Source organism: Helianthus annuus, chromosome 7 (assembly GCF_002127325.2).
Source record: "Helianthus annuus cultivar XRQ/B chromosome 7, HanXRQr2.0-SUNRISE, whole genome shotgun sequence".
In the NCBI taxonomy this organism is placed as follows: domain Eukaryota; kingdom Viridiplantae; phylum Streptophyta; class Magnoliopsida; order Asterales; family Asteraceae; genus Helianthus; species Helianthus annuus.
Genome location: NC_035439.2, coordinates 84,394,339 through 84,466,427, shown reverse-complemented (window position 1 = coordinate 84,466,427; position 72,089 = coordinate 84,394,339). Strand labels below are relative to the sequence as shown.

Below are 72,089 nucleotides of genomic sequence, written 5' to 3'. Positions count from 1 at the left end.
CAAGCCAAAGATCCAGCTCCGACATGTCTGGTAAGCACATTAATACATATGAAACAAATATAATAACTTATGAATATTCAAGAGTTAAATGTTTTTCCCTTTTATGCAACACCAGTCAAAGCTCCAGAGGTCTTCGATCTTGATGAATTGGACAGCTATTCTGCTCCCATCCCGGTGAAGAAAGAACCAAGCCCCAAAGCTCCCACGTCTTCCAGGCCCTGCAGTTCGAGAGCCGTTACCACTCCCAAGCCTCCTCCAGCCACCAGGACTCGTGCTCTCAGTGCTCGGAAGAAGAAAGAAACAGATTCTCCGGCTATCTCCGAGGCTTTCCCATACGAAAACTATGGATTCAATGAAGCCAGTGGGTTCATGACTTCATTTCTTAATCAGGTAAAAATCCTCATCTGATATCCTGCACATGTATGTTAACTGTTATCCTGGACAGTATTTTATACATATGTCGATACCTGTGCTTTTAGTTGTAGGGCTTGGAACGTCTCATGTTCCTTTATGAGGATGCATGTGGGCTTAACAAGATACTGGAGGCCAAGCTCAAGAAAGCTGAAGTCACCATTGCTGACCAAGAGATGATTGCCGCTGCAAAGTCTCAGCATTATGAAGATAAATTCAAGGCAATGACCCAGGAGCACCAAGCCGCTATTCACAAGGCCAACGAGGACGCCCAAGCTAAGCTGGATGCTACCCATCTCCAATACCAGCAGGATATGAGTTCCTACCGGGATGGCCTTAAAGGATCCGTTGTTGTTTCCCTTCTTCAAGCCAGGCTAAGGATGGCCTATGAAGCCAAGGCCTTGGGCTTTGAATGCCCTTCCTGGAATGTCAAGGCCTGGGAAACGAAACTAACGGATCTTGAAGGCACTCCTGTGGAACATCCTGCGAAGCATGCTGGTGAGGATCCTCCCAAGACGACAAAGGCGGCGACCGATGCTGGTGGCGATGCTGAGAAGAATCCCGAAGAGGATGCTGGTGCAGGTGCTGATGAAGCGATGGTTGAAGAGGGTGCTGCCCCTTGAAAGCAGCGAAGTGGGCAATGATGGATATATGTGCCGAGGTCGGAGCCCACTTTTTTAAATTTGATGGTTGTGATCGTCTGAACAATGTACTTTTTTCTGCTTTTGAACAATTTACATTTCCTGCACTTTTAACAATATGATGACCAAAGGTGGATGGGTCCTGGGTTTTAGGATGAAGCCCTTGGTCATCAATTAGTATCGTTTATTTTGAACAATATAACAGTTGAAGGCGGATGGGTCTCGGTTTGAGACGAAACCTTCAATCTGTTAAGTAAATCTAATTAGGAACCTATTGTGCTTTTGGTGGATGGGCCTTAGTTTAAGGTGAAACCAAAAGCACAACTTTTGACATGTTAATAATATGACCTGCCTTTGACTTATTTGCCTTTGTCAATGCTTTAGTCTTTCATTATATACTGTTTAGTTTTGATATCAATAATCATTTAAATACCCCGATCCATATTTTTGCAATATCCTGTAAAGAAATTTGGCAAATAGATCTTCTCAAAGTCCCTATGATCCGGACAGAGTTTCAAAAATAGTTTATTCTTTCTTAAGACCTCAAATATTTTAAAGTGTTCAAAGGAATAAGATGGTTTATTTAACACTTACAAACAAATTCCATTCTGATTTTTAAACTTGAGTACCGTACCCTAAATATTCCGAATAAATATCCTGCGCTATATCCTGAGAATATATTCTGAGAATATATCCTGAAGATATATCCTAGTCAGGATAATTAAACTTCAGACATGGTTTCAAAAGTTCAATCAAGTTGCGTAGGATTCTCAAAGGAAAGATCATACCAGAGATAGAGTGTAAGCCTAGTTTCAAACTTCAATCCTTTTTGCAATTCCTTGTACCAAGATGTCCCCAGTCCTTGCATGCTTGGTCCAAACTTAACTCTTAGTGCCTTACATAATTGCCTTAGGAGAAATGTCCCCTGTGTACAAAATCTTTCAATACTTAGAAAAACTTACTTAGAATGCATAGACAGTTTTTGTGTTATCGGGGTAAAATCCGAAAACATCCTGGAAATAAATCCTTAGTATCCTGGGGATAATCCCAAATTTTCATGCGCTACAGGCGGGAGTGTATAAACTCCAAGACTTAGAAAGGTGAAAACCTTTAAACCTTAGAGAGTATGAAAATACCCTTTCGTGAGAGAGGGTGATCAATCCTCATATACCTTTAGGATTCAGGATATAGCCAACAGTAACGAAATTGTCAGCCACTTTTACATGGACTGGTCCCGCCACCTTGAACTATTCCCGAATATGCGCTCCAGGCGGGGTGTCTAAACCCAATTCGGATGAAAGGTGAATACCTTTAAACCTATGAAGGGATCAGGATCCCTTATACGTGAGAGAGGGGGCCAATCCTCTAGTCTTCCGAAGCATCCTGAGTGTGCATCCTGGAGTTATATCCCGAAGCATATACTGCAAAACATTTCAAAACTAAGGTGGGTGTTAGCTTGGCTAACACCCCTCCGATGCTTAAGTTAGTATTGGGTTCAAATAAAATAAAGTATATTTAAAAGAGACAGAATTCATACCATGTTGAGTTAGAAATTAAATTCTAAACTCACTTGAAGTAGGCTTTGAGATGTATAGCATTCCAGGATCTTGGTAGTATATCCCCCTCCATATTCTTAAGCTGGTATGCTCCTTTTCCGGATTCCGATTAAATCTCATAGGGTCCTTCCCACTTTGGGGCCAACTTTCCATCAGCAGGATTCGTAGTATTCTGAAAAGCTTTCCTTAACACCCAATCTCCGACTTGGAACCTTCTAGTCCTTATATTCTTGTTATATGCTCTGGATATCCTCTGTTGATATGCCGCCATCCTTAGCTTTGCTGCATCTCTTGTCTCATCAATAGTATCCAGTTCTTGACATAAGATTTCAGGATTTGATTCAGGATCCCGTAGGCTTGATCTAGCTGTCGGTATCACCATTTCTGTCGGGATCACTGCTTCTGCCCCAAATACCAAAGAAAATGGGGTTTGCCCAGTAGCATTCTTCACAGTTGTCCTGTCAGCCCATAAGACAAACGGTAATTCTTCTGCCCATCTTCCCTTCTTGGCCCCAAGTCTTTTCTTCAAATTGTTAACAATTATCTTGTTTGAGGATTCTGCCTGTCCATTCGCTTGAGGATGTACTGGAGTAGATGTTATCATTTTGATCCCCCAACTCTTGCAGAAGTCAGTGGTTCTCTTGCTTATAAATTGGGACCCATTATCACAGATGATTTCAGCTGGTACCCCAAACCTGGTCAGGATATTCCTCTTGATGAAGGATACTACTTCTTGGTCTCTAACTTGGACAAATGCTTCAGCTTCAACCCACTTAGAGAAATAATCCGTCATTGCTAGCATAAAGACTTTTCCTCCCGGGGCCTTTGGTAACTTTCCTACTATATCCATACCCCACTTCATAAATGGCCAAGGGGAAACAATAGGATATAATGGCTCAGCAGGCTGATGCAAAATGTTACTGTGTCTCTGACACGCATCACATCTTCGAGCATAATCTGCGGCATCTTTTCTCATTGTTGGCCAATAATATCCTGTCCTCAACACTTTTGAGAATAATGACCTGCCCCCAGTATGGTTACCACAATCCCCTTCATGTATATCCTGAAGTACTTCTTTGGCTTTGGGATCCTCCAAGCATCTCAAGTATGGTCCTGCAAGAGATTTCTTGTATAAAATATTATTTATAATAGTGAATCGTGATACCTTCATCCTAAACGCCTTAGGATTTTCATCTCCGGGGATATGTCCTTCCTTGAGATATCTCATGATTGGGGCCGTCCAGGATTTAGGATCCTCTTCAGGATACACCGCTCCAGGATCCTGAATACCTGCTACTTCTTTATCCTAAGGATTGGTTGCAGGATACAAGATATGTAATATCGGTATTGGGGTCCCTTCTGGTATCCTGATTGATGATCCCAAGTTTGCCAATGCGTCTGCTTCGGCGTTATCCTCTCTTGGTACCTGTTCAAGTGTAAAAATATCGAAATATCCTGCTAATTTTTTAAGAATACCGAGGTATTCGATTAGTTTCTCACCCTTACATTAGATGCACCATCAGTATATAATGTCCAGGATTCTAAGTTTTCTCCTAGTTGTTGCACTTCTAGGTCTGGATATCACTACTGAAATCAGGCACAAAGTCTGCTAGAGCCTGAGACTTTATTGCATTTCTAGGTTCATATATTAAATAATAGGCACTTAATTTTACCGACCACTTAGCCATTCTACCCGACATCTCCGGTTTCCTAAGCACATTCTTAACAGGATAATTAGTTTTAACATGAATCCTATGTGTTTCAAAATAATCTCTAAGCTTTGTTGATGCCATAACTAGAGCCAGTATTAATTTTTCTAGGTGAGAATATCTAGTTTCAGCATTTAACAAACTTTTGCTAACATAATAAACAGGATACTGCTGACCTTCGTGATCCTTTACGAGTACCGCACTTACTGCATTCCCTAATACTGCAAGATACAGGGATAATGGTTCACCATCCTCGGGCTTCATCAACAGAGGCGCGGTTGAGAGATACTGCTTCAAATCTTGTAGGGCTGCTTCATGCTTCTCACCCCATTCAAATTTCTTATTCTTTTTCAGGATATCATAGAATTCTTTACATTTTTCCGAGGATCTTGAAATAAATCTATTCAAGGCTGCCACTCGTCCTGTTAACCGTTGAACATCCTTCATATTCGAGGGTGACTTTATATCCAAGATAGCTTTGATCTGCTCCGGGCTTGCCTCTATCCTTCTTTTTGTCACCATGTATCCTAAAAACTTTCCTGCCCCCACTCCAAAATGGCACTTTGCAGGATTTAGTTTCATATTATACTGGTCCAGGATATCAAACGCTCCTTTAATGTCCTGGAGATGATCCTCTGCTTTCTTGCATTTGACCACCATATCGTCAATGTACACCTCCATGGTGTCCCCCAGTTTGTCTTTAAACATCATGTTCACCAATCTCTGGTACGTTGCACCGGCATTTTTCAAACCGAAAGGCATAGCAGTATAACAGTAAATACCTGTTGGTGTCATGAAAGCAGTATCCTCCTGGTCTGAAGGTTCCATTTGGATCTGCTGGAATCCTGAAGATGCATCCATGAAGGTCAACATTTCGTGACCGGCAGTGGCATCCACCATCGAGTCTATATGAGGCAGAGGGAATGGGTCTTTTGGACAAGCTTCGCTCAGGGGAGAATTTCCTTCTCTTTTGTTGTATAGGCTTGAATGACCTGTCAATTCCAAGCTTGTGAGTAATAATGTCTTTGGATATACCTGTCATATCCTCATGCTTCCATGCGAATGTTGACATCCTGCATTTCAGAAAGTTAGTTAATTGTTCTTCAATATCCTGAGGGATATTGGTTCCTACGAGCACCGAAATATCAGGATTATCCTGATCCAGGATAACTTTCTTCACATCCTGCTCCGAATTCTCCACGATATCCTGGGCCCGCATCTTTAATTGCTATGCTGCACTTGGTTTGGTCGAGGATTTCATTGAGGATGAGTAACATTCTTTCGCCTCTTGCTGATCACTATCGACTTTGACAACTCCCCAAGGGGTAGGGATCTTGATGCATTGGTGATATGTTGATGGTACGGCCTTCATATCGTGAATCCACGGTCTTCCCAGTATGATGTTATAGCAGGATAGAGAATCCATCACACAGAAACGTTGTATGGAGTTGACTCCTTCAACATATACCGGCAACTTTATTTCTCCTACCGTGTTCCTAGCTTCTCCACTGAAACCAACGAGCACAGTAGACTTCGAAGTGATATCCATCGGAGACACATTCATTCTGTTCAGAGTCTCCAGTTGGATTATATTGACGGAACTGCCATTGTCAACCAGTATCCTGCGTACAAAATGGTTAGCCACATATAATGTTATTACCAGAGCATCATGATGAGGATCCTGGACAGTATCCCTGTCATCAGCATCAAATGTGATCATTTTATCAGGTGTGAGGGTAGTCATCCTGACAGGTTTGTCTCTCCTCTCAGCCTTAGCTTCTTTTGCATGTCTCTTCACCGCCGAATACGAAGTCCCACAGATGTCGGATCCTCCCGAAATAAAGTTGATTATCTTGGCATCCGCGGGAGGTGATGCTGCTCGTTCAGGATCCTTCTCAGTATCCTGACCTTTATTCTTCTTTCTTCCTAAGAGATCTTTTAAATATCCCTTGCTCAGAAGATAGCTTATTTCCTTCCTCAAGGCAATGCAATCCTCCGTAACGTGTCCAAAATCCTCATGGAAGGCACTCCATTTGGATTTATCCTTCCAATCAGCTTTTTGTTGATTCTTCAGAGGCCACCTGGCTTTATCTCCCAAACCCTGCATAGCATACATTAGTTCAGGTATATTAACAGAAAAACAATATTCGGATAATTCAGGATATTCTTCAGGATCCTCGTCTTCGACAACATTCACTCTCTTGTTATCATTTCTGCCATATGGCTTGGAGCGGTATGGCTTGTACGAGGATTCTGACTTCCTGTTAGTCGACTTGTATGTTGAGGATGCATTCATCCTTTCTTGCATTTTCTTGTCATCTTCCAATCGAATATATCTTAGAGCCCTGTTACGAGCCTCATCGAGATTCCTGCAGGGATTCATTACAAGATCCTGATAAAACTGAGAATCCTTTTGCAACCCCATCTTAAAAGCTTGCACGGCTGTTGCAACATCAAGATGTGGGATATCCAAGGATTCTCGACTGAATTTGTTCACATATTCCCTCAAGGATTCCTGAGGCCCTTGAGTTATCCTGTAAAGATCACTGGTTAGTTTTTCAAAACTCCGACTGCAAGAAAATTGACTATTAAATAAATTCACTAAGTGGGCAAATGATGTAATCGAATGCGGAGGAACATTTAACAGCCATTTTAAGGCTGATCCTGTCAGAGTAGAACCGAAACCCTTGCACAGGCAAGCTTCCTTGAGATCCGGAGGGATAGGGTTGATCTCCATCCTTTCCCTATATTGGGCAATATGCTCTTCAGGATCCGTGGTTCCATCGTAAAGCTTCATGTTTGGAGTCTGAAATCTTTTTGGGATTTCAGCATCACATATAGGACGTACGAACCGAGATATCCTGTGGCTATCCTGGGATACTTCAGGAATTGGCTGAACCACCCCAGGTACACTGGATATCATATCCTTTCGCTTCTGAAGCTCCCTGGATAATTCTGACGTTACGGCTGTATCCTGCAAAGATCCAACACTGTTAGTGGTAATGGTATTATTATTATTAGATATGTTACCAGTCGGAGGATTCTGCCCATATCCTGAGCTCCTCACAGTTGACATCCTAACCGAGGAGGGTACTTAAGGAGTATGATTCTGAGGAAGGCTGGGCACAATATTCCCCCTATTATCCTCAGTATACACAGCTGAACTAAAGTTAAAGTTCTGGGCTGTAGTGGAGTGACGATATCCTCAGCAGATCTGCTCGAGCCGAACTTCAGGAGTTGTATCTCCCTCAACAGCATCTGGTTTGTTTCCTGTTGCTGCCTCATTTGTTCCTGCACACTCCCAAATAAGGTTAGAATTTCATCATTAGAAGCCAAAGTTGGAGCAGATCCCTGAACATTCCGAGTAGGGATAATGTCCTGAGGTTACGAAGAAGATTGCATCCTTGGAGGAGGTGGTGGAAGCACCGGACCAGTAGTAGCAGAAGTTGTAGCAGACACAGTGGAGGAGCTCATGTTTGATCTCGAGGCCATTGTAAACAACGTGGCAAAAAGTTTTGAAAACAGAAAGCCGATTAGCGATTTCACAAAAATTTTTAGTAAAGAGAGCACCACTTGCCCCACGGTGGGCGCCAAATTGTTTTGGTCAAAAATTACCTAAGTAATTAAGTGATCAAATTAGTTAAGTGAGGTAGTGTGCTAAAAAGTGTGTCGAAAATATGTTGGTTAAGTTGTTTAGAAAAACAATATTCAGGATACGGCTCAGGATATTGAGCTCTATCTACGATCAAACAATGAGCAAAAAATAAAGGGGTTGACACGAGATGTACGAGGAAAGCCCTTGATCAATCTAGATCTCCGGCATAAAACCTCGGGAGCTGACAATCGCAGCTGCCTTGTTCTTCTTATTACTTCAAACTTCACGATACAGTGCAGGATGTGGTGCGGATCGACTAAGTGTTACAATATGATTTGGATACAAGTGTGGTGATCGCAGTAAGCTAGAGAGTGAAAGTGTACGAGAGTGTTAGTGAAAAATTGTGTGCCTTAAACTGATCCGCCCCCATCTATTTATAGTAAAGATAAAATAACAAACTATCCTAAACTCCCGGGATCCAGCGAATATTCCCACTCGAACGTTGAGGACCAAGTCTTTCGGGTTCAACGGCTTCCTCACAACGAATTCACCCGAGTCTTAAGGAGAAGAAGTCCTGATGACCGTTAGTAACTTGCAGCCATTAACCTGCACGTGTTTAATTCACTCAACCTCAGGATATCGCCCAGGATGTTAGCAATATCCTCGTCCAGCATCCTGGTCACAAATAAACAATTAAAAGCGGGATATTAGTCAGGATATGTATACTCAGAAAATGACCCATAACAGTAACCTTATTCAATTCTCTATAATCAGTACACATTCTCATTGACCTATCTTTCTTTTTCACAAACAACACTGGTGCTCCCCACGGGGATGAACTAGGTTGTATAAAACCTTTACTTAGTAATTCATCTAATTGCTTTTTCAGTTCTAGCATTTCAGTGGGTGCGAGACGATAAGGTGCTTTAGCTATCGGTGTAGTTCCAGGAATTAGATGAATCCTAAACTCTACTTCCCTATCCGGTGGTAATCCAAGTAATTCTTCTGGGAATATATCAGGGTATTCTGAGACTACTGGGATTTCCTTAAGTTCCTCACTTTTCGTGTTAATGATTACTGAAATCATATACACTACTTCTTGTTTTCTTGAATAACTAGCCAACTTCATTACTGAAATGAATTTCAGTGGCTTTCGAGGTTTATCTCATGTGATTGAAATTACTTCTCCTGTAGGTGTATGGATTTCTACGGAATTTTTATCACAGAGAATTCTAGCATGGTTGGCTACTAACCAATCTATTCCTAACACCACATCGAATTCGGCTAACTTCATAGGTAACAGGTTTGCAGAAAATTTATAGCCTAATAGTTCTATTTTTCCTTCTTGCAAGACCTTATCTATGTTAACAGAATTTCCATTTGCAGTTTCGACTGTAAAAATCTGCCTAAGATTGGTCAAAGGTAAATTAAGAGCTTGGCAGAATGAAGTATTGATGAAACTTTGGTTTGCACCAGAGTCAAATAATACTTTTGCATACACGTTGTGAACTAGGAACGTACCAGCTATCACATCTGGAATGAGTTCTGCTTCTTGAGTGGTCAACTGGAATGCTCTGGCATTCTTCTTAGTAGTTCCGTCGGTCGTCTTGGCTTTGTTGTCTGTTGGTTTGACCAATGTAGGGCAGTCTGGCCTAATATGTCCAGCTTCTCCACAGTTGTAGCATACTGTGAATTTCTTCTTCCTGCAGTCTCCCTCTTGATGCCCCGGAATTTGGCAAAAATTGCAATATCCCTTGCATCTTCCAAAATGCTTCTTTTTACAAGAATTGCAAAATGGACCAGTGGAAGATTGCCTAGTCCCTTTTCTTTTGAAATTGTTACGGTTACCCACACGGAATCCTTGGGTAATCTCTGTGACAACTCGTATTTCCAGACCGATCTTTGAACTTTGATGTAACGTATGCGTACGATATGTGACTTTTATGAAAGTGAATATTTATGTGAATGTTATGTTAATACGTGCTTGTGAATGTATGCATGATAAGCGCACAACACACACCCTCGACCGCACAAGCCACTCGGGCTTTACACTTGAACGCGGACCCATAGGGCATCCCAAGTTGGGTTCGGCCCATCTCCCTAGTCGATTAACACATGATGTGTTATAACCATCCTACACTTTTACCATAACATTCTCACACACACAAGAACCCTAGTTCTCTCATTCTCCCTCTCAAACCCGACGGCAAGCACAACCGTTCCTTCTAGGACCTTTGTTCGGATCATCCTCTCAACCGGTTAGTGTTGATGTTATTTACTTTGATAGATGATGTTATGATTGTATATGATTGAGTAAATTCGTTTAGGGTTCATGCTAGTGAAATCGATGATAATAAGATACATGATTGTTAATGATGTTTAATGATAATATTCTTGTTAATCGGCTACATGATTATGAAATCGGAAATGTATGATGATGTTAACCGGTTATCATATCTTGCTCTCGGATTTGTCTACATGACGATTTAGAATGGAATGATTGTAATCGGTTTTTTATTCAAGTAATCGGACCGAACCATGTGTGTTGATAAGTTATTTTTTATGATGATGAACATGCTAGGGTTCATAAGAATTTGCTTAGAAAATGCTTGTTTGATCGACTAAGGGTTGGATAGAATCTTTGATTATGTTGATTGGTTGCTATAAATTTGGAAACTGATAAATGTTGTAACCGAAAAAGCATAAAAGTCGGATATTAAGCACTGATCGCACAAGCCTCTTGATTGTACAAGAGGCTCTGGTCGCACAAGATCACACGCACCAAGAGATCGCACAAGCTAGGTACAACAGGTTTTAGCACAATGTACTACATGTACCTTGCATGATCGCACAAGGTATCGTGGATCGCACAAGACGGTGCCAATCGCACAATACCTTGGGCCACACACAGATGAATAACCAGTTGATGTTACTGGGCCGGACAGCCCAAGACCTCACTCGCACAAGGCTTATCAGTCGCACAAGGTTAACCGGATCGCACAAGATATTTGTATGTTGTTAATTGGGCCGGGTATGCTATTGGACCACTTACGTTGTTGGGCCGGGATTATGTTGGATCGCACAACATGTTATGGATCGCACAACATGTTGGGCCGAGTACATTTGGGCTTATTTCAAATCGCACAAGTCGGATATGATTATGCACTTGACTGTTATGTGTTTGCTATTATTAATACGTGTTAGTAACCTGTTAACTGGTGTGAAACATACGTGCTTTACCCGAAACCAAAAACCTGACTTGTATGGTAACCCTGTTAGGACGTGGTTGACCACTCTTATTTCAAGAACCTTTTGTGTATCTGCCGAGCAAACCAAGGTGAGTTCACACAGCCAAGGCATGGGATTCCCGGGTTGGGAATTGGGTTGGATTATTTGAAATGGATAATTACTCGTACGTACGCTATCGCTAGACTATAGACCATCGTCCTCAGGTTAGTCAGGACACTTACGTAAAACCTACGTAAACTAGTATCTACCAATGTCTCCCGGGTCGGGAGGACACTTACGTAAAACCTACGTAAACTTGTACCTACTACTGTCTTCCGGGTCGGAAGGACACTTACGTAAATCCTACGTAAACCCCACACGTACCACTGTCCTCGGGGAAGGGCACTCACGTAAATCCTACGTGACCTTGTACGTATTCCTGTTCTCGGATTAAGAAGAACACATGGTTGCAAATAGTCTAGTAAGTACAAACATGGGAAGCCCCCACTAAATGCATATATGATTTGTTATAACGAACTTACTTTCTGTGAACTCGCTCAACTAGTTGTTGACTCTCTGCTGCATGCCTTGCATGACCTTAGGTATTTATGGAGCTTGCACAAGGAGGAGCAGGTCGTTGTGGGCATGGATCATGAATGCTTAATTAAACACATATGACATTTCATACATTATTATTTATGTTGGGTTTACTTACATGCTTCCGCTACTTAAACAAAGTTTGGTTTTGAACATCAATCATGTCGTGATGAATTACATTATCTACTTTTATTATTAAATGCTATGTTCGATATGATTGGTGGCTTGATCCTGGTCAGTCACGCTCCCAAGCGGTGATACTCCGCAGATGGTTTTTGGGGGTGTGACAGATTGGTATCAGAGCCATTGGTTATAGAGAACTAGGTTTTAATACAGGAAAACGTTTTATTAAAACCAGACTATAACCAGAACAGTGCTCTCAATGATCCACAACGACGCTTCGCTCCACGTGCAAGACTCGACATTCTAGGTAATATGGTTTATGTTTATTACCTGCTTGCTAGAAATGCATAGAACTTGCTCGTATTACATTTAGATACACATGACACTATTGCCTGAGAATACCTACGTGCTTACACTTTTCTGTCATCGCACTACTCGCGAACCATTCTCACTTACGCTACTTTTACTATGAAGATCATGTCTGGACGAATTAACATGACTCAAGCCCAGTTGACGGCTCTCATTAACGAACAAGTTGCTGCGGCACTTGCAGCCGCACAAGCAGGAGGTATATCCTGTAGTCCTAACACACACTAGGGTATTTAGATCCTACACTCCTAAACTAATTCTCGTGTTTAAACTTGTCCTATTCGTACACAATAGGTCAACCCGCACAGCAACCTGTCTGCACATTCAAGAACTTCATGGACTGTCGTCCAAGCACATTCAGTGGCACGGAAGGAGCAGTGTGACTACTCCATTGGTTTGAGAAGCTCGAGTCAGTGTTCGAGATGTGTGAATGCCCTGAGGCTCGCAGGGTCAAGTACGCCACTGGCACGTTGGAAGGAATCGCGCTAACCTGGTGGAACGCGCAAGTACAGATCCTAGGGTTGGCAGCTGCTAACGCCACACCTTGGAACGATTTCAAGGAACTCATCAAGCGAGAATACTGCACGCGTGATGACATTCACAAGCTGGAAGATGAGCTTTATCATTTGAAAATGACGGGGTCAGAGATTGAAGCATATACAAAACGGTCAAACAAACTGGCCATTCTGTGTCCAACCATGGTAGACCCTCCGATTAAGCGTATCGAACTGTACCTCAAGGGTCTAGCCTCAGAAATTCAGAGCCATGTTACATCGGCTAACCTCGATAACATCCAAGACATTCAGCGTCTTGCTCATCGCCTCACGGATCAGGCGGTGGAACAGAACAAGTTGCCCAAACGCATCAGTGCTACCACATCAGCCGCTACTCCTACTACACCCAGTGACAACAAAAGAAAGTGGGATGGGGATTCTAGCAGAGGTTCAGCAACAGTTCAGTCTCAAGCTCAGCAGCAGAAGACTGACCCTACCAGAGTCCTAGTCAGCAATCCTCTGGTGGTCATAGACAGAGAAGATATCAAGGGTTTCACCCCAAGTGTCATAACTGCAACAGACATCACAACGGCCAGTGCAACAAGGGTCGTTGTCAAAGGTGTCTCAAGATGGGTCACGAGGCCAAAGACTGTAGGAGCCCACGGCCTGCAAATCAGAACCAGCAACCGCAACTACCAGCTCCACAAAACCCACAGCAGCAGCAACCACAGCGTGGAAACCGGGGATGTTTCCAGTGTGGGGCTGAAGGTCATTTCAAACGCGATTGCCCTCAATTGAACCAGAACCAGAATCGCAACAACAACAATCACCAGGGCAATGGTAACAACGGTGGGAACAACAACAACAATGGCAACGAAGCAAGGGGACGTGCTTTCGTACTGGGTCGAGGCGACGCAATGAACGATCCCAATGTGGTTATGGGTAAGTTTCTCCTCGACGATATTTATGTTACTGTTTTGTTTGATTCGGGTGCTGATACAAGTTATATATCGCTAAAAGTCAGTAAATTGTTAAAACGTGCACAACACTCTTACCCACCAAACATGTAGTAGAATTAGCTAATGGTAAGAGTCTAGAAGCCACGCAAGTAGTCAGGGGTTGTAGTATTGTCTTAGCCGGCCAAGCTTTCTCCATTGATCTTATTCCCATAGTCTTGGGTAGCTTCGATATCGTTATCGGGATGGATTGGTTATCCCAACATCAGGCAGAAATCTTATGCAGCGAGAAGATCATCCGTATTCCCCGTTCTGGTCAAGAACCTCTCGAGGTTCAAGGCGATAAGAGTGGTGCTGTGGTAGGCATCATCTCTTTCTTGAAAGCTCAGAAATGTTTGCGGAAGGGTCACACCGCCATTCTAGCACTTGTCACTGACGCATCAACAAAAGAAAAGAAATTGGAAGATATTCCAGTAGTACGCGACTTTCCTCAGGTGTTCCCTGACGATTTACCCGGTTTACCACCTCATCGCCAAGTCGAATTTCAGATCGAGCTCACTCCGGGAGCAGCACCCATAGCTCGAGCACCGTATCGTTTAGCACCAACTGAACTGGAAGAACTGTCAAAGCAACTGCAAGAGCTCTTGGAAAAGGGCTTTATTCGTCCAAGCTCTTCGCCTTGGGGAGCTCCAGTGTTATTCGTGAAAAAGAAGGACGGTACCTTCAGGATGTGCATAGACTACCGGGAACTCAACAAGGTAACGGTAAAGAACCGTTATCCTCTTCCGCGTATTGACGACTTATTCGACCAGTTGCAAGGGTCGAGTTACTACTCCAAGATAGACTTGAGGTCGGGTTATCACCAGCTGAGAGTCCGGGATGAGGACGCCTCCAAGACAGCATTTAGAACTCGATACGGCCACTACGAGTTTCTTGTCATGCCGTTCGGGTTAACGAACGCGCCTGCCGTATTTATGGATCTTATGAACAGGGTGTGCAAACCCTACTTAGACAAATTTGTGATAGTGTTTATTGACGACATCCTGATCTACTCCAAGAGTCATGAGGAGCACGAGCAGCATCTACGACTTATTTTGGAACTCCTACGAAAGGAACAGCTGTATGCTAAGTTTTCGAAATGTGACTTCTGGCTTCGTGAAGTCCACTTTCTAGGCCACGTGGTAAACAAGGATGGGATCCATGTCGATCCATCCAAGGTAGATTCGATCAGGAACTGGCCTGCACCATGTACACCAACGGAAATACGCCAATTCTTGGGTCTGGCGGGATATTACAGACGGTTCATCAAAGACTTCTCAAAGATTGCTCAGCCGCTTACACTACTGACACAGAAGGGTGTCACCTACCGCTGGGGCAACACTCAGGAAAGTGCTTTTCAGCACTTAAAGGATAGACTTTGCAGTGCACCTATCCTCTCATTGCAAGAGGGAACGGACGATTTCGTGGTTTATTGTGATGCATCCATCCAGGGTCTTGGATGTGTGTTAATGCAGCGCGACAAGGTCATTGCTTACGCTTCGCGCCAACTTAAGGTTCACCAACGGAATTACACGACGCATGATTTAGAGTTGGGAGCTGTTGTTTTCACGCTTAAGATATGGCGACACTACCTGTACGGTACCAAGTGCACAATTTACACCGATCACAGGAGTCTCGAGCATATCCTTAAGCAGAAGGATTTGAACATGCGACAACGACGATGGGTTGAATTACTTAACGATTACGAATGCGCCATCAAGTACCATCCAGGCAAAGCCAATGTTGTGGCTGATGCCCTCAGTCGAAAAGACACTCTACCTAGACGCGTACGAGCACTACAGCTTACTATTCAGTCCAGTCTTCCTGCACAGATACGAACTGCTCAGATAGAAGCATTGAAACTCGAAAACGTCAAGGCTGAAGCCTTACGCGGCTCAAGGCAACGAATGGAACTAAAGGAAGACGGCACCTACTATGTAACGGGGCGTATTTGGGTCCCACTTTATGGCGGTTTACGAGAGCTTGTGATGGATGAAGCACACAAGTCTCGCTACTCGGTACATCCAGGATCGGATAAAATGTACCACGATCTCAAAACAACATACTGGTGGCCTAGCATGAAAGCCCACATCGCGACTTATGTCGGCAAGTGTTTGACATGGGCAAAAGTCAAAGTGGAGTATCAGAAACCAGCGGGCCTACTTCAGCAACCCAAGATACCGCAATGGAAATGGGAAGAAATTTCCATGGACTTTGTTACAGGCCTACCCAGATCCCAGCGTGGGAATGATACTATATGGGTGATCGTGGATCGACTCACCAAGTCTGCACACTTCATGGCTATAAAGGAAACGGATAAGTTCTCCACTCTCGTAGACGTTTATCTTAAGGAAGTTGTTTCGAGGCACGGGGTGCCCACCTCTATCATTTCGGATCGGGATGCACGATTCACGTCAGAGCTATGGCAGGCAATGCACAAATCTTTTGGCTCACGGTTAGACATGAGCACAGCATATCATCCTCAGACGGATGGGCAGTCTGAGCGAACGATTCAGACTCTTGAAGACATGCTTCGGGCATGTGTTATTGATTTCGGCAACGGCTGGGAAAAGCAACTCCCGTTAGTGGAGTTTTCATACAACAACAGTTACCACACCAGCATACAAGCCGCTCCATTCGAGGCATTGTACGGGCGTAAATGCCGGTCACCTCTCTGTTGGGCAGAGGTGGGGGATAGTCAGATCACGGGTCCAGAGATTGTAGTGGACGCCACGGAAAAGATTGCGCAGATACGGCAACGTATGGCGGCAGCTCGCGACCGTCAGAAAAGCTACGCGGATAAGCGTAGGAAGCCATTGGAATTTCAGGTCGGGGACCGGGTTTTACTTAAAGTCTCACCCTGGAAGGGTGTGGTACGTTTTGGCAAACGGGGCAAACTAAATCCGCGGTACGTCGGACCGTTCGAAATCATTGAGAAAATCGGCAAAGTGGCCTACAAGCTAAACCTACCAGCAGAACTCGGGGCAGTTCACAATGTTTTTCACGTGTCGAATCTGAAGAAATGTCTGTCAGATGAAACCCTTATAATTCCCTTTAAAGAGCTCACTATCGACGAACAACTGCACTTCGTCGAGGAACCAGTTGAAATCACGGACCGGGATGTGAAGATCCTCAAACACAAGAGATTCCCTCTAGTTCGAGTTCGTTGGAACTCTCAACGTGGCCCAGAGTACACCTGGGAGCGCGAAGACCGAATGAAAGAAAAGTACCCCCAGTTATTCGGAACCAATGCAATCACTACTGAGGCTGAAGCTACTACTGCGGAATTTCGGGACGAAATTCCAGATCAACGGGGGGAGGATGTGACACCCCAGGAAAACCAGTGAACGATGTAACCTACCAAGCTTCCTCAGTGAGTGCGTACCAAATTTCGGGACGAAATTTCTTTTTAGTTGGGGATAATGTGACAACTCGTATTTCCAGACCGATCTTTGAACTTTGATGTAACGTATGCGTACGATATGTGACTTTTATGAAAGTGAATATTTATGTGAATATTATGTTAATACGTGCTTGTGAATGTATGCATGATAAGCGCACAACACACACCCTCGACCGCACAAGCCACTTGGGCTTTACACTTGAACCCGGACCCATAGGGCAGCCCAAGTTGGGTTCGGCCCATCTCCCTAGTCGATTAACACATGATGTGTTGTAACCATCCTACACTTTTACCATAACATTCTCACACACACAAGAACCCTAGTTCTCTCATTCTCCCTCTCAAACCCGACGGCAAGCACAACCGTTCCTTCTAGGACCTTTGTTCGGATCACCCTCTCAACCGGTTAGTGTTGATGTTATTTACTTTGATAGATGATGTTATGATTGTATATGATTGAGTAAATTCGTTTAGGGTTCATGCTAGTGAAATCGATGATAATAAGATACATGATTGTTAATGATGTTTAATGATAATATTCTTGTTAATCGGCTACATGATTATGAAATCGGAATTGTATGATGATGTTAACCGGTTATCATATCTTGCTCTCGGATTTGTCTCCATGACGATTTAGAATGGAATGATTGTAATCGGTTGTTTATTCAAGTAATCGGACCGAACCATGTGTGTTGATAAGTTATTGTTTATGATGATGAACATGCTAGGGTTCATAAGAATTTGCTTAGAAAATGCTTGTTTGATCGACTAAGGGTTGGATAGAATCTTTGATTGTGTTGATTGGTTGCTATAAATTTGGAGACTGATAAATGTTGTAACCGAAAAAGCATAAAAGTCGGATATTAAGCACTGATCGCACAAGCCTCTTGATTGTACAAGAGGCTCTGGTCGCACAAGATCACACGCACCAAGAGATCGCACAAGCTAGGTACAACAGGTTTTAGCACAATGTACTACATGTACCTTGCATGATCGCACAAGGTATCGTGGATCGCACAAGACGGTGCCAATCGCACAATACCTTGGGCCACACATTGATGAATAACCAGTTGATGTTACTGGGCCGGACAGCCCAAGACCTTACTCGCACAAGGCTTATCAGTCGCACAAGGTTAACCGGATCGCACAAGATATTTGTATGTTGTTAATTAGGCCGGGTATGCTATTGGACCACTTATGTTGTTGGGCCGGGACTATGTTGGATCGCACAACATGTTGTGGATCGCACAACATGTTGGGCCGAGTACTTTTGGGCTTATTTCAAATCGCACAAGTCGGATATGATTATGCACTTGACTGTTATGTGTTTGCTATGATTAATACGTGTTAGTAACCTGTTAACTGGTGTGAAACATACGTGCTTTACCCGAAACCAAAAACCTGACTTGTATGGTAACCCTGTTAGGACGTGGTTGACCACTCTTATTTCAAGAACCTTTTGTGTATCTGCCGAGCAAACCAAGGTGAGTTTACATAGCCAAGGCATGGGATTCCCGGGTTGGGAATTGGGTTGGATTATTTGAAATGGATAATTACTCGTACGTACGCTATCGCTAGATTATAGACCATCGTCCTCAGGTTAGTCAGGACACTTACGTAAAACCTACGTAAACTAGTATCTACCAATGTCTCCCGGGTCGGGAGGACACTTACGTAAAACCTACGTAAACTTGTACCTACTACTCTCTTCCGGGTCGGAAGGACACTTACGTAAATCCTACGTAAACCCCACACGTACCACTGTCCTCGGGGAAGGGCACTCACGTAAATCCTACGTGACCTTGTACGTATTCCTGTTCTCGGATTAAGAAGAACACATGGTTGCAAATAGTCAAGTAAGTACAAAGATGGGAAGCCCCCACTAAATGCATATATGATTTGTTATAACGAACTTACTTTCTGTGAACTCGCTCAACTAGTTGTTGACTCTCTGCTGCATGCCTTGCAGGACCTTAGGTATTTATGGAGCTTGCACAAGGAGGAGCAGGTCGTTGTGGGCATGGATCATGAATGCTTAATTAAACACTTATGACATTTCATACATTATTATTTATGTTGGGTTTACTTACATGCTTCCGCTACTTAAACAAAGTTTGGTTTTGAACATCAATCATGTCGTGATGAATTACATTATCTACTTTTATTATTAAATGCTATGTTCGATATGATTGGTGGCTTGATCCTGGTCAGTCACACTCCCAAGCGATGATACTCCGCAGGTGGATTTTGGGGGTGTGACAATCTCACTACAAGAAAACTGGGTTTTTAGTACGCACAAAAGCGTCCTAAAATGCTATTTTATAGGACCTTTCATTTAATAGGACCAACGGTAAAAGTGTTTCATGTAAAGGGGTCGTAATAAGTCTTGGAACTAAAAAAGCGTCCTAACATCTCAAATAAGATTATGAAACCAATTTTATGGTCGCGTAATATGTCTTTGAACAACCAAAATAGTGTCCTGATAAAAACATATTAGGACACTTTTACGATGTTCTAACATGTGTTTACATACTTTTAATCTTTTGATACACTTACAAGCGTCCTTTGAAATTAATTGATCGGACCCTTATCATGTAACATTATAGCTAATTTAGTACCAATAAAAGGGTCCTAATATATCAAATAAGATTATGAAACCAATTTTATGCTCGCATAATATGTCTAGACTACTTAAATAGCGTCCTAAAACAGAAGATATTAGGACACTTTTACAATGTTCTAATATGTGATCACCTACTTTTAATCTTTTGATACACATACAAGCGTCCTTAAAAATTAATTTATATGACCCTTATGATGTAACGTTATAGCTACTTTAATATCAAGAAAATGGTCATAATACCCAAATAAGATTATGAAACCAATTTTATAAACAGACCTATAACATCCTAATAGTTATTGTATATCATCAACTAATGAAAGAAATAAAACTCCATTATATTTCAAAGAAGCATGTTCATAACAAAAACACTAACCATAAATAAATAAATAAGTTATAACATTATCTAACATTAAGTCTTAACATTTAACAAAGAAATTAAAAGCAATTAAAGAAATAAGAAGCATAAAATCTTGAGTCATCATGCGTCCTCAATCCTCATGTACTACCTACAAATAAACCATCCATGTATAAACATTAAGTTCCATGATATTATAATTATTTGTATCACAAGTTTAACATATACATACCGAGATGAATGGATAGGGCCATGCGATGGATGCACCAATACAGTCTTGAATTGTAGAAAATAAACCATATGGTCTTACCAAGTTTTCATCTTCTTTTATTAGTACTTGAACGTTTACCTCACACCATTCTGGTCCAATCACTGTAACACCAATTAGATCATTTGGATCCAAGCTCTGGACCCTTCCTCTTGCTACAGTCTCGGTAGAGTTTAGAATGTTTTTGAGGAAAACTTCATCTCCGACCTAGATTTTAGTTTTCAACAAATATTTATTAAACTCTAGTCATAATAGTGTGCGACACATCCGAGTGTGTGCAGCCACCTGCTGATGTGCGGTCCAGCTTTGAGGTGTGCGGCCCAACACCGTTTCTGGCCCAATGCGTTTGTGCGGCCCATAAGCAAGTGTGCGGCACATCCGAGTGTGTGCGGCACATCCAAATACCTACTCCCAATTTCATATAACCAAAATCCATGTCTTAAATATTATCAAGATCATCAGCCAAATTTCAGGAGTTTGTTATCAAACTTTTATTATCATCTAACTTCAAACAGTGTCACCTTAATCACTCTTTACAAACCATAAACATCTAGCTCATATTCACAACCTCTTCAATTGCCAAAATAAACCCAAAAGCGACAACCATACTACCAACTTTTATTAACAACACATTCGTATTTGAATCATACACAAAACAGATTATGCTAAATATTCTAAAACTAATTCTTAAAGCACATTTATACCAGGTCAGTCAGCAAGTGAGCGCAAGGTCGAACCACAAAAGATGCATCCACTAACATATACTAACCAGTGAACATATGTTTAATCTTCTCATAAAGAAACCTCTATTATCAGCATAATCACCATACACACACCTTATTTCACAGACATGATATATTGAATAAATATATGTAATTTCCCAAGACTTAATCACGTTTCATATCAAGATTCGATAAGAATCAGATTATATCATCAAGATTCCTCCTGCCATTTAATTTGATAACTGAACAAAATGAACTAAAACTTCACTGACATGATATATAGAATAGATACATGTAGTTTGCAAAGAAAATACAAATCATTCTCATTCTCATTCTCAATTCTCAACATATACAGAATGAAGTTAGGGGAATAGTGCCACACAGCTGTGTGTCACTCCCCTATTTGACCACCAGTTTTATTATTTTATATTCGTTTTAAAATTACGGTTTCGTCCTTAATTTAAAATAAAATTATGTTTTCGCCCCCATTTAAAATAAAATTACGTTTTTGTCCCTCGCTCAAAATTACGATTTTGCCCTCAGTTCAAAATTATGATTTTATCCCCAGATTACAACTACAATTTTGGCCCCAGTTTAAAATAAATTTTTGCTTTTACCCCAAACTAAAAATGACGATTTCGCATTTTCGCCCCTTTCAAAAATTATGATTTCGCCTTAAGTTTAAAATTATCTTTTTGACCGGTTCAAAATAAAAGTATGCTTTTGCCCCCCAATTCAAATTACGATTTTTCCCTCATTTCAAAATTTTGATTTTGCCCGAGTTCAAATTAAAAATATAGTTTTGTCCCCAGCTTAAAATTACGATTTTATCCTTAGTGCATAGTTATATTACGATTTTGTCTCCGGTTTAAATTTATAGTATTGCCATCACTTTAACTTTTGGCAAATTACGATTTTACCCAAGTCAACAAATACAACTTTGCCCTCAGTTCAAATTACAGTATTGCTATCGTTTTAATTTTTTTAGCAAAACTATAAAAGTGTTTTTTTTATTTGGTTGACTGGATTTAATTTTTTCCATGTCAAGGAGCTGCCTAACACTCGCTCATTAATCCTGACAAACTACAGTTTTGCCATGAGCTCAGAACTACGGTCTTGTCATCGTTTTAGTTTTTTTTTCCTAAGAAAACTATAATAGTGTTTTTTTAATTGATTGAGAATTATTCGGCCATCGCCCCGCAACGCGGGAGGGGCATCAACTAGTCTAATACAAATACAAAAACAGCTCTGTACCTTATTCCTTGCCAGTTCGTCAACTCGTTGGTAAAATCCGACGTCCGAAACGTATCACCGCCACAACCACTGCCGTCATTCCTCGAGTCACACCTTCACCACGTTCGCATCTGCTGTTGCCACCATAACTGTTGATAACCGTCGGCAATTGCCGTTGATAACCATCGTGAAGGGGTATGGCCCCCAAAAAGCCGCGCAAACCTTCATCAAGGCTGCGCGCAGGGCCATACTCCTTATTCAACAATTCTCTTAGTAGCAACCTCGCGCGAGCTACGCCACATTCCACTAAGAAGGCGCTAGGTCCAGCCAGAAGGGAACTACAATTACGACACTTAGCATTCTGATAAGAGTCTTCAGTACTTGTAAAACTGCGCAACCTAGTTCCATGCTCAGCAAGGATCGCATAAAGGTTACAGCGCAAGACCAGAGTCAGAAGGTACAAAAGGTACAAGTGGCAGGTAAAAGGAGCCAATCCGCATCCTACACGCTCTGTTCAATCGTGCGCCACGATCGTCTGACGGGCAGAAGACGAAAAGTACCTAAGGACACCTACGTGGCACCAATCAAAGGGCAGAGACACCTGCCCCACGATCTCCACTTGTCTGCTGATGGCAGAAGGGCAACAAGGCCGACAACAGCGACACGTGGCTCCAATCAAGGTGCGCCAGCGCCGGAGAACTTCTAGAAGCCACTAACGGTCGACACCAGTGAGACGAAGAGCATATCCGCTATGTTGTCGCCTTCTGGCCCAAGGCCCATCAGCCCACATCCTCTTACACCTCTCCGGCTATAAATAGAGATCTCACTTCACAGGTTAAACATTCCATTCCCTCTACTCACTCTTAATACTTAATTATCTTCCCCAAAGCAGTCGCTTATTCTCACGCCGGAGCCCGGTTAAGAGGGAAACCCCCATATTCCCCTCTTAACGAGTAACGGTGTTCTGTTTTGCAGGATTAGTCGCTCAAGACGAAGCTCGGAGAGTCATTAGACGATTAACCTCTATGGCAGAAACATGAACCCAACTGATTAGTCCTATAATTAGTTCCGTGTTTCTTCATTGGCGCCCACCGGTTTTCTACAACCACTTTCATCTTCTTTTTTCTGAGCTTTTCGTCGTTTTTTCTTCCTTCGATCATGGCTGGTCAAGGAATTATTTCCGAGTTTGGTTTCAGAGCAAACTCTAATGCGGTGTTGGGCGAGGGTAATCAAAACGTCCAACCCCAGCACATCGAAGAAATTGGTGAAATCAAAGTAACCAACACTGGGGGGCCGTGCGGGAGCATCACCCGCATCACTCAGACGGTCACCCCAGGAAACAACGGCGAGGGACTTTCAAACCCAACCCCACCTCAGAACGTTTCGGCGCTATTAGGGCTACCAGAGGGCGAAAGTCCAGCCTCGTGGTACGCCAAGAATATTGCCACCATTAACGCGGCGTATCAATCTCTGATCGCACAGCAAGCAGTCTTAACGGCAGAACTGTCCTTGGTTACTTCCCAGGCACAAAGTCAGGGGGCGCGCCAGATACCCCCACAGCAAAACATCCAAGGCAGAACTAATAGACCTCCCCCTACCAGACGACTAAGCGTGCATGACACGCGCGATACACGGGGAGAGACAGAGAGCTACTATGACTACCCATCACACCTTCAAAGAGGTCCAGTTCATAGCCGGCTCACGTCGCGCAACATGAACAATGAATGGGAGGATACTAACCCGAACCATCCAACTTAGCAAGATGACGAGGGTTCATCAGTCTTCAATCGCTTGCAGAAAAACCATGAATACTATAAACCAAGACAGCACGTCGGGTACACTGAAGAAGCAGAAAGAGATTTTCGCGTCGCCTATCGACCAGCTGAAGCTGCAGAACATTCAAAGTTCATTCCAAAAATTGCGCTGGCGCCACTTTCAAGAGAGAAGTTACCCCCGACAGTTGGAAAGTTTAACGGATTGGCTGATCCCGATGATCACGTCAGAACTTTCACAAGCGTAGGTTGCATGGGAGGATGGAATATGCCTATGTGGTGACATCTGTTTATTCAAACTCTTACAGGGGCTGCCTGCGCCTAGTTCGACAGCCTTCCTCTGGGAAAGATCAAGTCATGGGTAGATTTCAAGACGCAGTTCTTGAGCTACTTCAGTCAACAGAGACGTTACCAGCGTGACACAGCAGAGGTAGAAGACATCTGGCGCAGAGATAATGAGGGTTTGGAAGATTTCATCACTCGCTTTAACAAGGAGTGTTTGGAAATCGGTGGCGTAAGTGAACAACTCATGCGCTGCCAGAAAGCCATTCGCTGTGATAGTCTCATCAGAACTATCACTGGGAAAGACGGAATGCCCAAAGAGTGGGATAAACTCATGGAAGCCGCAAAGATAGTCGCGCAAACTGAAGAGTCACTCGCCGGAAACAAGAATTATTATTCTGAAGACCGATTTTCCAAAGGGAACTCGCGCGATCACAACAAGCGCAACAAGTACAAACGTAATGATTGGAAATCCGGAAGATCAAGGGGCCATGAAGAGAGGCCGCGCTATAGAGAAGATGTGTGCGACACAATTGATAGAATTAGCTATCGAAAAGCAGTCAGGGATGATAACTGAGAAAAGCATTGGACTCCGCTCATAAAAACACCAAAAGAGGTGTTGATGACAGAGAATCATGATTTCAAGGCTCCAAGGCCTATGACAAACAAGAAGGGGCAAGACCCCAACCTGTACTGTGACTTCCACAAAGATACAGGGCACCTGACAGATGATTGCTATAGTCTACGTCAAGAGATTGAGAAAGCGCTAAAAAGCGGGAAGCTAAGCCACCTGGTGAAAAACGTGCGAAAGGAAACTCGACAGATTCAACGCCATGATGAGGGAAATCACAAGAAAGTCCAACGCCTAGAAACCCATATGGTCAACGGACCAAGATACAACGCAAAAGAGAAAGGCAAGCGCCCTTACGAACCCTCATGGCAAGAGCAACAGGTCATTTTCCCGGTAGTGCGCGGCGGCCCTCGTGCCACTCGACCGGTCGTCATTACCGGTATTATCGGCCATTATGAAACGGAGTGTGTCTTCATTGACCCAGGAAGTACAACTGATATCATCTATGAGCAGTGTTTTAATCAGTTTGATGAAGATGACAAAGCGAGACTTGAGCCAGTTGATTATCCATTGTCTGGATTTTGCAACGAAATGGTTTTCCCGCTAGGCCAAATCAGCTTCCCCGTCATGCTCTCTGACGAGAAGCATTCAAGAACAACAAACGTAAACTTCATGGTGATGCCTGTCAAATCGAGGCATGACGTGTTGATTGGGAGAGAAACCTAGGGCGAGCTAAACATGGTAACTTCCACTCCCCACTCAGCGATAGGGTTTCCAACTAAGACGGGGGTGGCGATCATCTATGCCAAAAAAGAAGTATTGTCAACGGAAGAGATGCGCCCAGCAAAAGCGGCGAAGGTTTCAACAACCGAGCCAGAGAAATGGGTGTTAAACCGTAAGTATCCAGAGCAAACGGTAACGATAGGCCACGCCATTTCACCAGATATTAGAACACATCTGAAGCAACTACTATTCAAGAATATGGATATCTTTGCCTGGACCCCGGCAGACATGACCGGTGTCCCGCGCGACATTACCGAGCATTGCTTAAACACCTACCCCTCTGTTGAGCCGAAGGTCCAAAGAAGGCGCAGCTTAGGGGCAGACAAAACCAAAGCAATGAATGAGCAAGTATGTGAACTACTCAAAGCTGGAATCTTGCGAGAAGTACGTTATCAAAGTTGGGTCGCGAACCTAGTAATGGTGGAAAAGTCTAGCGGAGGATGGCGAATGTGTGTTGATCATACTGATCTCAACAAGGCATGCCCTAAAGATTGCTATTCTTTTCCTGAGATTGACAAAAAGATAGACTCCCTCGCGCCATACATCTAATGCTTCCTGGATTGCCAGAAGGGGTACCATCAGGTTCAAATGAAGCTTGAAGACGAAGACAAGACAACTTTCAGGACCGATCTCGGGATCTTCTGTTATACAAAGATGCCATTTGGTCTCAAAAACGCTGGCGCCACGTACCAGCGCCTGATGGACAAGACCTTCGCTGGGGATATCAGGAAGCATATTGAAGTTTACATCGATGACCTGGTGGTAAAAAGTCCTGAAGACGACCAAATGTTGAAGGACATCGAGAAAACTTTCAACTCATTGAGAAGCGTGAACATGAAATTGAATCCAGCCAAATGTTCCTTTGGTATGGAGGAAGGGAAATTCTTGGGCTTCATAGTCACAAATGGCGGATTTAAAGTTAATCCAGAAAAGGTCCAAGCAATAGAGCGGATGCCATCACCAAGAACAATAAAAAAGATGCAAAGGTTAGCCGGCCGCTTAGCCGCGCTTAACGCTTCCTGTCAAATCATGCCGCGAAGTCATACCCTTTCATCAGCACTCTGCGCAACTGTGTGAAGAAACAAGAGTTCAGGTGGACGCCTGAAGCAGAGAGTGCTTTTCAGCAAATGAAGGAGTGTTTGATTGAACTCCCAACCCTGACTGCACCATTCGAAAAGGAACCGCTCATCTTGTACTTGTCATCTTCAGACAAGGCAGTGGGTTCGGTACTGCTTGTAAAAAGGAATGGAGTCCAGACTCCAATCTACTATGTCAGTAGAGTGCTCACAGATCCAGAAACGAGATATTCAACGATGGAGAAGCTGGTACTGGCACTGCTACATGCCTCCAGAAGGCTGCGCCGATACTTCACAGGCCACGTCATCACCGTACTCACCAATTTCCACATTGGGACGATATTACAAAAACCGGAGACATCCGGGCGATTAGCAAAATGGGCGATCGAACTGGGGGGCCACAACATCCTGTATAGGTCGCGCCCAGCCATTAAGGGTCAAGTCCTTGCAGACTTTATCAAAGAAGTCCCAGCGGAAAAGATTAAAGATTGCGAGATCATCGAAACTCCCGTGAAAGATACATCTGATGGGTTATGGTTACTATACACTGATGGGGCCTCAAACGAGGATAGCGCAGGAGCAGGATTGTGCCTTGTGAGCCCCGAAAAACACGGATTTACGTACGCCATCAGGTTGGATTTTAAGAATACAAACAACGAAGCAGAGTATGAGGCATTTCTGGCAGGCTTTCGTCTCGCCATAAAAATGGGAGCTAAAAATCTGCAAGCGCACGTTGATTCACTTTTGATCGCCAGTCAAGTCAACGGAATCTATGATGCAAAAGGCGACGTTATGGCCTTATTTTTGGATCAGGCAGAAGAGCTGCTTCAGAAATTTAAGTCATACAAGGTAGTACACATCAATCGTTCCGAAAACAAACAGGCAGACGCCTTAAGCAAGCTTACCTCAACTTCCTTTCAATATCTCGCAAAAGAAGTAAGGATCGAAGTACTCAAAAACCCATCAGTCCTGCTGCACCAGGTAAAAGTCATCGAAATAGGGCAGCCATCCTGGATGACCCCTATTATCCAGTATTTGCAGGAAGGGACACTCCCGGAGAACAAAGCAGAGGCAAGAAAGATTCAAAACAAGGCCCTGCATTATGAGATGAATGATGGTATTCTATACCGAAAGTCCTTCTTGGGACCCTTACCGCGCTGCGTGGACCCCCAAGACGCGACCTATTTAATCAGAGAAATCAATGAAGGGATCTGTGGCATTCATGCAGGACCACGCATGGTTGTCGCGAAGATTATGAACGCCGGATATTATTGGCCAGGGATGCATGTCGACGCCCTGAAGGAGTTACGCAAATGAGACTCTTGTCAGCGGCATTCTCCAAAGACCCTGCGCCCAAAAAATGATCTTATCCCAGTGTCCACTGCTTGGCCTTTTCAACAGTGGGGGATTGACATGGTGGGACCTTTCCCAGACGCTCCGGGAGCCGTGAAATTTATAATCGTGGCTGTTGACTATTTCACCAAGTGGGTGGAGGCTAAGGCCCTCGCTTCAACCACCGCAATGATGGTGCGCAAGTTTATCCGGGAGCACATCATCTGTAGATTTGCTCTTCCACTCAAAATCGTCACTGACAACGGTACCAATTTTGTTTCTGAGGATCTCCAAAGTTGGATGAAGGAAATGAAGATCGAGCATACCTTTTCGTCCGTTGCGCATCCTCAAGGCAACGGTCAAGTGGAAAGCGTCAACAAAAGTATCGTCGAGGGGATAAAAGCCGGACTGGGCACAAAGAGAAGGGGCTGGGTAGATGAGCTCCCAAGCATCCTGTGGGCTCATCGAACCATGCCGAAGACAAGCACCGGCGAGACTCCTTTCAGCCTATTATACGGCTCGGAAGCAGTTATCCCGGCAGAAGTTGGACTCCCCTCACCGCGCTTGACAGCAGTCAACACGGTTGATAATGAGGCAGAGTGTCGTCTTGATTTGGATCTCCTGGAAGAAAGACGCGAGATTGCGCGTATCAAAGAGGCGAAATACAAGACACAACTGGAAAGGTACTACTATGCGAGAGTCCGCATTTGTACCTTCACTCCAGGAGAGTACGTTTTCCGAGATAACGAAGCTTTAAACGTCGAACGCCCAGGAAAACTAGCACCCAAATGGGAAGGCCCATACTTGGTTCACGAAGTGCTAGGAAAGGGGGCATACAAATTGCGAACATTGGACGGACACATCGTCTCACGCACATGGCATGCGCAACAATTGCGCAAGTGCTATATGTAACTACTCTAGGCCATGCGCCATTTCTCTCATGTTGGCCACGCGCCTACTTAATTTCCTATGTTGGCTAAACGCCCCTTATGTTATGCATTTGCAATGTATGATTGGCCTAAGCGCCTGTTTCCCAATTAATGAAAGCATACGACATGTTTTCTTTTTATCATATTGCTTCTCGAGTTACAAATGCATGTTAAACTTTTGATTAGCACGAAAACACTTCAGTCAATTACCAGCTTTTGAATTTATGCCTATAAGGTCCTCCACGAACATAGCGGGAGACCGAGCAGTTACTCTCGCACAAGAGTTACACTTACATCTATTCGCGCTAACTTAACCAAAGTTTCTAACAACAGTGCAATAATTGAAACAGGACAGAATAAACATGAACATAAACATCATATTCAAATAAGCGCAAACGCGCAACGGTTACATAAAGCCTAGCATCCATTCGATCAAAGTGAAGCGCGACCGCGCGACACAATACATTCAAAAAGCTAAACAAATAACAAGGCACAAAGCCTTCAACTCCATCTATTCAGGTTGATCACCATCCCCGCCGTCATCATCACCTTCTCCATCGTCGCCTACCAACTCTTCCTCATCGGATACTTCAACCATGTGTGGTGGATCAAGGATGGTCTTTAATCGTTGACACCAGTCGTCATGCTTCAACGCTTCAGTAACCAAATCCATCACAGGTATGGACAAGTGGTCATAACCATGTTCAGCACGAGTTAGCTCATCCTCAGCTTGATCAGTCACCGAGCAGTGGCTAGTGTCAAATTCTTGTCCAAGCATCTCTGTAGCATGTTGCGCACACTCCAAATAACCACCCCGGTGACCAACCGCGCGCGAAGCATCTATTAAAGTAGCAACAGCTTTATCTAACTCACCAGCATTCAAGATGGAGTTGGCCATCTACAACAACAAAGGCGGAAGAGAATCAGCAATTGTTTTCTAGTAAATATAACACAAGACGAACCAGCCCTAAGCCCCTGCCGCGCAGCCATTCCGCCTCTGAAGCCAGGGTATCAACAATGCCCTGGACCTCAGAATAAATATTTTGAGCCACGTTAAGGGCAGGAGAGCTAATGGCGCGGGCCTCCTCGGCCTTCTGCTTGGCTTCCTCGGCAGTAGCGGCTTTGGACTTCTCAGCCTCAAGATCCATCTCCAAGGACTCGCTTTTCTCAATCTGCGCTTGCAGGTGACGCTTCAGTTCAGCGATTTCAACGTCCTTGGCAGCTAGATCCCTATCCTTGCCAGAAATTTGCGCCTTAAGATCAGCCTATAAAAAACAAAAGAGTTAGCCAAATTTTAACAAACTGAAGCATGAGCAAGAAGGGACAGTAACATACCTCAGCCTGCTCCTTCACAGCTTGCGCATCTTCCACCTTCTTCTTCAAATCCACAACTTGACCCTCAAGTTCGGTGATCTTGGCGCGAGCCGCATACATACGCTCGTTATCCTTTGCGCAAATGGCCTTCCAATCGGCACGCTCCTTTGAGAGGAGTTCTTCAGCGGCACGGAGTTTGCCTTTAAGGCCTTCACGGCCCCACTCCTCAGCCTTCTTATCTGTTTCAAACTTCGCCTTCTCCTCGTCATAGGCGGCCTTCGATTTCTCAAAACTTTTCACTTGCCTCAGCAACCGCTCACGGTACTTCTCCCACTCTTCCCTTTCCCTAACAATGGTCCGCCAACCGCGAACGATCTGATGGTTAGCAGCGCGAGTGTTGGCTTCACCAACAACGTAAGCATGATAGAGCGCGCTGTGGGTTCGCTCCCTTTGACGGTTAACCTCACCAGGAGGAATGGAATTAAGAAGCGAATCACGGCAGGGAGCGAACTCCAGGAAAGTATCCTTCTGTTTCAAGCCCCATGGCGGTTGATGCAGCGCTTCTCCCCGACTTTCCTCAGTATAGGACTTGTAATAAACATCTCCTAAAGTGTCCATTGGACCTATAGGAGAGTGAGACATCGCACCGGGCCTTCCCGCGCCAGCAGCAAAACCAGCACTTGCACCACCGGCAGCAAAAGTCTGTTCCTTAATCGCTGGACCGGTTTGAACAGGGGCGTCGGTCGGTGAGGGCTTAACGGGTTTTCCACCTCCAAGATTTTCCCCTTCTCAGCGATGGGCTGGTCAAGCCCAGTAATAGGAGTTGGCCCCGAACCCTGCGCCTTCTCAGTAGGGATGGTGGCGGCAATCTCAGGCTCCTTAGGCCCAGTCGGAGGCTTCTCAGCAGCCTTCTTTCTCTCAACCTCTTTTTCCCGCACAGGCTTCTCAGCACCCTTCTGTTTCTCCTTCTCAGATTGAGGAGCAGTGAAGGTTTAATGGTGACCTTGGTAACCCTGGGCCTTTTCAGCGTCGGCTCCGAGGGCTCTGTGATAGTGACACCCTTCTTCTCAGGGGTCTTCTTTTCAGCCTCTGCAGAGGTAGAGTGTTGGGAAAATACAAAAAAAAAAGAGAAGTGCAAGAAAACAACATACTAACCAGGAGAGAATCTGTAAAAAGAGCGCAGGTTGCTCTTCTTCCCAATCAAAGGAGCACCACAAGGTTTCGACAACACGGAGGCCCCAAGCACAGCCTCCCTGCTCCTCTTCCTTATCAGCTTCACTGCCGGCTCTTCCTCCATTTCTTCTTCATCCCCTCCTTCATGCGCAGCTGAAGACGGGGTAGTCTCAGCATCCGGGTTGCGAGAACCCGCGCTCCCAGAGCTCTTCGACCCAGCAGCTCCAGCTTTCTTCTCGCCTGTGCGCGACAAACCCTCAAGTGAGTCACTTATAATAACATAATCCTCTAAGCTACTTTATCGGAGGCGGAAGGTACCTTATCAGCAACTCCAGTGGTTGCGCGGCTACTACCGCCCTTCTTGCTAGTAACCTCAGCTTCCAAGTTGATAACCTTCTTCTTCTTCGGTTTTTTTCTTCTTTTCCTCCGGGTCAATACCTAAGTCCCGCAACACACCTGCAAAGATGGTAGACCAAGGACTTAACTCACCGTTGGAGGACCTGACAGACTCCTCGCTGGAGAGATAAACAATCTCTTTCCCAGCTGAGGTCAAAGCGCGCAGAGGACGAGGTTTAGGAATATGCGCACCTTCAGTAGAGGCAGGAGGATCACCGAAAGCGTCAGCAACTAGGTACATGAAGTAACCCTTGATCTGGTCATACCAATATTGCTCCCCTGCTCTAAGTGGGCGCGAGCCTATAACACCTCCAAAACTTGCGAAGGCAGCCTGGTACAATTGCACTTCTGCACGCGCAGGTAAAGGATTAAAAAACAGGCCACGAATAAGCTAAAATCAAAGTGATAAACTGACTAACCTTGGTCACCAAGCTTTAAAATGGGGACATCCTTGCTATCTGGCACCCATTGGTCACTCATGCCCGCTGTAACCAGAACATTTTCTCCAAACACTCGGTTCGGAGTGGGATTAAGCTGTTGATACCAATTCGCTTGCTTCGGGATCGGCAGATCTTCTTTCGGTATCGGCTCAGACCATGCGTCGAAGGTCATGGCGATCGGAATGACCTCCTCGCGAATATAGAAGAATTTTGGTTTCCAATCATGGAAACTCTTAGGAGGATTCAGCAATATCTTCTTCGCAGCTCCCCGACTAGCAAAGGAGAAGAAACCCATATTCCTGATGAGTTGGTAAAAAGCACGGAACTTCTCAACAGTAGGTTCAACACCATGGGCTCGACACAAGAACTCGAAGTGTCGAACCCTAACCATCCCAGGAGGGCTCATCTGGGAAATATGGAATCCGTAAAACTGCAAGACATGAGCCATAAAGTTTGTAGCTGACAACCGAAAGTTTCCTTGTTGAAAGAAATCCTCATACAAAGTGATATACCCCGCTGGTGCGTCGGCGGCCGTCTGGTTTTGACCGGGGTATTTGGCATCCCATCCCGGTGGAAACCGGAAACCCCGTACTATCTGCTCAAAAAGGCCCAAGTCCCACCTGAGAACCGGAACAGGGCCTTCCTCTCCGGGATTTTCTTCTGGACGTTCTTCAGCCATCGGTATTCTTGGATAAAACTTGAATAGTCAAGAAAAAACTTGAAGATATGAAGAGGTAACTTGAAGATCTGCTACAAGTGCTTGAAGATTTGAAGACCGGATGAGGACGATTGGAGTGAAAAAAGGATGAAAACAGTATAGGACGAATGAGTTCTCCTTCTCATCGGATATATATACCCATCGCATTTAATGCGATGGGTAAACGTGCCGCATTTGCCGCACACGTGGCCAACGAGAAGATGCCACATAAGGCGTGAAACCCGGAGTGACGGTTACCACGTGCGCGTTGGCCTCACTCTCCTGACGGAAAGTGGAACCGTCAGAACCAACATGATGACAGCCGTGCCAGGGGTCAACTCAAACGTCACCATCAGAGACAATATAACCAAACCGTCAGAATTCAAATTTCGAGGAATTTCCCGCCCAAATTCCCTAACACTTAACGAAGAAGTTACTGAGGGGTGCGCAATATACCTGGTACCCAAGATATCCGCGCGCTATCAGCTTAAAAACAAAACAACATCAGCTAACAGATATGTAGTCGCGCCGTAACAATCGACAACGCTTATACGCGCGCGCCTACCAATCAAAAAGTGAGTAATTTCTGAAACTTTCTTTTTCTAAGTCCAGAGCTCCAACCACTTGCCTTGCGCATGGTGCAGCACTGGACTGGGGGACATGAAGGGGTATGGCCCCAAAAAAGCCGCGTAAACCTTCATCAAGGCTGCGCACAGGGCCATACTCCTTATTCAACAATTCTCTTAGTAGCAACCTCGCGCGAGCTACGCCACATTCCACTAAGAAGGCGCGAGGTCCAGCCAGAAGGGAACTACAATTACGACACTTAGCATTCTGATAAAAGTTTTCAGTACCTGTAAAACTGCGCAACCTAGTTCCATGCTCAGCAAGGATCACATAAAGGTTACAGCGCAAGAACAGAGTCAGAAGGTACAAAAGGTACAAGTGGCAGGTAAAAGGAGCCAATCCGCATCCTACAGGCTCTGTTCAATCGTGCGCCATGATCGTCTGACGGGCAGAAGACGAAAAGTACCTAAGGACGCCTACGTGGCACCAATCAAAGGGCAGAGACACCGGCCCCACGATCTCCACTTGTCTGCTGATGGCAAAAGGGCAACAAGGCCGACAACAGTGACACGTGGCTCCAATCAAGGTGCGCCAGCGCCGGAGAACTTCTAGAAGCCACTAACAGTCGACACCAGTGAGACAAAGAGCATATCAGCTATGTTGTCGCCTTCCGGCCCAAGGCCCATCAGCCCACATCCTCTTACACCTCTCCGGCTATAAATAGAGACCTCACTTCACAGGTTAAACATTTCATTCCCTCTAGTCACTCTTAATACTTAATTATCTTCCCCAAAGCAGTCGCTTATTCTCACGCCGGAGCCCGGTTAAGAGGGAAACCCCCATATTCCCCTCTTAACGAGTAACGGTGTTCTATTTTGCAGGATTAGTCGCTCAAGACGAAGCTCAGAGAGTCATTTGAAGATTAACCTCTATGGAAGAAACATAAACCCAACTGATTAGTCCTATAATTAGTTCCGTGTTTCTTCACACCGTCACCATCATCGAGCAACAACAGTTCCGATATCATCTTAATTATCATCGTCAACAGCAGCAGTCGTCGGTCAGACGCGGAAGAGAGGGGTTACAGGTGTAACCGGAGATTGAGGGGTTCAAGTTTGCTTGCCGGACAATTGAGGGGGCCGGGCTTTGGCCGGAACTCCGGTCGCCGGAAACAGTGACCGAGAGGGAGAGGGGAAAAGGGGGCAGGGGGTGCGGCTTAGTTATTAGGGTTTTTATTTATTTTGAATTCTAAGGGGGGGGGGGTGTTGAGGTTATAATAAGTTTTTATAGGGTAGGGTTTTAGATTTGGGGTGTTGGGTTGGGTTTGGGCCCGAGTGCGTAGATCCGCATACCTTACGTGCCTAGCCAAGCCCAATGCTCAGTTTTTATTTACGAATACATTAATATAATGGTTGATATAATACATTCGTTTAATTATATAAACTTGGTTCGGTCATCTGTTGAACGGTTCGTCTTTCCTGTCGCGGGTTATTATTATTTGATAAATAATAATAATAATAATAATAATAATAATAATAATAATAATAATAATAATAATAATAATAATAATAATAATAATACCATTCTCTCGATATTTGGGATCGAGAGCACGGGTTGTCACAAGAACTCTAGCGAATAAACGTACTATAAAACTGATGTGTTATGACTCAAGTATCAGGTGTCCTATTACAGTGTATTATAATAACACAACAATGATTAAGCATCCTATAAAGGTTAAATTTATAAGACCCAAGTGTCAAGTGTCTTTTTAAGTTATATTATAATAAAACTCTATCGAATAAGCGTCCAATAAAACTACTGTTTTATGACATTATCAAGTGTCCTATTACGGTGTATTATAATAACACCACAATGATTAAACGTCATATAAAGTTTAAAGTTATAAGACCCAAGTATCAAGTGTCCTATTAAGTTAAGTTCTGATATGACTTCGACTAGAAAAGAGTCCTATAACACTGAACATTTATGACTTAACTACAACGTGTCCAATTAAGTTATGCTATAATAGGACCCTAGATGATCAAGTGTCCTAATACAGTACCACATAATTGGACACTAAAAATTAAATGTCCTATAAAGTACTTTATTAGGATCTACATTTTAAGTGTCCTATTAAATTATATGATAATAGGACCCCAAAAAATCATCTGTCCAATTAAATAGTTTTTTAGGACACCGGTTTAGTAGAGTATATTATAAAAGGACCCCAAAGGTTCATTAGTCTTATTAAATAGTTTTTAGGACCCTCTTTTACAAGTGTCCCACAGAAAAGGTCCTAAAAAGCCATTTTTGTTGTAGTGTCTTTTGGGCTACTTCTTTCTTCCGATTTTCTTCACTTGTGCGTACCAGTTCATCAGTTAGGGTGTTAGCTAATTCTACCGCATCGTCAATATTGCGAGGTCTTGCAGCTTTAACAATATTACGGATTTCGTCAATCAATCCCCAAATATAACGGGAAATAAGCACCGGTTCTGGCGAATCCAGGGTTGGTACCACTCTCGCATAATCGAAGAATGTCGAAGTATATCCTCGACAGTCTATACCTATCATCCGATGGTTCAGGAATTTATTTGACATTTGTTCCTTTTCATATTCGGGACAGAATTTTCTTTCCATTAACTGCTTAAATTCTTCCCAGTTCATGGCATAGGCCATATTTCTTCCTTTGGCTTGAAGTACCGTATTCCACCATTCTAGCGCTCATTCTTTAAAAAGATGTGACGTATACATAACCTTGTCTTCTTCAGCACATTTACTTATCATAAGTACTGCTTCGGTTTTTTCCAACCAATGTAGTGCCGCAGTTGCTCGTTCATTGCCTGCAAATTCTACTGGTTTACAAGCAAGAAATTCTTTGTAAGTGCAACCAGGCGTTGCAGCTTTTATTTTCTTAAGGAGTGGGGCATGTCGTGGATCATTATCGTGATTAGTATGGTTGCCGCCTCCGTTTATGCTATTACTGCAGTTATCTTCTTGAGTTCGTTTACTAGGAATAATTTGTTGAGGTTCAACAGGTTTCTGAGCAGCAGCTAGGATTGTTGGGATAGCATTAGCTATTCCTTGAGCAACGATATTCTCGATATCTTGCCTAGTCATAAATTGATTTTCCTGATTTTGCTCTGATTGGTTAACTTCGTTAACTGGTTCATTACTAGCGTTTGCCATCTGATAATTTATATAAGTAATTAGCATAAAATAATTGATAACCAAATATAACAAACAATTGCACATAATCATACCAACTTTACAAATACATGTATAGCCAAAATTGTCGATTTCTCGAATTCCATTTTATAGATTATATTAGGCATCAGTACACACTATTATTTTACAAAGTTTTATTTTTAAGTTATTTTACAGAGTTATATTTACTATTGTTATTATACAAACACAACCTCCCAACACACTATCCTTTGTCAGCTGGCATTTTAGAAGCGACGTTCCCTCTCGTCGTACTTCCAGGAGATTTGTTCTCCCACCTCCCAGATCCTATTCCCTGCACCTATCAGCTCTTCGCCAAAATGGCGGAGTTCAGCTAAGTTTTCATTACTCATCGGTGGGTTTGGTATAGGTTCTGGGTTGAACTGAGGGAAAAAGATATAAGGGTTATTAAGAAGGTTTTGAAACTGGCAGTCGTTAGTCCACCACTGGTCCATTTCCCCTAAAGGCTGGGTGTGGATTAGAGGGTCTGGAATAGCTAGTTCCAGATTTATTGGAAGTTGGGTTTCAGCAAGATAAGGGTAGAGATTGTTGGTGATAGGTCTAATGATATCACAGCTTGCCAGTAGATGATCTAATTCTTCCTGAAATGGAATTTCTTCAGTTTGCTTAGAACTTTCCCCAATTTCTATTCTTGTTTGCCTAACATTTTCCCCGATTTCTATCCCTGCTGGCCTAGAACTTTCTCCGATCTTGATCCTTTTTCCTTTATCCATAGGATTTTCTATTTTGGGAACTTTCCTAGTTGCTGGTTTCCTCCTGCGTACTTTCCTCCATCCTACATATCTTCTTCTTTTCTTAGGCTTTGATTTCTCCGGAGGTGGAGCTTGAAATTCCATAGGTTCCTCCACATCAGCAATGTCCAGTAAAGTCGTTAGAAACTTCTATTGGTACAGGATAGAGATTGAGATTCTGAAGGGCTTCAGATAACTCATTCATGCTGTTTAGCATATATGCAAAATGCTAAGTTAAAACTTTGTAACAAAATTTCATAAATAAACATTTAAGTATTATTGCGTACCGTGTGATTATTTTAATACAAAGGACAACTGAAAATTAAAACATACTAGGTTTTATTGTAACTTATTTATTTACTGGGTAAACTTTTCTTTAGAGCTTCTGGCTTGCAGGTAATATAGGTGCTAATACTGGGACAGGGTACTGATAGTTTTAAAGGTTGGTATCTACTGCTACCGTGGCTAACATATAAAGATCTGCCCACTTTTCATCTAATTTATCTTCCCATGGTAGATTATTGCTTATTATCTGGGTTTCCTGATTAGCCCTCACTTCTTTTGGTTGTGATTTCTTTCCTTTCTCCTAACTTTTCCTAATAATCAAACTTCTTTTATTGGGAGAAAGTGGCTTCTCAAACTGTGCTTTACGGACAAATATTCATTCCCCAGTATCTATGGAGTGTTTTGAGGATGATGATCCCTTATCTTTTGGTGTATTATCTAATTGACGATAGATATCTGAAAGTCTTTGCTTACCCATACTGTAAACAAATATTCAAATAATAAAACATAAAATCACAAAAATGGCAATCAGTAAAATTAAGTATTTTGCGGAATACTTAATTGGCTTAAATTAGTGGCTCTGATACCACCTTTTCCTGTCACGGCCCCAGCCCCGGTTTGACCCGGTCAGGAGCTGCGGGACAGGAACCCGTGGTATTTAATTTATGCGTCAGCAGAAGATTTAAATACAGGATCTTTTAAAACTTGAAATGCCCGATTATTTTATTTCATAATTCGGGATAAACCCCGTAATTTACAATAGAGGAATTTTACTAGGAAATTCCCGGATTTATTTAAAACATGTTTATTTATTTTAACTGAGCCACCTCTTCAAGCTTGTTAGTGCTCCGTAGCAAGTTTTCCTTGATTTACAGCAGGTCGCCTGAAACATGTTTAAAAATATTTTGTCAGCGGGGAAATACTGAGTGAATCATTCATTTTGAGAAAATGACACATAGTTATGAATTACAGCATAAGAGCGATTACAATGGCTTCTATCTTATTTTTATCTAGCGCCGTGTCACATTGTGTGACGATGGTCATACCACTATTGGATCCTGTCACCCAAGTAGTAATGATTGTCCCTGTAGGTCAACGAACCTAACCGGAAGAAAACTAGTAATGTGCACAATACCCCACTAGCCAGTGATTTAAGATAACCACGACTTAGAACCTGTGATTATAACTTTTGAAAATAATTTGGAGTATTGTAAAACAGTTGATAAAAAAAAAGAATGACTCACATTGCAAGTTTAGATGGGCAACGTTTAGCCTACTGATTATATCCTTATTAACCTAAATTCAAATAACAATGCACACGAAAACTAGGTTAGTAACTAATACAACATTTACGATAACTCACGAGATTAAACCCTCACAACGAATGACAAAGTGTGATACTTAAACATCCAGCGGATTCGTAATGAATGACAGAGTATAGCTCGAGTTCGGGCGACACTCAAACATTCTGTCGGAATCACGACGAATGACAAAGTATAAACCCAATTTCAGCAGCACTTAAACATCCGTTGGATAGTTTCAATCGATCGGACATTGAATCGTAATAGCGATCGAGTTATTACCCTGTTATCGCGACAGCATTTCGTGATTTGTGTGTGTTTTGAAGTAAACAGACTATAACTCAACGTACGAATTGAGTTTTAATGTCGTTTCAACGCCAAAATGCAAGTCCCACACCCTACTATTTATACTGAAAATTTAACCCCCTCTCGTGACGCGAGGGGTCTACGTGGGTGCGTCGCGTGACGCGAGGGGTCACCCTCTACCATAGTGTAGCCACGTCCCTAACTAGCTTAGCTGAGTTGACAGATTTTCAAAATTCGATTTTTACAGCTATTTATGTGGATAATCGTCAATAGGGAATACTCCCCCTTGAGTTTTAGGGGCCCTGATCCTGATTCTGAATATTCTGAAAATTTTAGGGGTTATGCAGGATTGCTTGGGTTCCTCAATTAGGGTTTCCTTATTGGACAATTAACACAATAAATAATAATTTTAGTGAGAGTTGTTACACCATCCGATCGAGCGACTATTCGACCAGGTGACATGGTTGAATAAGTTAAACACTTAAACTTTTACAAAATTTTCAAAGATTATTAGTTTCAATCGAATAGCCATCCGATCGAACGGCCATCCGTCCAGATGACCATCCGATCGAATGACTTTACTTATACTACAACGAAAACTTCAAAAGTTCAACATTTTACAAACACACCTTCCCCAGACGAATGACCATCCGACCTAACGGTCATCCGCCCGGATGACCATCCGTCCGAATGGCCATCCGATCGAACCACCATTCGTTCACTCTTCTCACCGACACGCTGTTTCACGCACTATTCAACGCTTATACTATCGTACTATGATCAGGCTAACTCTCCAGCGTGTGACAACTGGCACAAAACTGGTAACTTCCGTACACCTTAATTACTATTTAATGATTACAATTATGTGCTTAAATGTCAGCATTGACTGATTACATGCTAAACAAGTGAATTCATGCACGTTGTATACTACAAAATACTGCTTTATGCATAAACGAGAGCGTTGCGTCGGAAATAATAGTAAACTCACCGGTAAGACACACTGTGTCAACAGAACTGCAGAAAGCAGTCAGACATTAGAATTGAGGCCTAGGTGTAGGTCCTACGACAAAAGTACATTAAAACCCAAGAGTAGATATAAGGGTTTAATTTATAGACATTGCGAAAGCAAAAATAAGCACTAAAAAGCACCCGAAACGCACTTTAAGTGCAGAATTTTATTAAATGCAGCACAATTCAGCTTTTAACAACATAAATATTGTGCAGAAATGTCGTTTTATCATCCAGAATATTTCCCTAAGTGACGGGAATTCTTTGTGTCCCTAGTAAATGGTTTAACCTCTTAAATATCTAACTAATACTTACCATCTAGTTGGAAACTAACCGAATGCCCCCCCCCCCACAACCGAACTCGGTCACCATATGGTGACACATTGTACTTTGTTGATTATTTAAATCACTCATGTCTAATATCTTGACAACATGAGGTCCATTGGTTAAACTTGAAAGGTTTTGCCTATAAGTAACAACATTAACACACCATTCCCTTCACTCAACACTTAACCAAAATTCACTCTCTCTCCCTCTCTTGCTCATCCTTGGCCGAACACACACCCACACACCCACCCATTTTCGAGCTTTGATCTTGCCATTCCAAGTATACACAAGGGTTAAGGATCACGTATAAGGAAGCTCGGTGCACTCGGATTGTGAAGAACCTCACCACATTGCTTTTATCCACGCGATTTCCGACTAGTTTCTTCCCTAGCCTCGAGCTAGTAGTAAGTGACTCTAAACGCCTTCTTGATCTTGTCTAAGGTGGTTAATAAGAGATTTGTCGGTTAATAAGTAAATATTAGTGTAAAACTCTTGGATCTTGTCTTGTGATGATTATTTTGTGTTGATTTATGCTAGTAGTAGTTCGGATCGTCATCTAACCCGGCTAAGTCATGTTCATAGAACATGAACTAGTGTATGTCAAAGTATGAAAAGGATTAGATGATGAACACTACTACATAATAACATGAACTTGTGTAAAAGTAAATTTTCTTGCAAAATGAAGTTCTAAACTAATAGATCTAAAGATCTACAAGTGGTATTTTCGAAAAACCAACTGTAAGACGAAACCATGTTTTAAAACCGGATCTTTCATGAACCAGAGGTGTTTTTGTGAACAAACAAGTGTGTGGACACTTGTGTAACAAAAGTTTTAACAAAGAAATAATTTTCGTAAAAACCGACTAGAAGTTGTGAAACTTCATATTCTTTAAAAATAAAGTTTTTAAGAAATTAAACTTATTTTTAAAGATAACAAGACTTACTAAATGTGCTAGTAAGTTACTACACATTTTTGTAAATATTCAAGTTCATGAAATGGAGAAATTAGTGATTGTTGTTGATGATTATTGTTGATAATTGTTGTTGATGATTATTGTTGATAATTGTTGTTGATGATTGTTGACGATTTAAAAGAAAATAAACACATGTTTTGAAAACATGGGAAACCTCCATTTTTAGGGGAAACTCTGTGAAAATTTTTATAAATTTTGACACTTAGAAAAATATAAGTTTTTGAAGAACTTATTCCCTAAAAATGTATTTAAGAGTATTACCAAGGTTTCCCTAATTTTTGGTGATAAGAAATGAGGATTTCTTCAAGAATAAAAATGGATATAAGTATGGATATTTTTGAGACAAAAATATATATTATTTTATCACCAACTTTTGTGCTAAGTATATATAATATGTGTTATACGTGCTAGCGTATTAAGACTTAAAAATACACTAACTACTCATGAGGAGTATAAACATAAAAATACACATACAATATACAAGACACATAATTCGGGTGCAAAGTGCAAAACACGAGATACTTATATTAATTTGCGAGAAAATAATATAAGTAAGATACTTAGTTAAAAATATAAAATATTTTTAACACAACAATACGAATACAAAAGAGAGTGACTGTACTTGTGCGACGCAAGTCTAGTGACTAACGTTAAGAAAACGCGTATAGGTTACGACGTTAAATAAGCAAACCCGGTGAAGTTTACGACGCAAGGAACGCAAAGTTGTGAGTTCATGCTCCCCCTTTTCTCTTAACTGTTTTCAGTTTTATAACTTCGGGGGTGAAATACATGTTACAAATATTTTTATTTTCAATAAATGGTATGATAATAAAAAGCACACTTGGTGAGAACGAGTACCAAGTGTGTTGTGATATAAGAGTACAAGAAACACGCTTGGTGAGAAACGAGTACTAAGCGTGATGTGATATAAGAAATACGGAAGACGCACTTGGTGAGAACGAGAACCAAGTAGGATGCGTTATGAAAAATGATGCGAGAAATCGTGTCACGAATAGGGTACAGAAGCACCATTAATCAACAATATACCTAGACCGCAGAACAAAAGGTTAGATCTAACGGGTGTCGGGCAGCCACACTCTCGGTGAGGGCGAGAATCGAGTAGTGCTTTTGTGTCTCAGAATATACCAATTAAATGCCTAAGGTTTGGTGACTTCCTATGTCGTGTCACATGTTAATGGCTTTGCAACCCATTAACAATCCTGATACTTACAGGAATACTTTATTTACATAAAATTCATACCATACTAAGACTTGATGAATACTTGAGTACGTGGGTACTCAAGAAAAGCTTGAATTATACTTGAAGTACGTGGGGTACTCAAGAAAATGGGAAATATACTTGAGTACGTGGGGTACTCAAGAAGAATTTGAATCATACATGAGTACGTGGTGTACACATGAAACTGGATTTATATATATGAAAACTCGATTTATTCACAAACTATGTTTTCATACAAAGTATACAAACGTGAAATACAAAACGGCATGAATTCACACCAACATTATGTTGACGTTTTTCCAAAACTCACATGTATTTCAGGTAACTAGGATGGATGTGCGCGTGGTCTTACTTATGCTCGTGGATGTCGCTTTGTTTATCATTAAATAAAGTTGTAACTTTTAAGACAATATGCTATCATGTGTTGTAAACACTTGACTTATGTTTTCGGTAATGTAATGTTTAAAGTTATTTTCGAGCAAATAGTATGTTTACCTTTTGTATGCAATGAGAACCTTTCATGATCACACCTCGTGCTTCCGCTGCAGAAAGGGGTGTGACACAGCGCTCCCTTCAATCCAAACTTGTGTTTATTTATTGAACACGATCTGTGAGTATACTCGATCACTTTTTGCTTAACGCACTTTTGTGTGTTACATATGTTACTTATATCAAATCACATCGACACACAACGCAACTACTTTTATACGCTAACCGCTCTGCATGTTATACGTGTTATTCGATGAATGCTTGTATGTTATGTTTACACAGTGATTGTTGCCTGACACCTTAGCAACGATTGTACTATAGTTTGGACTCAGCACCTGTCGTAGACAGGGGTTGTTAAGGGTATTTCTCATGTGTCATAGTAGTGATATGTGTTGTGCATTCTACAACTCGCAGTTATGTCTGTGCATATTTCATTGTCGATAGCTTACTTGCTTCACATTTCTACGTGTTACATGCTGGTTATGCGTAAACCGCTTTTCGCTACTATTATGCTATCAAACTTGTATGCTCACCTTTACACTATGTGTATTCACCTTATTTTAACATATGTGACAGGTGTTTAGGATGCTCTAAATGGCTGGAGGTCATGGAGTCAAGCTTAGGTGGTCTAGAAACAAACTAAATAAATTTGAGTTGTCGGAACAATATTATTGTCTTTGAGAACTATACCTCACCCCGATGTTTCCGTCATCGGTTAGGGTGTGACAATCTATTGGTGCCACATGTTGTCCCTTTTCTCTGCAAGAGCATCTTCTTGGTCACCAGAAGGTTTCTTCAAGAAGGTTCTAGAACCTTCTAGATGCACTAGTGTGATGTGGACGCCATGTTGGAAAGATGGTGTGATCTCCGTGACATGTGTGCACTGATTTGAGACAATACCTCTTCATTGTTTGTTTGATGAATAGTTTTGAAGTTTATGAATAAAAATTCTGTGTTCCGAATTCAGCTTCATTTAAATCTGAACAAACAAATACAATCCAACTTTGAAACAACGATGACATCAGCAACTCGAATCTAGATTCGATCTACACGTATCAGATCTGAGCTTCTTTATGATTCGCTATATCTCACGGATCTATTATCAACAAAAATTTAACTTCCAATGGATTATAAAAACAATCGTCTTAATAGAATAACACTTTCGATTTTGATTCAGATCAGAAAAACGTCGAACAATTTCGTCTAACCGTGTTATGAACAAAATTCAAACGTTTCAGCCAATTTTTAACCATTAAAACAGTCCTTAATCAATCTGGATGTCCGAAAAAATCAAAATCTCAACCGAAACAAACAGAAATTAGTGTAAAAAGTCTGAAATTTATCAACGATACACCGAAGTTCATCGAAAAGTTCGAATTTTACACCAAAATGATCCAAAACTCGTCTGAACTCACACACGATTATACGTAGAGTTTTCTGAGTTCTCATACCACTTGTAGGATCGTTTTGGTTGACTTGACAACATGTGGTGATTTCTAAGCTTCAAATATATGTGCGGAATCCATAGAAATGAAGTAGAAGAAGCAAGAATTCCATAATTTCTCAATTTGCATTCAATTGGACAACATAATAGTACAATACGATGTTTTGACAAAATGAGAGCACAAGAGTGAAATCCCAAAGTTATGTGCTTATGCGCCCCAAACATCATGTATATAGTCATAGTGCTGCAAATGAACCGAACGAACACGAACGATACCTAGTTCGTGTTCGTTTGTTAAAGAATACATGTGTTCATGAACGGTTCATGAACACTTATCGAACGAGATTTTATGTTCGTGTTCGTTTGTTAAGGAAATAAACTTGTTCATGTTTGTTTGTGTTTGTTTGTTAATGTTAGACAAGGAACGAAAACGAACGTTGATGAATACAATTGGAAATATACAAACACAAACACGCGTTCATGAATAGATCATATAATACACTAACACTTATTAAATATTTTATTTGTTAGGATTTTGTAATATTTAAAAAATATATAAAAAACAAAACACTAATGATATCGAACACAAACGAACACGTTACCGAACGTTCACGAACATAAATGAACGAACGCGACCTTTGTTCATGTTTGTTCATTTAACTAAACGAACGAAATTTCTTGTTCGTGTTCGTTTGTTTAATAAACGAACGAGCACAAACGAACTTCCCGCCAAACGGTTCACAAACTATTCGCCGAACGTTTGGTTTGTTTACAGCCCTATATATAGACATTTGGTTTAGGGCGGATGACCAGTTCGAGTGGTTGACTCATCCGTACGAATGAGTCCTTATCCACAGGATATGACTCATCCGTCCGGATGTGTCTATTATCAATACAAAACTTCCAACCCTATTACATGTTATGCTATACTATAAATTAACTAGACACAATACAAAGATGTAGGAAATAGACATATGTACTAACAATCAATTGTTGTGTTTTTAGCAACACGTCGATATAAATATACTATTAGTTTATATGCAACTCATCAGACCTATCAATTCTATTTATCATTTTTCCTAAATACTAATGTTCTCATATAGTAAACGCCTACTTAAAATATTATTAAGGCCTTACAATATATTATTACATCCAAATAATAAAAAAAGATAACAATTTCTGAAAGTAACGAGTTTTTCCTCAAACTAGTGTTGGTGGATAAAGTATTTACCAAACTAGTGTTGCTAGAAAACTATTTACTAAAATGGTGTTTTCTTAAATATTTAATTGTTTCTCACTCCTTATCTTATTGGATGACTCTCAATTGATTAAAATTTATTAAATAATTATTAATTATTATTTAGTGATTATTTAATTATGGTAGTGGTTCTTTAAACCTATATTTTTATTAATTTTAAAATAAGCTTATATTTTTATATAATCTACCGTGAAAAAAATATTTATTCTAAAAATCATCATGTTATTTGTGATTCTAATTACTTAAGTAATACCCTATGAAATTTATATTAAAAAATAAAATTTTACTCAAATATACATACAGTTTATTTTATATTTCTCTTTTTTACATTAATAACAAAATATAGACTAATTGCATCAGTTAAAACTAATTGAAATCGAACAAACTAACCGATCGAAATGTTATTCGGGTACTACGGATTTAGTATACTGGATATCGGGTTTCACATAATTAGATATCGGGTAATCCGAAGTTCATTGCTTCGGAAATAGAGTAGGCAAATACAAGTCATAACGAAAATACTTTATATGAAATATTAATTGCAGCAACTTGATGAACATTCACTATTACATACTTCAAATGCTAATTTTTTTTCTTATTTTGCTAAATGTTTTTTTTTTAATTTTAATGATTTATATAGATTTATTTGAGTTTGTATATATATATATATATATATCTATATATATATATACATATAGGATATATAGGATAATGCTTAGCAAGAAACCCCATTTTCTTAGAAAACTTAGCAAACTATAATTGTGGCCATCATTTAGCCACATAGCCCTCCCACACTTCCTGTTACTTTTTGCTTCAAGGTTATATTTGTAATTTAGGCAAGTCAAGATATTTTTCCCCATTTGAATTGACATGATCATTTAATGCACATCAACTCATTTGTACAATTTACCCACCCCCATATTTCTTTTACAATTTCTCATTTTATATATTCTTCAACAGAAGTACCATAGTTATCTTCTACTCCCCTGTTCATTTCTCCATTAATATCCATGGAGACAAATCCACCAACCTCAGAATTAATGTCGCCGGTCCATAGTTTCCCCAACCGGTTCTTTTGCAGCGACTTCCAAAATGATGAGGAATTTAATGCTCCAGGTTTGTCCATTTATGTAACTTAACTGTTCTCGAAGTTCTGTTTTTTTGTCTTTTACAACTTTTTAATCTAATAATCCAAACTATACTGCATGGCCATGTTCACTTGTTCCATTCGAAGCTTCTGTATACACTTATATGCCTGTTGATTGTTCTCGATCATCTGAAGCCCCTGTTAGATCCCCGGATGTTGTGATCTCCAACAATTTCATGAACAGCGCTTTTAATGATGACCAGGTTATGGATAATGAAGAAGGTTTGTTTTTTCTATACACTGGTTTTGTTTTTTTCTTCCCCAGATATGGCATTGTTCAAACATATTCCATAATGTTCACATGTAGCATCCCAAGATTCCCATATGCAGATCATGACTGGTGTTGTTTCTGTATCATCTCATGGTCCTTCTATGTTTGCTGAATCATCACGCGACCAGTTAGACGGTTGTATATATTACATGGGAGCCCACTTTATTCTCATATCACAGATTTCTAACCTTTTTGTCATGCCATGTATAGCAGATTCCTAACCTTTATCGTTTTATGATGCAGGGCCATCGAATCCATACTTTGTTTTTGATACCCTTCAGGGAACCCGTTACTGGATTCCTAACGTCGCTGATAAGTTCATACCAGTGTGTGGGAAATCTTATCCAACTTTTGCGGATGTTCTTTCCATGTATGAACTTTATGCGTTTGAAGCAGGTTTTTCTGTAAAAAAAGGGCAAACTAAAGTCTGGAATGGAATTCCCACACACAAGTATCTTCGATGCTCAAAATATGGAAAACCACAACCCAAGAGGACTTTTGACACCCTAGATGAATCTTCTGTTAAGCACCGGAGGACCAACTTCACATGGTGTGACTGTAAGGCAAGCATACTAGTCTCAATCTCGAATGATTCATACACAGTTCTGAGTTTCAATGATATTCATAATCATGAACTTGTTGAGAGTTACAACCGTGATCTTAGCAAGATATCACGGAAGCTGTCATTCTACACCAAACAATTCATTCACAATATGAGTCTAAACCGTATCGGACCCATGAGAGCTTATAGATGTCTTGTAACTTTAAAAGGAGGGCATCACAATGTCAATGGGACTCCGGTGGATTCTAAAAACTTTAGCCACCAGTTGCGAATTTTTATTGGTGAACGCGACGCACAAGTTTTCCTTGAACGCCTGCGTGAGCGCTTTGACAACCTACCCAACTTCTATTTTGATTACACTGTATCAAATGGAAAGTTGTCTTATGTATTCTGGGCTGATGAGATTTCAAAGCTAAACTACAAAGCTTTTGGCGATGTCCTCGCGTTTGACGCAACTTACAGCACTAACAGGTTAGTTCCCCCCCATTAACATGTGTTAGGCCTGATCCCCAAGTATACAACCCTAACCCAAAAAAGTTTTACATTTTGTTAACATCAAATCAATTTTTTATTCATAGGTACAAGATGGTTTTTGTGCCATTCACGGGTGTGGATCATCATTTCCAATGTGTTACATTTGGGGCGGGTTTGATATCAACCGAGTCCATTGAATCCTATGTGTGGTTGCTTAAGGCTTTTTTGAAGGCACACGATACTCAACCAACTCTCGTGCTGAGTGATCAAGACCCATCCATGCTACAAGCTATTCCTATGGTCTTTACCGAATCACGACACCGTCTATGCATGTGGCATATAATGAAAAAACTACCCTCCAAGGTTAGCTTAATTTGTTAGCCCTTAACATGTGTTATTCAACATAACAGAATTTTTATATGTATTTTCAAACTGTTTTAATCTAACACGTGTTAGTAACTATTCACTTTTTCAGATCTCTGCGGACGTTCTCGATAACACTGATCTTCGGTCCTGCTTTCACCGGTTGGTTTGGAATGTTTATATCAAACCTGAAACGTTTGAGTCCCGCTGGAATGACCTCCTACAAACATTTGGACTTCAAGACCACAGCTGGTTGAACGACATGTACAACATCAAACATCTTTGGGTACCAGCGTACTTCAGGGAACTGCCCATGTGTTGCTTAATGAAGACCACTTCACGTTGCGAAAGCTCTAACGCTGCCTTCAAGGTCAACTCAACAAGCGCAAACACCCTTGTACAATTTATGATGTGCTTTGAAAATAGGGTAGACAGCCAACGATATCGGCAACGTGTATCGGAGTACAAAACCTCATCCATGATGTTCACTGGCAATACTGATTTAGCGATAGAACAGCACGCGTTCGCCATTTACACAAACGCTGTTTTCGCGCAAGTTCAAAAAGAGATAATTAAAGGGAAGTTTTTATGCTACATCACAAACCAAACCGAGTCCAGCGATTCCAGTCTTTTGATAGACGTCACTCATTTGGATAAAAGGAACAACATCACAAATGTCTATCAGGTAACACATGTTAGGCAATTTCATTATTACCCATCCTCTAACATATGTTAGATCTAAAGGGCTTTTTTTTTGCTGACTATGTTCAAAACAAGTATACGTATAACACTGTAGACCAATCCGCCAGTTGCTCATGCAGGAATTTCACACGTATCGGATATCTGTGTCGCCATGTCTTTTGCGTCTATCGATTGAAAAATGTTGAAAGGATTCCACCCCAATACATAAACGATAGGTAGCGTCGAGATGCCCTCCCTAAACAGGTTTTTTTAATTTCCAGCCGATACGGAGTCAACCCACACGCACCGTCCGTTATGCGGAATGAAATCCTCGACCTCGTTACTGAATGCGTTGATGTGGCCAGAACCGATGAGGATTCGTTGGCAAAATTGGTTGACCAACTCAGGGATTTCAAGATCAATGTGCTTTCCAAGCAACCATTGTCTACAATTCAAAATGAATCAAACGATTGTGAAATGGAAGAAATAGTTGGGCAGCCAATCAACATTCCAGTCGAAGTTGCTAATCCAGAAGTTGCACGCAATAAAGGATGTGGTACTCATACTCGCATTTCTGGGCCCGGTGAGAAGGCAAAGGCAAAACCACCCAAACGTCCAAAGCAGCTTCGTTTATGCAAGCGTTGTGGTCTGTCCGTCGACGACCACGACTCACGCAACTGCGTTAAGGTGGCTTCAATGAAAGCAGCAAAGGCAGCTGCTGAACAACAAAGGCAGACCGCCACTGGTGCCTCACCCTCTGATTAAAATCTTTATTGTCGTTTTCTAGTACTATGTAATGGGAGACTCTCTTCATTTTGGCCTTCTTACACACATGTAACAGTCTTTTGACATCCTCCTGCTCTTCTCTGTTACGTGTGTAAGAAGGTGGAACTATTTTGATCCCATTTATCATAAATAGGATTGTAAGAAACTCTATGGCCTTGGCCACTTTTGTGTTTGTAGCCCTACTTTTTTGTGGACCTCTGTTTGCTATTAATGGGCTTATCTTAATATTATTTGCATTGATGATTGTGTTTTTTGTTTTTTTCCATGGCATAAAAATAGATGCTTAACACATGTTAGCCCCCATAATTGTTGGTTCTTTTAACTTGAAAGGATCAAAACAATCTGTGTTAACCACACCAACAGCTTATATATTAAACCACATCAGGTTATAGAATTAAACTTCACGTCTAGGCAACTTAACCACACATTCTACCAATAGGTTACACCCCCGCGTCTAAAACAATTGATCGACTACCGAGAAATGACATCAACCGATTGCCAAAAAAAAAACATAATAAAATACCAACAAAACGACATTGGTATGTCGTTTTGTTAAAACATAGGGTCATCAGGTTAACACATCTTCAACCACTTTCAACATACTAACTACCCCTTATTATACTCCATCTCTAACAAGCTTTTCATCATGGTGTGCCAAATTCCTCATCATGAAAGTACAGAGGAGATGGGCTGCGCTCACTCTCCCATGGGTCATGGTAACACCAGGACTAGATTGTTTCGGGTGAGTATGGACACAACGGGCAACCACATAATTCATGGTCTGGATCCGTCAGCAACCTAACCAACTCATCTGGTAGCCCCTTCAACTTTTCAGCTTCTGGAACAACGTGTTCCCTACGGCGTGACCTTTCTTGCGACACACCAGCTACATCAGCTACATTTTTGGTTCCGCTATCTGAAGCATCGTCACCAGAACCTACTCCAGTTTTCCCGTCTTCTCGCTTCTTGTGAGACACTTTTCTTTCGTAGCACACCCCGTACCGGCCCTCACATGTTTCCTTCCCCTTTTGCTTCCGCTTCTCCATGCCTGGTTGGGTAGCCGTGACCTTACCTTTACAAGGGTCCATCACATTACAACACTTTTGAACCGCTAACAGTTTATGGTTTACTGAACTGGTGAAGTATTACAGAATATGACTTTGGTTCTTCATTACACTACTTATAGAGGTTTTCCCTGGGTACATTTAATATAGGTCTTTGTGACTTGACTTTGATGTGACCATAAGGGGCCCTTTTCTAATAAAGTTGTTTTATAGACCCCAACCCCTATGTTTGTAGACTTCTGCCACCTACTTTCCCCAATTTCCAATATTCCAACTACATTTTTAGAAATAGTGGTCCCCTTGGAAACAGGAAGCAGCATTTTCTCATATTCTATAATGTTACACGTACCATTATATAATTTAAAACAACCTCATCTAAAACATTATCAACTACATCCATCAACTACATTAATAATATTCTAACACATCCAACAACACATCAATATTCTTTAGAGTATACAATTACCAAGTTACTAAACATCAGATTTCATATAGATAGTCTATCCCCAAAAAGACATCGTGACGATGCCATACCCAACAAAACACCAACCCCGCAATAAGTTTAAAGCAACATCCCCAAATCAAAGTACATTACATATCCAAAAACAAAGCTGGCGCATTTAAAGCCCACTGGTGATACAGTAACTACCATTTCACCCCCCTAACACGTGTTAGTCTATTCGGCAATCCTGCTTGATTTTTGGCAGCAGCACATTCACCTCCGAACATAAGATGTGCGCAGCATACCTCTTTCTCAACTTTCGCACCTCCGCCATCTTCCTCGCCCCACTCATGCTGAACCCACAGTTAAAACTTTTGTTTTTCCCCATGTAGCACTCCATGTGTCGCATCAAGAAGACCCCACAATCAGTTGTGTTTGCGGTGGTCGCCCAAGGAACCGGCATACGCTGGATGTTGCAGTAGTCTATGTCATCGGCTCGCAGATTCCCAACCTCCCGAAGGTATTGCACAAACATATCTTTCTGCATACACATATACAAGCCATGCTCAATAAAAAAACAGATCCTCAATATTATCACACTTATTGTTCAACAATGGTCAGTTTAATAACTTACGATCTTATACGCTGAGTCCTTGTGGAGGTAGTAGACACTATCTTCTATCAACTGACCTTGGCGGGCTTTGTCATTATCAACGACATAAATTCCGGGGTCGCGTAACTCAAACACTAGCAAGTAAAAGTGTTTGTGCTCCAATATCGGGAATAAAACAATGTCGTGATTTCGAAAGTCAGGAACATTTTCACCGCTGTTAACCGCACCTTTTATTCCAAGCCGAAACTTGTGCATCCGCGCCTCGACGCCACCTTCCTCAGTTGTTAGCATCCACGGAAACTTTAAACACAACAGAGAAATTAATTAGGTCAAAAACTCGCCACACTGTAATCTCTATATACATGACACTCACCACAACTTTAGTACCAAAGAATTGCCTATTGTAAGCCTCCCGTGATTTCCGTTTCTCTTGGAAGTTTAGCACCTTCGCCCAACAGTCGATAATACCATCTGACACCTCATTGCCAACGTTTAAACTCTTGAACATAGCCCGAGATGCTTCTACATGGGTAGGGCTTCTAAACAGCAACTCCCTGGTTTCAGATGTACAAATTATAAATTAAATTGCATACTTTAACACATGTTATTTTTTATTTAACTAATTTATGCTACGGTGACCCCCCTACTTACACAGCCATGTGTTTCGGACTATCTACATTAACAACCGACGACGAACCCTATTCCCTCCTGCCGAAAAAATCAAAATATAACCAATTAACTAGTGTGGAACTTGGTTCATGGTTTACACTATTATTATACAACAATAAACCACGTTGCAGTTCTACTTACACGTTTGCCTCCATTGCCCGCTTCCTACGAGAATGTCCATTTAAAAAGTGCATTGGGCTTTCATCAGCGTATATGTACTCCCACAGATTTGCCTCCTTCTTAGTTATTGGCTGACCCATGTCAACAGACCTTATATAGTAAGGTGATCTGTTTGGTTCCGCTGCCACTTTCTCTCGAAAAGGGAGCTTCCTTTTTTGGGCCCCCAACTCAGCCAACATACGCACACGGTTTGCAAGCGGCATATTGTCCTCCACCTCATTCATATCACCCCCATAAAATTCCAGACCAGTTTGCCCTTTGTGGATTGCAATTGCCGGGTCATAGGAGCTAACTGGTTCTACCATTATAACCATACTCAAGTCTGTGGCAGCCTCCATATCGCCTAAAAACATATAAAATAAATAACTCATGTAACGCGGTAACGAATATAACACTTTTCACAGTAAATGAATGTATTTCAGCTCATCGGAACGCTCCAGCACTGTTTCTGTACCAGCCATCTCATCCACCTTCCCACTAGTGCAACCTGCACGTTTGATGCAAATATGTATATTATAGATGACTCCTACTAACCCACAAGGTGCTGATTTTGTTTAATGCTCTATCGTACCGATTTTCTGTGACACGTCCAATTCACCCCCAATTTGTGTCATTCCAAGACTCCAATTAGGGCCATCTAAAGTACATTCATCAAAAAATGTATCGCCTTTGCACACTGTTTATATGATTAACACATGTTAGCTCTCTAAATGATACAGGTAGGGAAGCAGTTAACACATGTTAGACATTGAAAATCTTTACCGTTCTTTTCCGGCTGCCACACCTCTTCAGCCGCTTTCCCTTTACCATCGACATCCTGAGCCTTATTGAAAGCTGCGCCTGCGACAGAGTCTACCACCGCGCTAATGCATTTTTGAATATTTACATCAGTTGAATGCAGCCCATCATGCTCAATATTACCTTTTTCAGCTGCATAAAACATTCTTATCACATCTCATGCACAACTTAGTACCAGAAGCTGCATAAATAATTACCGTTAAAATCACGGTCACACTCATCAACAGCCCCCTTGTCTTTGCCATCTAGAACCACATGTTCGTCCTTATCATTGACAGCACGTTCCACAGATGCAAACACGACGCCACCACTTTCTTCTTTACTTCCATCAGTTGCAGCCCCAACTTCATTCTCAATCTTACTATCTGAAGTTGCATAAACAATTTCGAGTAAATTAGACATGGCTAAACATCGCTAAACAAATAAAATGGTTTCCGAAGATTACCTTCATTCTCATCCCCTTCAACCTGTTCCCTATCCTTAACCTCCATCTCGACCATTTTGGCTACCTCTTGATCACAGATAAACCGTGCTTCGTAAATCTCATCCTTTTTGGCGTCATTCGCTTCTAGATCGGTGTTCTGGTGATCATTGTCATTCGCAGCCACTTTATTGTCTGTATCCACTCTATATTCATCTTTACTAACAAACTGCATGTCCGAACCACGGTCATCTATCAAAACAAGATGACACATTTTAAAACGAATAAAGTAATACAGCACACTTTTAAAATCAGACATTCTGAAAGGGTACGGGAACTACCACGTGCACCATGCACTTCTGCTGCTTTAATACGCAGTATTGCACGCATTAAACCAAGCGGCTTATGCACTTCTTCAACATCACTTTTATCCACGCTTCCTGCTCCTTTATTATCTTCGGCCACACCCATACTACAGTCACCTCCACTTGAATTACCAGCATCATGAACAACCTTATCACCTTGGACGCCTTGATTTGTTTCTTCCCCAACTTCACTGCACCCCAGTTCTCTCTCTTCCTGTTGCTTCTCTGTCTTGTTGAACCCTATAACATCACATTAATAATAAATGGGTTTCAGACACGTACGCATATTAGAGGGTAATAAATTTTAATGAGCAACAAACAACGCGTCACCGTCAACGTGTCTGAAACATCTAAATGTACGATGAAACTGGTAACACATGTTACAGTTTACCTGATTCGTTGCCATCATCCGTTTTTCCCCCTCAATCTTTATTTTTGTCTTCCTGCAATTTGGGGTCGCAAAGCCTGCTTCCATTTCAGGAGCTTCCTTTAACTTCCTCGGACGGGGAGATCTCCTTACCCGCAACGACATACCACCTTCTTCCAGCGCTCCGGCACACTCAGCTCCATCACCAACTACGCTTGATTCCCCCGCAACATCAGCTGCAACCACAATAAAATATTAAACTTTACGATCGTTATCACATTAACATGTGTTACACTACACATTTCATTCCATAACCTATAGTACAGGGACATAAACTCTTTTCGTGCTATAAACGTACTCTTAAAATGGTAATACATGTAACAATTTACCTGTTTCTTTACCACCATCCGTGTCTTGTCCACCAAACTTCATATTTGTCTTTCGTCTTTTTGGGGTCACAAACCCTTCTTCTATCTCACTAACATGCTTTAACTTCCCGAGTCTAGCAGATCTCCTCACCTGACCCGACTTTACACCATCTTCCATCTTTTCAGCATAGTCTTTTCCACCATCATCTACGATTGATTGGCCCGCAACATCAGCTGCAACCCCAAAAACATATGTCAGTCAATACAGGTTGCCACACCGTAAAAAGTGTTACAGTGATCACTTTAAGAATGATAACCAACACAACAGGTATCACATTAACACGTGTTTCTATGTTCATTTCAGAAACATTATCAACACACCTTCTGGGGCATCAAAGTCTATTGCTGAAGATCCTACTTCTTTCAATCTACTTTTACTGATTTTTTTGTTTTGCCGAATAAGTGACTTCCGGTACAAGCTAGCTATTGGCGACCCATCCGAAAAATCGTCATCCACGCCATCCCCTACGAAATCGTTTGCACATCGATAAATGGATTCCAAATTATTAAACTAAATAACACAAAGAATAACAGTTACTAACCAGCGTTCTCTCCCTCGTTGATGTGAATTCTTTGATCATTTTTCAAATCTTCCAACACCGAATTGATCTTGTGCGATGCTAAATCTACCGCTTCATCGTGATCCTCACTTTCACTAACTTTCTTCTCAAACATACTTTCGAACGTTTCCTTCAACGTTTGTACTTCCTCGTCTTCATGGCTCTCCACCAACAGAGATTCTAACATACCCTCTATTTTGACTTTGTTCTTCTTTGTCACATTTATTAACTGTCGTACCATCGTCAACCTCTCCTGTTGAAAATAGTTTTTCAACATTTTGATACCAAGATTATATACTAATTGTAAAAAACACATGTTAGAGTATATAACTTTACCTCTTTACTTGCCCAGTGTTCCACGTTATAGTTTCTGGGACGTGTTAATCCTTTAAACCGCCCTAGTCCAAACCCACCAGCAAGTATTTCAAGCCTTTCTCTCTCTCGCAATCTTTTCAAGTTCCAAAAAGCTAAAGGACACACCGCCTTGTCTACCTCCATCCCCGTGCACTCAATGCTATCAACGTACAACAACTACAAGAAACAACGATCCGTTCAGCCTGGAAAAATCAAATATTCTAACACATGTTAATTATCTAAAATAATTAAAAGTACACTTACCATCAGAATCGTGAGAGGTCCGACGAAGAAACTTTGTGGGTCAAGCCGATTCCAGGTATCTTTGCAAGTTCTCAGCTTATCTACAACCAGGTCACACCAATCTATTGTTGCAAAGTCCATTTCGTCATCCAGATGCTCTAAGATTTCTTCCCGTAAACAACTTTGTTTATGACAATCAACCAGCACTGCCACAAAACACATTACAAAATCCATCCTGAAATCAAAACTGTCTTCGCCATCGGACTCATCTATCATTTTCACCATCTGTGTTGGAGGCACCATTACACCCGGGTATCTCGCCCTCCAATCCACAATGGCATCAATCAGCATCGGCAGCTTATCAATCGAACTAATCTTTTGTCCACCAGTCGGAATCCCTAATAACTTATGTATCACTTTCCTGTTCACCTTGATATCACCAGCAGGCGTACATATCACCATCTTATCGGGATTAAAGTTGTCCACAACAAAATAACCTAACTTAGCCGGCAAACCATCAACGCTGAAAGTAAGCAAACGACCAAAGCCCATTTGCCTGACTGCGTCACGTTGTTGTTCTGTCAATGCCCGTACACACTTATAAAACTGCAGTGGTGCAGATCTTGTCCTTATACCCGGAAATTCATCCTTCTTTGCTCGCTTACGGGCTTTCTGAACCTTTTCAGGTTTGTTACCAACTACCTTTCGCTTCCCTGCTTCACCTTTCACATTGTCCCCTGAACCCTTCTTCTTTTTGGTCCTTAACATCCTACCCTTCGATGTAGCCGTCACTTTTGGCCTACTTACTTAAATAACATTTTATACGAAACCACAGGAACCCAAAAAATTAGTCTACTTTACAACCACCTATGACAACATCTTTCTAACACAAACGGTAACATTGATTAGCTACGTTAAAACATGTAACAATTTTTCATTTCTAACATCCAAAAATTTGAAGTGCTTAAAAATTAACTAACCACGGTTTCTTCGCATTACATTGCCAGAATTATCATCGGCGCTGTTCTTTTCCCCTGCCAATTATCACATGTTAGCGAATTTTCAAGGTCATGCCCAATTAACACATGTTAATCAAAGCCAACAATATTTAACTAACCACGTTTTCTTTTATTTCCACACCCAGAACTGTCCCCGGCAATGCTTTTCTTCCCTACAGTTTCAAACATGTTACTCAGATTTAACTGGATACGCAAATAGCCACTATTTGTAACAAAAGGAACTTACCATTGTGATTTTTGTTATGTCCCCGTTTGCTTTCCACACAACCTTCATTTAGCACCAATAGATTCGTAACGAAAACGATTAGTCCAACAAGAAATTATACAAATTATAAACAATATTACTGGTTAACCGTTACCTGATTTCCATCTTTTCCCATGGCTTGGTGACACACTATCGGGTTCATCATACACTGCAACGCAGCCAACAAATTTCTGTTATGCACAATTTCTTATCCAACACACTATCCATATATAGATCACCTTGAACTATTTTAAAGGTTCATAGACATAACAATTCTAACCTAACTCCCGTTGGGTCGGACCAAAGTCAGATTGTTGTTTGGAAGGTCCTTGCTTGGGTGAGTCGGATATAATCACAACACTACGGCTCTCAGATCTTTCTTGCCCTAATCTGTGTTTCGAAGTCCTACATATATAAAAGACAACAAACTCAGCTGCCATTTTCCGATAAATCGGTTGAACAAAACCTCCTTTTACATGAACGATTACAACAACTAACCTTTTAATTGAACTCTTAATCCTCCTTAATCGTTTGAGCTTCACCGACGACGACAAGATTATGAAGGACTTCCTCATTCTCCAAGATCGACACTATCGGCTACTGTGTTAGGGTTCCGGAAGTAGGTTTTCAATGTTTGTTTTTTGACGAGAGAGAAACAAGAACAGGGGAGTAATGAGTATAATGGGTTGAACATAAAGAAGAAAAAAATTTGAATTTTGTTTGAAGTTCTTGATTAGACGGCTACTGCATGGCAGTGATTTATGTTTTCCAATGTGTTTGTTGACTTCCGAAAATGCCCTTCACTGGTACTAATGGCAGGACTTTCATTTCTTTTTAATTTTATTCATACCAAAATAATCATAGCCATTGATCAAGTATGATGTAAGCTAATCAATGGTTCACAATGGGTTTCCATAGTTTTCTTAAAAAGATAGAGTTTCTTATATAGCCAAGCCCTATACATATATATATATATATTTATATATATATATATATCTATATATCTATAGGATTAGGTTCAAACGTGAACAAAATCCCAAGAGTGAACTGCGTGAACTTATCTGGGCCTTTGATTTTTATGATCTTGAGATTAAAGTGAGTGGCATGATGGTAATTATTTGGTTAATTTTTTCCATTTAATTAAATACAAAAAGGGTATATGTGTAATTTTCATTTTGCATTGATTGCATAAATCCCGTTGCATATTATGGAAACAATTTAGTTTCCTGATTTTAAAATTGTTTCCATGTGTATAATCAGACAAATGAGTACGTTATGCGTTTCACGAACCTACCCATATCAGTACATATGTGTACACCTTATATAATGATCATTTTTTTCAAATTCAATCACATGCTCATGTTCACATAAAACCTGAGATAACATAAAGTATGACACACGTAGGAGTACACATGTCTATTTCGTGCAACTGAATGTGTAAACACATGTGTACACCGTACAAGCAGGATTTGATTGTTACACACATTATATAATGATCTTTTATTATGTAGCTAATTACACATATGTACGATACCGAGTACACATGTGTACTGTTATATTTATATCCAAGTACACATGTGTATACCGTTGTAATATGAAGGTTACGTGGATCTTAAAAATCAAAATTTGAATTCTGGTGATGAGATCTGAAATAAAAATTAAAATTGAAATTTGGTGATTTGTTGTTTGTTTTGATAATTATCTTATTAATAAATAAAACATAATGTGGATAATGAATTTAAATTAGGAAAGATGTAACTTAATTCAAATATTAAAATAATGATTTAAATCTAATTTTTTTATATAATTACAATCCTACCCTTAACAACTAAAAAGAAAATCAAGGATCCAGATTTGTTCACGCAGTTCACTCTTGGGAGGTTGTTCACGCTGGAACCCTACCCTATATCTATATATAACTATATAAAGCATCTCCCATGTACATAAAGGTAATTTTCATCCTATTTTTTAAGATGGCATAGCAAAAGCCAAAACAAATTCCTATATTTTTACACTTTCCTTTCTTTTCTACCCTTTTAAAAAACACGAATTAAGGTCATGACTAAAAGACCTAATTTTATACCATTCTTTCCCTTCCTACATTCAATGAACTTGTACACTGTGCATTACGAACTTGTGTGTTCCCTTTCATCGGTCATCGATACTAGACGTTATTTATCCTTCACCCTTTCAATTTCCCTTCTCCCTAATATACATTCATTGAATGTAAGGCAGCCAAATCGAATGTCCTTCCATTTTCCATCTGCAGTCTTCAACGATGGAGAGGGAAACAGATGTGAGAGTAGGGGAGAATTCCACCGGTCACCACCGTTGATTGAATATATATCGGTTGACAAGTTCTGGGTCTTGTTCTGCTTTTTCACAGCTTTCAATTTGCGTTTTTAACCCTAAGGAATAAAGAAAACAGGGGTCACACGTATCATACGAGTCAAGAACTGCAATGGGTATGCGGTTTTCTGTTTCATAATCCTCTTCTTGTTGATTAGTTTGTGATTTTTTGACGATTTGATTCATATTTTCTTAGAAACCACCTGTAGGAGTTACTCTCGAAACATGGAAGACGAATATTAAATGTTTATCCGTCACATGAACCCGCCACGAGGGTAACGAATCAGGTAAAAACACTACAATCATCTAGGCACACACCCTTCAATTTGACAATTTCATCATGTTTTAGGCATAGAAGACCCTGATCAATGGCATGCCCACAAGGTGTTTGTGTTATTGCCTGAAAGAAACCGATTGTTTGATTTAGTGTTTTATTGAAACAAGTGGACCGAGCTAACAAGCATGGCATTCTTTGGGAAGTTGTGAAAGTGCTCACTGATCTAAACTTCATTGTTATAAAACACACATTATTGTTAAAGAATTGTTTTATTTACTACTATCATTTGTTTTATTTTGATGATTATGAATTTATTTATATTTCACCGAATAGCAGAGATGTTTTACAACACCGGTCACCATCACGACTCTTCCTCTTCCAATTCATCCTCTCATAACGTCGACTGTTAGGTATCTCTTTTCTACTTCACCATAATTTGTTCAATTTTATCAATTAGTTGTATGTTTTGGATTTTAAACCTGACTGAGCCTCTATTTATGGTTTTAGGTTAATCAGTTATACTTTTTGAAGTTTTTATTTGGTGGTGATGCTTGTTTTGGTTATTTTCTCTTTTCATTCTCTCTTGGTTGGTTCATCTTTTTTTTTTTCAACTACAAGATTGGTTAAGATTGGCTGATTGTGTTTTACTTAGGGTTCTAGATCAGGAGTGAATTATTTCTTGTTATTTATCATTGATAGAATGCATTAGAATGTTTTGATTTTATACACAAATTGGTACATCTATCGAGGGTTGAATAACTGAATGCATTTACAACCTTCAGAAATTGTGATTGTCTAGCTTGTGCTTCTCATTTTTAGTTACTAATTCATAACCCTGGGGGTGTTCCCTACTTATGGAGTCATTAATAGATTGATAAGCTAGCTGTGTTGCAACATTATGCCTAGAAAATCTTGATATAGCTAGCCATTTAGGTTGCACTTGAGGTTGATGATGTTCTAATATGATCCTGCAACTTATATTTTTGTAAGAAATTATTGGAGTCTTAACTACCAAGCTGTCTATATATTCCAGTTGACCGTTTATATACAGCACTAGCTAATTTTATTGAGTCATTTATTGGTTGATTTTTAGGTTCAAGTGGGCGGATCACCAAAAAATAAGGTTGTGGATCACCAAAAATAAGGTTGAGACGAAGTTAGGCAAAGGTGTACCTCCTCAGATATGTGCAGGTCATCGTGTTTTTGGTAACTGATATCAGGTCCCGGAGCCATGGAGGTTAATAATTTCTTTATCAAGCAATTGAGTTAAGATGCTACAATAATATCGTTTTTTCTTTTCTGAAATCGGATTTTAGCCTACTTATTTTCCATATTGTTTTTGTAACAGGCTGGCAGCTATGGTTCTCCACGTATACATATATTTGAATAATTATAATTACTAATTATAATATTATGAAAAATAGTTAAATTATATATAATAATTATAGTTTATATAAAAAATTATAATTAATAAACAAGCCAAACTTGAGTAGAGCTCGAACTTGAAAAATTATCTACGACTTGAGCTCGAGTTTTCATAAGTTAAAACGAGCTCTATACTCGTTTGAAGTAGACTATTATCAGTGCTCATATTCATCTCATCATCAGGTATGATAGATTAGCTGTGAGCAAATTAGTTACCAGCTAAACAAGGGGTACAGTGCGTTAACCTTTTGTTCAATGGTTGTTGATTCGTTACACCAGTCAGGCATTGTTATTCTTATCATTCAATATATTTTTTTAAACTAAGGTACAGGTTGGCTAAGTTCTTACTCACTGTCATTTGTGTGATACATTTTATAGGCTAATCAGAGAATCAAGTATGAATAATCAAAGTGGGGACCGCTCATTTTTTGACTATCTAGAAGGTTGTCTCCGCCACAAAGAAGAGATGTTATATTTGAAGCCACAAAGCAGAGATGTTATATTTGAAGCGGCCAGGGCAATAACGGAACTAAAAGGTGTTATAAACATAAAGATTCCTTTGTCTAATATGCTTGTTAGATCAATTTTCCCAGCCTCTATAATTCAACAAACTTCACTACTTCTTACATATACATACATTGATAGTATTTGTTATAAATGTTATAATGTTTTTAACAAAGGGTTGCTCTTATAATATATCAATTAATTTGCTAACGTTGATCTTTGTTTTTGATCTATATGACAGGTAACAGAATATTCTAAATAAAAGAATCCTTGATTCCTCTTGGTGACAACTCAGGTAATGTTACCATTCATAAGCAAATGGGTCAAACAACAACTTTTACCAAGATTTCAGTTTACTTTCTTTTACTATTTCAGGCTCTTCAAGCATCTCACTTAAGGATGACATTTCCGGTTGGGTTTATTTAGTTGGCTCTTATAGTATATCATTTGTTTTCAGTCTGGTTAGTCAAAGGTCTCTAACATTCTTGTTATTGATTTCTGTACTAATATATGTATGCACATGTTTTAGTATTACACACCGTTCAGGTGTAAATAATAGAATATCTAATGGCATTGATGGCAGCAGTTAAAAACTTACCCCACCGTGAAGTGCGGGTGATTTTATATATATACACAACTTACATATGATTGTTTTATCATTTTAAGATTTGAATTATATTCTTGCCTTGTACTGTCGACTCCGCCGCAACGCGCGGGTTTCCCTCTAGAGTTCATTGCTTCGGAAATAGAGTAGGCAAATACAAGTCATAACGAAAATACTTTATATGAAATATTAATTGCAGCAACTTGATGAACATTCACTATTACATACTTCAAATGTTAATTTTTTTCTTATTTTGCTAAATGTTTTTTTTAATTTTAATGATTTATATAGATTTATTTGAGTTTGCATATATATATATATATATATATATATATATATATATATATATATATTTAGGGTAGGGTTCCAGCGTGAACAACCTCCCAAGAATGAACTGCGTGAACAGATATGGACCCTTGATTTCCTTTTTAGTTGTTAAGGGTAGGATTGTAATTATATAAAAAATTAGATTTAAATCATTATTTTAATAATTGAATTAAGTTACATTTTCCTAATTTAAATTCATTATCCACATTATGTTTATTTATTAATAAGATAATTATCAAAACAAACAACAAATCACCATATTTCAATTTTAATTTTTATATCAGATTTCATCACCAGAATTCAAATTTTGATTTTTAATATCCACGTAACCTTCATATTTCAACGGTATACACATGTGTACTTGGATATAAATAGAACAGTACACATGTGTACTCAGCATCGTACATATGTGTAGAGTAATTCACAGGTATACATCAACATTCAATACAAAAAAAAATTCCGAGATACGCATGTGTACATCGCATTAAAAAGAGGGCAAAATCAGAATACACATGTGTACATCGCATTTAAACAAATAATTATTTTAATAATTGAATTAAGTTACATCTTTCCTAATCCTTGATTTGATTTATGAGAGATTTACGCAATCAATTTAAGAGGATAATTGATTACTTGATTTGTGAGAGATTTATGCAATCAATTTAAGATTGAAATTACACATATACCCTTTTTGTATTTAATTAAATGGAAAAAATTAACCAAATAATTACTATCATGCCACTCGCTTTAATCTCAAGATCATAAAAATCAAGGGCGTAGATCAGTTCACGCAGTTCACTCTTGGGATTTTGTTCACGTTTGAACCTAATCCTATATATATAAACACCATGAGTTGTTTGGGGGTCTATTCATTAAGTAAAGGAAATATAAATTGACTATATGTATATCTGGTTAAATTGTAATTTATTAAATATAGATTACATATGGTATTACTTAAATTATTAAATTCACACATTGAATGCAACTTTTATATTAAGTATTTTTTTCTGATAGTTTTTTTATAAAAGAATAGATTAAATTTAAGATTCCATAAAATATAAGTTAGAGAACTACTAATATGAATAAATCACTAATTAATAATTATTTAATAAATTGGGAGTCATCCAATGAAATAAAAGTGAGAAACAAGTAAATGTTCAAAAAACACCACTTTGGTAAATAGTTTTCTAGCAACATCATTTTGGTAAATATTTTATTCAACAACACTAGTTTGAGAAAAAACTCTGAAAGTAACACACTAACTGTATTTCTATACTAATAAATAAAAATAGGAGTACACTTGGTTGCCCATCTCCTCCTCCTTTCTATTTTAGACTATTTAGATGTCTCTAATTAGTTGACACGCACTACAAGAAAGGAACACCTTTAGCGGCGACACCATTAGCGGCGACATGCCACGTATCGCCGCTATTGGTCGATCCACGTAACGGAGTATGAAACCAAACCCCAGCCGTTGATCATTATCCTGATCTAACGGTTGGGGATGTAAGTATGTATGTGGGTATGTAAGTGTATGAATGAATGTGTGTATGTAGGTGTATGTTAGTATGTTGGTGAAAAATGTGTATGTTAGTATGTATGTTTGTATAAAGTATACAAATGTGTATGTAAGTATTTATAAATTTTGTGGTTTGGGTCAAAATGTGTGTTTGTGTATGTAGGTGTATGTAAGCATGTATGTGGGTATGTAAGTCTATGAATAAAGTATGTGTTAATGTGCATACATTATGTTTAAGTTTTATGATTTCTATGTTTATGGTCATGTTTGTAATTTATATATGGAGTCTGACTAAAAGAAAAGTTATTGTAATTTATATTAATTTGTATTTGATAAACACTTGTTGAAATATTTATTTGAATTTGAGTTACACTTGTTGTACTTTCCCTAAATTTCTATTAGATACACATGCTCTAACATTTGTAACTTTTTAGGGATTATGTTTTCGAAATTGCTTATATTCGCATATCTGATGGTGGATGTAGCCCCATGGGGACATGGGGGTGACGGCGCTGGTGATCCACCGCCTCATGGTGGTTATTTTAGTGGCACGCATGAGACTGATGGTAAGTCTTTTACTAAATTATTTTGTAGTCCTTATATTTTATATATTATAAATGTTGTTACTAATTATTTTTGTTTTAATTGCAGCGGTTCCCACGAAGAGGGTTAGGGGGAAAGCCAAAAATGAGAAACTACGGCGTCTGGTAAAGCCGGGGGGGGGGGGGGGGAGGAGGGGGTTCGTATCGCTTACGTTTGACAGACAGGTCACGTATACCCCCGTTGGTAAAACAAGAGATATGTTTTCAAGGGAGGCCGACCTGTAGATGTGGCGGACCATCCCGTTCGATAAAATTGGATGGGATAACGTTTCACCACCGCACAAGGATGCCATCATGAACCATTTACGGGTAAATAAGTTATATGCATAAAATTTTAACAAATATTTAAGCACATGCAAATGCGCCGTTACCATACATGTGCGAAATCGCTGGCGTAAATGGGTCTTTAAACGGCTGCAAACGCGCCGTTAAAGGGCTGCGAAATCGCTGTCGTTTGCGACTGCGTTTGTCACACCCCCAAAATACCACCTAAGGAGTGTCCCTGTTAGGCGTGAGATAAACCACTAACGAGCCACTAATCATATTGAACCAAGCACAAGTTGTCAAATAAGGTCATCATTTATTAATGAAAAGTGCCATCAATAAGTTTAAATGAAAACCAACATGTTCAGCAGAAGCATATAAAGGAAATCATAGTTTAACTGTTCAAATCAAATGTATAAAATCAATAAGTCAATCATATGGAACCCTCCAGTCGACCCATGACCACTCCAGCTACTCCAGACAGCAAGTTCCTGATTCCAAGATACCTAACGTCCTGCGAGAATGCAACAAGTGTATCAGACAACGCTGGTGAGTTCATAGTTTTACGAAAACGTTGGTTACTAGGTGTTTAGTTAATCCATTGAAATTAAATCCGAAAGTAATGTTGATAATATCTCGATACTGAACAAGACGGCTCCTGCTGTATGTTTTGCCCTTTCCCCAGTGCTCCTATCAAAGCACTGGGCCCGACTGGGCAATTAGTTCACAACCGTCCTCCCCGGTACGGCGTGAGGGTGCCAAACCTAAGTAGCGCTACCAACTAATACCCCGTTACCTCCCCGGTAACAAAAGATGGGACTTAAAAGATAGAGAGTGAGAATATTATCCAACATCCCAGTTTTACCCAAAAGATTTATCCCTCCCAGGGATACCCACTGACTGTCCCAACCACCGGGATGCATGCTCAAAGTAGTGAACTCACCTGTGATTTGCTCGGTAGGATTAATTACTTGTTTAACAGAATGATCAATCGAATCCTATGATAGTTGCACATAACAGTCAGTTCGTATACAAGCTCAGTGTGTATCGTTTCATATGTATTCATCGAACAATGCATACCAGCAATACAAGTAGTGGGGTTCATCATCCCGTACACTTGTCTAATTAACTAACCATGTTGTATGACAATCTCCTTAACTAATTACAGCTCGATAAACACCTAGTTCAAACAATTTACTGGCCAAACTAAAACAAGTCCCACCCATTTAAACCGGGTCCAATCGAATGAACTCATCACTTGGGCCACTCGGCCCAAACACAGCCTGGGTTGGATCGGGTGCGGCCCAACATGTACTAGCTTGCGGTTTAGTGGACAGCCCACCCGAGTCCGGCCCAACAATTATACCCGATAGTTGCAAATTAAAGAGTCCACCCATTCCCTAACTAGCAACATATATGAATATATGTACACAAGATCCCATCTATTCAGTTCCTTCTTTACTAATTAATAGCCATTAACAATAGTTCACTACAAGGTCTGATTTTAACTCTCACATTCCTTGTTACCAGACAAAATCATGGCCATTATCATCTCAATTAATGAATTAACATAGTACTAGTGGCCATTCCTGACAACATTGATAGGATCACATGGTATTCCAATCATTACTAAAATATCTCTATGCTTTGATTTGATCAACACATGGGCCGCCATATCCCTATTCAAGTTATCCACTTTTATTCAGCCACATACATTAAATTCTATTGGCCTTTAAAACCGATTAGCATCAACATGGATTAGGATACACATCAAAATCATCATATAAAGTCTTAGTTTGTAATCAACATTCATACCATCGTAATCATACTGTTTCTAGCGACACTTTAAATCATGATTCTTCTTTTACTAATAACATATTGATCAACAATTATATTTTCAGCCAAGTGTATCAAGAATCAACTCTAGATATCAATATTATACTAATCAGATTTATTATGGCCAGCTCCGATTTCATGCAACCCTTATCACTATGTCACCCTAATTAATCAACAACATTCTACCAACTCAATCATTATCAAACGAAGTCTGATGTCATACGCACATTAACACAAATCAACATATAGCTTCCTCACTTAAAACATCAAAGAATGCAAACCAAAACGATGATGAGCGTACTAACCGGAGAAGTGTAGGGTGTAAGCTAGAACGGAAGAAGGATAGCCTGAGAGGAGAAGAGGGCAGCCGTAAATACTTGGGAGAGAAGGGAACAAAAGTAGGTTTGTTATGGCTATGATTTGTGAGATATGGGAATCATGTACAAGGTCGTATGTATATGCGCACACCTATGTGGGTCGACCCAGCTTGGGCTCAACGGGTTTTGGGCCAAGAATTTACGGGTGGAGTGGGAGTTTTTAACTTACCACATAACTTTACCCAAACTTATGATTATTAAGTTCATAAAAAAATACACAATCAAAACATACAATCGCATATAACATCGTGAAACGAAATAATACGAGGTTAAAGGTCACGAGGTTAGATGGCACTTACCCTTGAAAGTTCGGGTTGTCACATCATCCCCAACTTGAAAGAAATTTCGTCTCGAAATTTGACAAGTAAGCACAGAAGAGTGAAGCAATAAAAACAAGCGATAGAAACTCTAATTAAACTATATGCAATACTACACAAATAATAATCACAAATAATAATCAAGCATTACACGCAATCACTAAGCATCCAGATAACGGCATAGACACCACGTAACCTAAATTGTAAAAACAGGATTGCGAGGTCAGTTCCCCAACTCGAAATTCGCCAATGATATCGAAAGTTAGTCCCACCGTTAGAACAATCGAGGATAACAGACTTCACCTAATCTTTGCGTTCTCACTGGAACTTCTGTCCATGTCGTGAGTTCCAAAGAATTCTCACGATAAATTCGACTGTGTTAACAGTGGGTGTCTCAACAAGGATACCACTAGTGTTGCGTCGAACATACGCTTCTTTAGGTTCGAAACATAAATGACATCGTGTACGTTATCGAATTCTTCAGGTAGCTCGAGTTTGTAGGTTACGCTACCGATTCTTCCCAGACTCTTGAATGGTCCATCGTGACGTCAATTAAGCTCGCCATGCTTCCCCAGCATTCCACACCCTCCCAAGGTGAGACTTTCAACACGATACGATCGCCTACAACGATCTTCCAGCGTTTCTCAAGTTTATAAGCTTTCCTGACGGTCACGCATTTCTGCCAATCGACTCCCGCTCCAACAACCTTCCCAAGAGTTTCGAGTACCAGTCCTGGGCCAGTAATTAAGTTGTCAACCATCTCACTCTAACAAGAAGGTTGGCATGATTATCTATGTAGTGTCTCCATAGAGCTATCAGGTTACCAAAATGATAGTTGCTGCAGTAGTACTCAACCATAGGTAAGAGTCCTTCCAATTTGCACCAAAGCCAGTCACACACATGCTCGCAGCATGTCTTCGAGCGCCAGGAGAGTTTGTTTTCTCTGATCATTTGTCCAACGGCGATAAGCAATGCTTGTGACAACCCTCACTAAACCAGGTATCCGTACGATTTAATTAACTATTAATTATTGCTTAATTACTGTGCTTAACTGAAATACTGATGAACTGCTACTTGACTGTTGATACTTGTACATATCTGCATCATACCTTGATTTCCGTCACTACATTATTTACTTACTGAACTCTAGTGACAAACATGATGCACAAAAGCACAGTAGCATTTGAACGGATAACCTATTGAACATGCTGATAAAGCCAGCATCAGGCAGACACTGCCTCTAAAGGCCTGTAAGAGCCAGAAATATTTTACTACACCCATAGTGTGTGTAGGGATACAAGGGTTGTATAACTGCGTCTCTAGGATTAAGATATAATGATTGGATGTGCCTAAAACGTACTCTAAGCACAAAACACAACACTTTTATCAACATACTAGCTTCTAGCTAACTAATAAAGTGCCAAAACATGAGGAAATATTCCTGACACTTTTGGAAATAAGATGTGTCACTAAAAATATCATTTACGACGCTTAAAAGATTACTTAAGCACTGTAACGGATTACTATCCAACCGAACAACCGGACTATACCCGGAACATAAAAACATTGCCAGAAATATTATTGGCCTTTTTCTGAGCCAGTTAGGGTCCCTGATTACCCTAACACTCGCTATATAACGCATCATACAACTAACGGAGTTAACCCCTAAAGTTAACCTACTTAACGTAACTAAGTCCTAACTAAACAATTGAAATCGAACCATAGGACCCCCCCCCCCCTTGGGCCGGTTCTATCCCCATGTAACCAAGAGAGTACAATTGTGATTATTAAATTGATTTATGTTGGATATCAAGGTGACATAGGAACCATTGGATCAAGAACATGACTTTGTCTATAAATACCTTCACATAACACATGAGATTACACGCACTTAATCACTCAACACACTCTACTCTCTCTTGCTCTTCCCACTCTCGGCCGAACATCCATCCATCCATCTACCCACTTTCGAGCTTTGATCAATCCATTCCAAGTATATACAAGCTTCACGGGTCACGTATCGGGAGTCTTGGAGCAAACGGAAGCGGAAGGACCTTTCTACTTAGCTTTTATCCACCTCATTTTCGCCTAGATTCTTCCCTAGCCCCGAGCTAGAGGTATAATGTTTAAAACTCACTCTCGTTAATATGATTTATAACGGTTAAAATGCGAAAACCCATCTTTTGAATCTTTAAAGTTCACTAAAACTTGAATTTTGTTGGATAAAAGATCATGACTTGTGTAAAAGTTGTAGAGTTTGAATATGTTGATTATTGAGGCCCGATCTACGTTGTGGTGGCTCTGATCATCGTTTAACCCGACTTTGTTAAGATCATAGATCTTGACATAAGCTTGTTTCTATCGGTACAAGGGTTAAAAGGTGAAACTCTACCACACGGAAGACATGAACTTGTGTAAAAGTATTTTGACTTGTAAAATAGTATTTAAAACTAGCGGATCTACGCATGTACAAGTGGTATATTCGTAGAACCAAGTGTCGAGAAAATCATGTTTTATAAAAGTCGGATGACACACTAACAAATATGACTTTTACAAACTACAAGTGTATAAACACTTGTGAAACGAAAGATTCGACAAAATATCAATCTTTGAGAAAGATGACAGGAAGTTGTAAAGGATGATTTGTTCTAAAAACGGGGTTTTTACAAGACTAAACTATTTTATACATAGATCCACTAAATATAAGGAGATCTACACAATAGTTTACAGAAAAACTACAAGTTCATGTAATAATGCGATTTTACATACTTGTCGGCTAGTTTGATGTGTTGAAAATTAGTTTGATGTGTTGGAAATTGATTGGTTGATTTAAAGAAGTGTTGAAGTGATTTTGTAAAAGAAAATGATACGCTTGAAAGCGTGGCCACCTCCAGTTACAGGGGAAACTCTGGCGAAATTTTTCTAAAATCTAACACTTAGAATCATTTACAAGTGTTAAACTATTTTTGACATATTTTCAAAAATAATTCGCCATGACTTTATTTACAAATATTCGGAGGTGGGATTTTCACAAAAACTAAACGTGATAAATATATATTCGGTAAATATATTTTTCACCACACTGTTTATGATTATTTTGTGAAAATATATAAATATTATTTTTAGAGTAAAAATAATATTTACAAACGTTGACGAACCCAAAATAATACAAACGCTTACACGACAAACATATAAGTTACAACGGTGATTACTATTACCACTTAATCGTTAAAACGTAACTTACGCATTATGCGGAAATACTCATAAACGCGTATTTTGTCAACGTATTATTTTGGAAAATATTATGTGAAGAGAAAATATAATATTTTTGAGAAAAATATTTATATTTTGGAATGAGAAGTAAAAATATATTAAGT

General features: G+C 40.4%; 2 protein-coding genes and 1 long non-coding RNA gene across 4 annotated transcripts; all 3 read left to right on the top strand.

Annotated features, from left to right (window-relative positions):
- Nucleotides 1–26,857: 26,857 nt before the first annotated feature.
- LOC110866573 lies at nucleotides 26,858–28,123 on the top strand. The gene has a single exon (XM_022115717.1). The coding sequence runs from the start codon at nucleotides 26,858–26,860 to the stop codon at nucleotides 28,121–28,123; it is 1,266 nt and encodes a 421-aa protein (XP_021971409.1).
- Nucleotides 28,124–47,263: 19,140 nt separating this feature from the next.
- On the top strand, nucleotides 47,264–49,954 carry LOC118480206 (protein FAR1-RELATED SEQUENCE 5-like). The gene is made up of 7 exons (XM_035974929.1): nucleotides 47,264–47,376; nucleotides 47,495–47,629; nucleotides 47,715–47,816; nucleotides 47,922–48,711; nucleotides 48,819–49,077; nucleotides 49,190–49,762; nucleotides 49,874–49,954. The coding sequence occupies exons 1-7, from the start codon at nucleotides 47,271–47,273 to the stop codon at nucleotides 49,952–49,954; spliced, it is 2,046 nt and encodes a 681-aa protein (XP_035830822.1). The 5' UTR covers nucleotides 47,264–47,270.
- A 10,423-nt stretch (nucleotides 49,955–60,377) lies between these two features.
- Nucleotides 60,378–63,505, top strand: LOC110866257. Of its 2 annotated transcripts, none has more exons than XR_004863335.1 (6): nucleotides 60,378–60,776; nucleotides 60,857–60,947; nucleotides 61,010–61,347; nucleotides 62,031–62,898; nucleotides 63,108–63,161; nucleotides 63,242–63,505. It is a non-coding gene; the product is annotated as an uncharacterized LOC110866257 (long non-coding RNA). The 2 variants fall into 2 exon arrangements; XR_002551274.2 differs by having other exon boundaries at nucleotides 60,381–60,776; nucleotides 61,274–61,347.
- Nucleotides 63,506–72,089: the final 8,584 nt, after the last annotated feature.

Excerpts from the sequence above, each read along its gene's own strand:
- LOC110866573 (XM_022115717.1), top strand. The coding sequence starts at position 26,858 with ATGAAGGAGTGTTTGATTGAACTCCCAACCCTGACTGCACCATTCGAA.
- LOC118480206 (XM_035974929.1), top strand. The coding sequence starts at position 47,271 with ATGGAGACAAATCCACCAACCTCAGAATTAATGTCGCCGGTCCATAGT. Across the intron at positions 47,377-47,494 it reads TGAGGAATTTAATGCTCCAG|CTTCTGTATACACTTATATG; the intron begins GTTTGTCCATTT and ends TTCCATTCGAAG. Across the intron at positions 48,712-48,818 it reads GCAACTTACAGCACTAACAG|GTACAAGATGGTTTTTGTGC; the intron begins GTTAGTTCCCCC and ends TTTTATTCATAG.